The sequence below is a fragment of the Myripristis murdjan genome, chromosome 5 (assembly GCF_902150065.1).
Source record: "Myripristis murdjan chromosome 5, fMyrMur1.1, whole genome shotgun sequence".
NCBI classification, from domain to species: domain Eukaryota; kingdom Metazoa; phylum Chordata; class Actinopteri; order Holocentriformes; family Holocentridae; genus Myripristis; species Myripristis murdjan.
In genome coordinates, this window is record NC_043984.1 from 10,102,110 (window position 1) to 10,174,198 (window position 72,089).

The 72,089-nt window shown below is 42.1% G+C and overlaps 2 protein-coding genes and 1 long non-coding RNA gene across 3 annotated transcripts; 1 reads left to right on the forward strand and 2 right to left on the reverse strand.

Annotated features, from left to right (window-relative positions):
• Positions 1-16,189: 16,189 nt before the first annotated feature.
• On the reverse strand, positions 16,190-19,890 carry lsm3 (LSM3 homolog, U6 small nuclear RNA and mRNA degradation associated). The gene is made up of 4 exons (XM_030052692.1): positions 19,782-19,890; positions 18,659-18,769; positions 17,884-17,979; positions 16,190-16,769 (listed from the first exon to the last, which is right to left on the reverse strand). The coding sequence occupies exons 1-4, from the start codon at positions 19,800-19,802 to the stop codon at positions 16,689-16,691; spliced, it is 309 nt and encodes a 102-aa protein (XP_029908552.1). The 5' UTR covers positions 19,803-19,890; the 3' UTR covers positions 16,190-16,688.
• Positions 19,891-20,712: 822 nt separating this feature from the next.
• LOC115359978 (uncharacterized) lies at positions 20,713-25,420 on the forward strand. Its single transcript, XR_003928297.1, has 2 exons — positions 20,713-20,956; positions 23,582-25,420. It is a non-coding gene; the product is annotated as an uncharacterized LOC115359978 (long non-coding RNA).
• A 7,191-nt stretch (positions 25,421-32,611) lies between these two features.
• Positions 32,612-38,634, reverse strand: abraa (actin binding Rho activating protein a). The gene is made up of 2 exons (XM_030052316.1): positions 37,996-38,634; positions 32,612-33,049 (listed from the first exon to the last, which is right to left on the reverse strand). The coding sequence occupies exons 1-2, from the start codon at positions 38,632-38,634 to the stop codon at positions 32,612-32,614; spliced, it is 1,077 nt and encodes a 358-aa protein (XP_029908176.1).
• Between the last annotated feature and the right edge of the window lie 33,455 nt (positions 38,635-72,089).

Consider the following 72,089-nt stretch of genomic DNA (forward strand, 5'->3'; position numbering starts at 1 on the left):
TTCCCATCATTTATAACTGTACACAGCACAACCTCACCACCAGCAGTAGTGAAGAGAAAGTCACCGCTCTGCTGCAGCTTCTTGCTGGCCTTCAACCCAGTCCACCATGGCCCCAAAAGCATTATAAATGTCCCATTTGAAAATGGAAAACTCACAGTACAGTCCTGTGTATATGTATTATTATTATTATTATTATTTTAATTTATGCAAGCATATGTTTTCAACAACTGCTGTTCATTACTGTTTGGAACTAATGTACTATTCTATAGTACATTCCAAACACTGGTAACCTTCCACAATGCAGTATGAAGACCAGTTCATAACATTGTGCGTAGGGTAACTTATTAGAACCAACCAGTGTATTCAGTGGCCAGTTTCAAGCTGTATTTGAGAGTTTCCTGTTTTCAAAAGGCCCTAAATACATCTTATTTTTAGTGCTAGGCGCTTATTGTTGTAGTGTTTTGTTCTTGTGTTGCTGTCTTGACGTTGGTGTGAAGTAGTAGTAGTAGATGTCAGGCTATATACAGATTATGGTCACACCTAAAAATATGGTAAATGATGTAAAATTCTCAGTTAATGGCATCTCAGGTCAATAAAGCTCCTGCTCTCTGTATGGCCTACAGGTGTAAATCACTGATGTGATAAACTTAGCAGGTATATGTACTGTCTTACACACATTTACTATCTTAGATGTAGTGAAGAATTAACACTTGGATTATCTCTCATCTCATCATCCTTCTCTGATGCCAGGCTTCTACTGTCCTGAGTAAAACCAGAACAAAGCCTCTTGGCTGTGAATGCGCCTACTGAGCTGTCTACAGCTGGAAATCATTTAGCTGTCGCTTTTGTTCAGAGTGATTTATAACAAGTGTGTTGCTCAGGCTCACATGGGCTGCAGGCAGTGTATGAAATAAACTTTTTTGCTCACATGTCATGGGCTGGTAAGTTAGAAAAAAAAAAAAAAAAAAAAAATCTGTACCTGCTGAGAACAATTTTAGCTGCCAAAATGATTAATGCATATTTTTCATCTAAATATCTCACCCCACCCAATTTTTTGTATAGAAAATGGACAATTCATTAAAAACCATTATTCAATTATTTAAATTTTTTCTGGTGTACTGGAGTGGAATATTCCCATACTAGCCTATTTAACCATGCCATCCATGTATGTGTGGGTCTCTTTGCAATACATGGGATTTGATTTGTGACATATCATAAATGCTTGTGAACAAGCATAGGCCAATTAAAGGCAAGGTGGTTATTTTGGGATGCCAGCTGTTCACCTCACATCTCTTGCTAAAAGTTGACCATGAACACACCACACAGACTACAGCTGACGGCCAACATGAAAACCCTCTGCGCCTGGTGAGAATAACTCTCCCAGGAGGGGGCAGCAGTCCCAAACAGTCAACCAGAAAGATTTTTTTAAAAAATTAAAATAAAAAACTAGCACTAGCACTTCATTTTCACGACATTTTGAAACTGTCTTGCCATTTGCTCATAGTAAGTTTACCACGGCTAGGCGGTTATTTTTTAAGAGTGTTAGCTGGGAGGAAGTCAAGGGCAGGAGGCTAAGAGTTAGCATTCAAAATGGGTGAACTATCCCTTTAACTAATTCTTTGAAGTGGTATTAAAGGCTTAATGTATTGATCAATTCGTATTTTTTTATGCCCAAAGGACAAAGCAGCAATTAAGATGACATGAAAGATAGGCTACAAATAAGTTCAGTTAGGTTAGCATTGTCTCTAGTAGCTACATTTGGCAAGTGCAATCTAATTATTTTCTTATTTAATTATGTGTTTATTTGTGTATTTATATATGATTTGGGCCGACCTGGTTAAAATGTTTGAATCACTAAGTTGGCTTTTCATTCTTATATTTATTTAGAAAATCCTCTTTATGGAATTCTTAGATCATAAAACATCAGTAGCTGCTGCAACTGGACACATCTTTTTGCCAAGTGTGTCCCGCTGTGTGCTGAACACCTGCAGTCTTCACACCTACTTTGTTCCTAGAAGTCCATCAGTGAAGTGGCCACTTGATGACGTACACAGACTGCTTATTTACTGCAGCTACTGGGACAAACATAAAGGTTTGTCTGGTGAGCAGCTTGCTAACTACTTAGCACAACAGCAGCCAATGTTGGGCAAGTTACTTTCAACATGTAATGCATTACATATTACTGACATTTTGAAGTGTTAAGTTACTTTACAAAATTATTTTTTGCTTGAAGAAATGCATCATTTATTACATTACATTTGCGTTACATTTACTAACATAAGCACAGAAGTCAAAGTGCCCTCTGATAGTAGCCTATGGAGTTCTTGCAGCTTTGTAGCTATTCCAGAGGGGGGCGATGCTGTACAGCCCGATGAAGACATAGGCTGATGGACTAAGCAAGAGCACTGTTAATGGCATGATTACCAAAATGGTTTGTTGCGATGTAAAATCTTGGTTAATTGTAGTAAATGAGTCAAATATTTAAAATCACTGTATGGACCTTTATGTATGGTTTTGGATTACTTTTTAACGCCACTGCTGAACTGGCCGGCCAACCACTGGTGAGGGTGAACGACGGACAATGGTGCTGGACCACAGATGGCCATCAACACATTTTCATTCCCAGGTCATCAAATATCACAGCTTGGTTGGCTCTCTGGCTTTTATCACGTTTCCTAGGGAAAGGCTAGGGAAAGGTTAGGGGTAACACCAAAATGGAAACTGGACACACGGAGGGTCTTGCTGAAAATGGGAATTGAACTCTGGTTTTGTACCTGAAGGTCCTGTGGCTTGCACGCCCACCATCCACCCTGACCACCTCCCCCTTCACCGACTTTATACCACATCACCATCGCCCACGTCTCATACTGATACCAAGTGTATCTTTGGCTTCAAACTGGTGCCTTTTGCATCAGTATCACACACCTAACGGTGCCTTTAGGTTCGGTATCAGACACAGAAGGGTGGGACAAAGCTGCGGTATTTCACGCCCTGAGAATGAGAACAGGCTCTAGCCAAAGAGGCGACTGTAAGTTGGTGTGTTACGAGCTTCACTGATTAATCTACCAAACACTGCTCTTACCACGGCCGGGCCGCTGTTCATGTCAGATTGCCGCCGCAGAAATTGAACTTGTAACCTTCTGTATACCGCACAGGCTCTCTAACCGCTCATGCAATAGCACTAATCACACACATATGCAGAGCAAAGCACTTGCCAAAAACCCACATACACACACAGCATTTTTCTCTTCAAATCTTGTGCATGCACGCAAATGCGTAACATCATACTCACATAGGCAACATAAAGTGCAATTGTACACACACATACAGACCCTTACATACACACACACACACACACACACACTTGAACAAAAACACATGGGCAAGCAGAGTTTAAGTAGAGCGTATTGACATTCAGACACGCACGTGTATGAGATTTAATGATGAGATCACATGTGTTCTGCCATGCAGCTGTGAGCTGATGTTATGTAATGCATGACACACACACACACACACACACTGAACGTAACAAAGAGTACGGTTAAATAGTCTTACATATGACATGCTGCATAACAGAGATGGAGTCAGGGAGTGGGAAAGACATAGAGAAACAGAGAGAGAGAGACAGAAAAAGCAAGAGAGAGAGGGGATGGCATGCAACATTTTCTGTTGTTTTTCGCTCCACTATAAAAAGCAGAGAGAAACAGGAAACATCAGGTGGGGTAGCGATACAGGCCATGAATGCACCAAGCATAAATATTACATAACTTTGATGAACTATAACAGCTCTAAATACTGACAACATGATAATATTAAAATTATGAAATGCATTTTATTTTAGTTATTATTTCAAATAAAGATCAAATGAGATCTAGACTCACACAAGGATAAAACAAGCATCATGTATTGTACAAGGTTTAGTTCATACATTTATTTGAATGAATGACTGCATGAACCGAAACTACAGAAAATGCTCATCAGTCATCAAACCAAGCAGCAAGAATTAATAACACAAAACCAGTTAACTGTAATGTACCCAATTATAATGAAAATGAATAGCTAATATGGCTAAAATCAGGATCTCAGATACCTAGTAAGTAATGTTAGATGTTAATGTAATTTAACATCTAATTTGTCATGTGAAATCACATTGACTACTATGTGTTGCATATCATACCTGTATCTATTCCTTTATCCTCTTCTTTTCTTTTCTTTTCATTTGAAGTCATGCATATAAACACTATAAACTTTGTCTTGCCTAGGCGAGTTTATGCGATTGCCCAACACACCAAGGCCCAAGTAGTTCCTGTCAATCAAACATAAAGAGTAAACCACCTCAAAGTGAAGTGAATAAACCAGTATAATCCCAGGTTTTGCAATGGTGCAGGCGTCACTGTATAGACATTATTTCCACATTACTCATGTATATGTTAAGGACAGCAGGGCGCAAAAGTTTGCATTTTATTTTGTTAAATGTGGTTTCACTATACCCACCACCCTCCATCTCAGTGTCTGAGAAGTACACTCCTGATCAAAACTTTAAGACCAGTTAAAAAATTGCAAGAATTTACATTTTGCACTGTTGGATCTTAAGAAGGTTCTAAGTAGAGCTTCAAAATGCAAAAAGAAGAAGTGGGAGTGAGACAAAAAAAAAAAAATTGAGTAAGCAATTTATTGCAAACAACCATTAAACTGAAATAGGCTGTTCATCAGCTGAAATTTGCTTACTCATTTTTTTTTTTTTTTTTTTTTTTTTTTTTTTTTTGTCTCACTCCCATTTCTTCTTTTTGCATTTTGAAGCTCTACTTAGAACCTTCTTAAGATCCAACAGTGCAAAATGTAAATTCTTGCAATTTCTCAACTGGTCTTAAAATTTTGATCAGGAGTGTATATCCCCAGCACCTCCGACCATATCCCACCTCAGCTTGCACTCCTTTAAAAGGGAGGGGGCGCTGCTGCTGCTGCATGCAGGCAGAGAGAGACAGCGAGAGAGAGAGAGAGAGAGAGAGAGAGAGAGAGAGGGAGTGCAGAGAGACCTCCTAACTTTTTGCCGCTCTAGGTGGTTGGTTATGTTGCCTATAAAGAAATCTGCCACTGCTGAACAATAATGGTAGTGAATATGAGCGCCACTGAGCATTAGCGGTGCTGAAGTCAGAGAAGAAAAGCTCATGAACTCTGGCATAGGTCCGAAGACAACAAACACATAATTCCATGAGTAGCACTAACACTAACATGGAGGGCGATGTGTGTGTGTGTGTGTGTGTGTGTGTGTGTGTGTGTGTGTGTGTGCACTGCTGGACACAAATGAGCTGTGCCTGGTCTCCTTAGTGGTATAAAGATTACTGGGAGCTTCAGAGAAGTGCCAGTTCCCCAGAAAAACACTTGGTACTCCACAAAGTGAAATGAAGAAGTGCTGGTAATACATACAAGTGAGTATCCAGATATTAGTCTGACCTGTGTGACATTAATGTTAGCAGAAAAATGTTTATTCTCAGGATATTGTTCCCTAAATTAATTACGTCTCCACATTTTATACAGTTGGCGAGTGGCCATGGTGTAAGCAGGATAATCCACTCTGAGGGGCGAGTTACAGAGTTTTAATGCACTCCACTTTGTGTCTCCTTACCCCAACATTGTTCATTAAAAATCCTCCAGGACACACCTCATCATGGATTATCCTGTAGGTGTTTTAGTGACAAAGCAGAAAAAAAACAACAAGGTGCCCGAAGCAGATAAACAAAGCAGAAAACGATTAGGAAAAGACGCCACCAGCTGCTAAAAGAGCATCTGGTCTGATCTCAGCCTCAACGAGCTGCTAACCCACCCAAGTCTGTGTCTCAGTCCAGAGGTTTAGTGACATACGTGACAGCCCAGCATATCAGCACAAAATTATCAGCTGCAGGTTTCAAAAATATCAGTATCAGTTCCACCCTTCAAAAATCCCTACAGGTCAAATCCATAGTACAGACACACACACACACACACACACACACACACATACACATGCACACACACACCTACAACAAATGGAACCTGGTGGCATCAGTGTTACTCCTATCATGTAGACGTCAGAAATATCAGCTGCCTCCTACTGTCTGCTGGTTTATGGACATGACACTGCCAGCGTGTTGGTGTGTGTGTGCATATGTGTGTGTGTGTATGTCTCTTGAATGAGTTTCACTCATGTCTGAGGGTCCACATTCGTAAGTACCCACTTTTTTTGTCCAGCCTCACTCCACTGTGTGAGAAAACGTACAGCAGGGCCAAAACCACCATTTCAGCATGGGGGGGACAGATATGCCTGAACATTGAATTGCTAATATATTCCAGCAATATTTTTGGGGGGGACATTTTTGGAGTGCCTGAACATTGGGGGGGGACTTGTACCTCTCAATGTATATGGGCGTTACGGCCTTGACGTACAGTGTATGTGTGTGTGTGTGTATGTGTGCGTGCGTGCATATGTGCGTGCTACATGCCCAACTATCTGCAGTTTATTCTTGTCCACATTGCTCGTATGTGTGACACCTCACTGGACTTATTTTTAGTTGTCTTTACCGCCAGCTGACTGAGCCCCAGTTCTGTAGCTTCTTTGTCAATCCCACATCACAGCCGGCCAGCAGCTGATTCATCACACAGCAGTTGACACTCGTTTCTATTAGCTGTGTTCAGCCACGGCATGGTATGAAACAGTCGATGTCTCCAAAAATACAGCCTGATCTGAGAACAAGGCACCTTGAATCAACATTTGGTTTCAGCGCCAGAGTGACAGAACGGAGACAGACATTATTTCAGCTTCTCCCAGATGCTAATTTGATAGAAACTAATGAAACCCTGTTATATTATTAAAACTGGATGCTGTGCAAAACATTGTCAACACTGCTGGGAAATGTTATTTTGTTGACCATACCAGTGATTTTGAATGTTTGGGACATTTGCTACTATTTACATCATTTTACATGGCAACAAACCATTATGCAAATTGCGCGGGGGTAGTAAAGACTTCAAACATACATCAAAATCCCTTCAGCTTTCAAATTTGAATTTTTGGTTGAAACACCCACCGTATAATGTTCTGGTTCTGCGGCTAATGAAGTCATTGCCATTTATAAACCACAGAACTGTTAATTCACTGTATAAAGCAAACGTTTCCCCAGGGACTATTTTTCCAGTGGAGAGACTCTCATTCTGCCCATTTCAAGTCATCAAAACACAACAGTGCTGCTGTTTTTAGAAAAAACTAATGTGGATGACTTTATCATAGTGATGGAATACTGCTGTGAAGAAAGTTTGAAGTCAGAAAGTTCATGTTCACATCATAGTGGTATTATTTCACCCGACCTCTTTTGCAAAACTCTCTTAGGCGGGGACGGAGCATAATTTCCCGTGTTGACTGACCTCAGACTGGGCCTAGAGACACTGAGAAGTCAAGGGCTTGTGCTTCTGTAAACGTGCTTTGCACAGGCTATGTACAGTAATGGGCCCTCTGCTTGATGACTGGACAGCAGCCTTCGTCCCTGCTGATGGGGACAAACCGTCCTTGGCTCTTCTCCAGGCATCAAGCTGGTCACAGCTTATTACAAATGGCAAGCCTGTTTCAGTCAGCAGTGTGGGATCATTTGTTTGGTCCTGTGTCTGTCTCTCCGCAGCTAATCTCACAAACTACTGGACCTATCAGACTAAAAATTTTTGCACACAGTTATGCTTATAAAACGAGGAACCTCTTGTGGTTTCAGTGATTCAAAACATTTGTTGGTGCTACTTCCGTGCTCTCTTTTCACTCTCTTTTCCCTCCCTTTTCACCAAGCTCGCTCGACCACTGCTGCTACCTCGCTCTCTGTCTTATTGCAAGGTCGCTACATTGCTTCCTCACCTCACTCACTGTCTAGCCAACCTGTTTTTTTTATGTTCGCTCTGATCGCAAGTGAAGAAATCCAGGACATGTGTTGGGTTTGGGGTTTACACAGTGCTGACAGGAAAGTCAACAGAACATAGAACGGACGTGGGAAAAAAAGTGTCAAAGGTGTCAGAGCAGGGGTTAAAATAGGCTACATAGCCTGATGCTTCATGTTTAAAAAATTATGTGATGTGCGTGTGAGAGAGAAAGAGAAAGAGAGAGAGACCTTTGATTTTAATTTTGAGTTTTGCTATATGAATTCATGCTCTTTGGCAAAGAGCTGACCACCGGTGTTGTGTGTAATGAAGTGAAACACATACAGGGAACAAAAAAAACAAAAAAAACAGCTGAACTCCAGAGGCTTTGGGAGTTTCATGGTATATTTTCTGCATTGTATTGTATTATATTTGAATCATACAGTAGTTTAAGTTGTAATTTGAAGAGCATTTGACAATGCCATTAGATGCTGAGTCTCTCCTGAGTTGTGGTCAGCACATAGGGGAGCCCAGAGCTGGGTAGCCTATTGTCTGGACAAGGGGAGATACTGTATGCCTGGCAGAGATCTGCACTCTACTGACTGCACTCTTCTTGTAAAAGAAATTCATCCAACATTACAAGAAAAAAGAACTCATTAAAGTACTAGTTGCCACAATATTTATGAAACACTCAACAACTCTTCATTTTTGTTTTGTGTCAGAGCTTGTGGCCAACTCCAACCTGGACTGCTCTGGCTCATTTGTCGTCCAGCCTGACTCGGCCCGGTTTTCATGACAGTGGAGCTGCTGACTTGTTGCAAGCAAGGCTAACTCTGACCAGCAGAGACAGGCCATTAGATGGCTGCTTGTAGACGTGCCCAAAACAGACCGGTTATAAGCCCAAAATAAGTCATGGCTCTATCTCTGCTGGGTGCGGAAGTGACAACAGAAGCAGAATGTTTATGAGTCAGTCATTTTTCCAATTTGTCATGGCTTGCCCTCAGTGTGATGTGTAATGTGATTGTGTGCTAGAGTGTGGGTAATAATATGTGGGAGCTCCATGGTGCAGTGGTCAGCATGCAGGACTGTGAATCCACTGATCACAGGTCTGATTTCATCCTCAACCAGCAGTGAAACTTTTAATCTCTTCTATTTTTATAACAACTTTCAATTACTTTTACTTCCTATGAAATCCTTCCTCAAAGTATTTTAGCACTTACTTTATGACATATCAGTAGGTAAACATATACAGTGTCATCCATTAAACCATTACAAATCACAGTAACAAAGCAGATGCATCATCGCTGGTCAGCAAATGGTTTCAGAAGAGAAGTGTGGAGAGAAAATATGTTGGGCTGCACTTGGCTTCAAATGTTTCACTGCACTCAGGAAGTTTGATGTGTGATCCTCATCTATGGCTTTCATATAGCCGCAATCAAACTCTCAGACCTAAACATCTGAAGACAACAAAGACATAACAAAATGGACTCAGAGATGCAAACTGCCTTGCCAACAGCTGACCACAGATGACAACACTGACAAGTGGTTTAGGACAGATTTCTCCTTAACTTTGCTTGCAAGGTGACGTTTACTGTGTAAGAACAGATAGGACGGTAAGTTCTCAAAAGCTTGCTATGCTGGGTATGTCTTCGGTTCAAATCCAGCTTGGGATCTTGGTGTGTATCAACCCTCTTTCTCTGTGCACAGTGCTGTCCTACAGAGCAGAAAGCCCATCAAATGTCTTTGAGAAGTACTGACTGATGTATATGTTAACTTAGTGACAGTGATTGTATTTTCTATTGTATGTGAGAAACCCCAGTTAGCTAACCTGTTTTGAAAAAATTTGACATTACCTCACTTCCCCCTAGTTGTTCTGTAGGACGGTAGTGGTGCGATCTTCCTGTCACCATCACTGAGCGCTGGATGCTGAAGTCCACCTCAGCAGCAGGAGGCTTACAGCATTTGGAGCATCCAGTCATGATCCAGCACTCAGGAACAACAAAATGTGTGAACTATCCCTTTAAGACTTATTTGCACAACGGTCACATGTAGGCAGGTTAGTGCTACACAAAGACATTTAACCACAAAACTACTCCATGATGCTGCTGAGGCAGTTTGCTGAGGGCACAAAGCTATTTAGAGAAGAGAGTTTCCCTACAGGGAGCAATAAAGCATCACAACCTTTTCAGTAAAAGCAGATTCTCACCATCCCTGCCCTGGGAAACTGTGACAGTAAAACTGCCCTGCATTGTTATGTAGTCTCTGTTCAGATCTCTTTTCATAAACTTGGCTTTCTATTAGGCTTCCTTTTTTTCAAATTTACTTCTGTACTTTTAAACTTTTGTTTGTCCTTACTTCTATAATTTTCCTTTCAGTGATTACATTGTCCTCTCTTCCCTTGTTGTTTTAACCATCTTTCTGTGAGATACTCTGTAGGTTATTTGTAGAAAATGGCCATATGAACGGTTATGATGATGAAGATGGACATGTAACTGTGATGCGGTTCATAAAAATAGTTACATTTGTGATGTTACATTACAGCAATAATATCTTAGAGGCAGATTTTTACCACGGTAAAGGCAGTGACAGTGACGTGACTATAGGCGGTACAGCCGAGTACAAAATGATCGTAGTCACATTAAAGAACATCCTCCAGGTTTTATTATGGCTTTTATGTAAATGCCTGTGTGCTGTCTGAAACATTTTCTTCAGAGTGGTGAGCATGCAGATTAAAAAAAAAGAAAAAGCCAACACAGCAGCTGTCCTCTGGGAAATAAGGCACTGCCATGCTGCTCTCAACTCATGGGACACATTATTACCTTTTTGGGATGCTAGAAAGCAGTTGAAGTAGAAACATAAAAAACATTGTAAAAACACACCATATAAGAGCACAATAAAATCCATATAATATACACAGTACAGAGAAATATCAGATGAGACCAGACATGGAGATGAAAGCTCAGTAGGATGCAGGGGCACAGCGGACACAAGGGATGAGGAGGAATCTTACTCCTCATCGTTCTACCCCCCTCACTTCTGAAATGATGGCTTTGCCCCTGGAAGGTTGCTAACAAGTGTAAAATAAAAATAAATAGAACTAATACTTTATAGCTTTATAGGTATGAGATGCCTCAAATGTGCAAATAAAGCTGTCTATTCCAGTGGTTATAAATCAGACTCTTGAGTTTCAGCACCTCAGTCTGACATTGGCCTTTCTCACTCCATCTCAAAGATTTCAGTTTGTTGTGCCTGGCTCGCACCGGGGTGTAAAAAGTTGGTGTCCCAAGCTGGAGGGGCCCTGGGGAGAGGAGCTGATACTGTACCCAGCAACGAAGCTCAAACTGAAATTAGGAACAAACCATACCACTTAACGTCCATGTGTGATCTTGTTAGTAAATGTTCTTGTTATTTGGTGTTACTGTGCTTTTCTTCCTCAATACATAATTTACTTGGCAATCAAATAATGTCATTTTTATTGATTGCTTATACTTTGAATGTCCACCAAGGGGGCGGGGTGGAGAATCTGCTTCGGCTACATGCATGTGCACAGCACAGAGTACACTGTTATCCATACTTGTCCCTTAAACTGATAAACTGAACTGTGAAAATGTCCTCGTGAAAACTATGGAAAAGGCCTTCAACAGTCCAGGGGGTCACATGGTACCGCGGCCCACTCAGGACGGCTGGGTCCCTCGGGAGAGCTTCATAATCTCAGGGCAGACTCCATGGCCTTCTGGGAAATCTGCTGGAATGTGTCATAACAGAATACAGATCTGACTTCCTGTTGACGCAGCAGAAAAGACTCTTCACAAAGAGAGCGGAGGGGGTCCAGGGGCAGTACAACAGAAACGGCCATCTTAAATCTAAAATTGGAAAAGTCTTTGGTATTACAGAGGCAAATCCTTCTATGTCTGTTACCTAGCAACCCGGAGTACTTTTCTCATCTTGCCAAGCTCAACTCTACTTTGTAACAACTGTTTTATCTCAAAGAAACGCCCGACCAGCAGAAACTGCTAGTTTAACAGCAACATCACACCAGCGGAGCAAAAACGAGCATTTGACTTCAAGACAGAGGAGTTAGAGATGTGGGGAAAGCTTGGTAGAGAAAGTTCAAGATATTCTTTTTGGGAAAGTTTCGATAACACTTCCTCTGGGTCTACCATAAGACCTGGAGAGTAAGTAGAGTTCTGCTAATTAAAGTTTTGTTGGTTCTGTAAAAGCAATGAAAACACAACTGTATGGGATAAACAAGTTAGCCAATGCTGCCTGGTGGAGAAGTGAAACTGTAGGGACGGCTTAATGGTTGTCCTAAAGTGAGGAAAGATTCTTTAAGATTTTGGAAGTGCTAGTGTAATACACTAAGTTAGGATGGGAACTTTGTCTTGAGTAACTGTTAACTGTTAACAGAAACTGTTAATCTGTAACATCAATTTTCGTAAATCAGGTCCTAACCAGTGGTGTAGTCTACATGATACGCAGGTATATGCCGTATACCCACTAGAAAAGTTAAAAATGCGCAAAGATACGTATCAGTATGTTTTTTTGACATAACGTGCACTTTCCCGTTCATAAAGTCGCCTTCTCTGTGTTACTAAGCGGGCTCTTTTTGATCATATTTCGGGGGACACTACAGCTGGAGCTAACGTTAACGTTTCAGAAAGGGAGCCTGTGTGTGTGTGTGAGTGCGTGTGTGTGCGCACGCGCGCTCACGTGCATGCACGCGTATACCCACTAGAATAAACTAGACTACACCACTGGTCCTAACCCTAATTATCATAGTTGCCACACAGTTAAGTTACGATCTGCAAGTTTAGTAGAGTCTGAAATATTGCCCATGACCAGAATTGGAAAAAAAAAAAATCAAACAGGTTTGCTGTTCTCAAAACAACAGATCTGTCCCATGTGAGGGCAATTTTTTAATCTGAACACTTTCTGCTGCAGTGTGAACATAGTTCGATGCTGTGGGTCTTGCAGCACTACACTCACACCACCAGCCTCACTCGTTCTTCCTAGCAAGCTCTCTGTTCTTTTTTATTCAAGCTGCCAAACCAGACTGCAACACAGAGTGTTAACAGTGTCAGAAAAACTTCAGCCATGTGCTGTCAGCACAGATGGACTTAAATATAAAAGTATTAATTCATGTTCTGGTTGCAGCACTACACTGTATGTGTTAAACAACGCATCTCTGTTGCCACAAGAATGCATCACAATCTGGATGTAGATAAAAGGCAGGAAAAAAATATACCAGTTATAAAATATGTCTTCTTGCTTTGGGAAGAGATTAATGGAAATGTTTATACATTTTGAAGATATCACGCTTGCAAGCATGCAAAATCACTGGCATCATTCTTTAAACCTGCATTAAGTGTGATTTTGTAGTCAAAATACTGCTGTTTCAGTCTGAATCACAAAGAGAACAGTGCCCCATTCCCGAGTAATGGAGATACCATCAGTCCTATTGGCACAAATGAAAGTCTGTTGTTGGGTATGTCAGCTTCTTTCCACAGGAGCCGATGAGTCAAAACTCCAGAGCAAAATCTGTCCTCTAAACAGCAGCTGGCACCAGAGGAAGCTGGACTCACTGATATTAAATCGTTTCCCAGAGTACAGATAACTGGTTGAATAAAGGTGTAAATACACAGATGAATGGCATAAGTTTATTCTCTCTTCAGGCTTTTATCTTTTGGCAAACCACTAGGAAGGCTTTAGAAAACATCTTTAGTCATTTTAAATGCTTTGAGATCAACCTAGCTCTACTTAGGCAGGTCTGTTTAAAGGTTTTGTATGTGCACCTCCTTAACCAATCCTGGACCAGTGAGGGCAATTTCAGCACTAGCCAGGTCAGGATTATTTGTCAGAATTACAGAGGATTTTGCAGGTTTTTCAAAACTGACCCCATTGTTTTGACAGATCAGATCAGCTGACTTCCCATAGTGACATCCACTATATGAAAAATCTTTCATAAAAAAAATGAATGAAAATGAAATCCAAAACACTTCATAATACTTTTTGAAAATAGGTGATATCTTGATTGACAGTTTGATAGTACTCTTGTGGATTACTGTCAGATGTTTAAAACACTGAATGATGTTGCTTGGGGAAATACTTACGCTGGTAGTTTTGAAACAGAACCTCCATATTTTCAGCCATAACAGGTGGACAACAGCTCCACCTGCTGGTATACAGCCTGAGGATGTAGACAATTTACTAAGCCTACACTGCCATCTAGTGGTTACTGGTTGAACAACAACAAAATCAAAACACATGACCATAAGAGAGAGAGAGAGAGAGAGAGAGAGAGAGAGAGAGAGAGACATACATATATATATATATATATATATATATATATATATATATACACTACTCACAAAAAGTTGGGGATATTTGGCATTCGGGTGAAATTTATGGAAAATGTAAAAAGTTCACGCTACAGTGATATTATATCATGAAAGTAGGGCATTTAAGTAGAAGCATACACTGGTGATTTCCTCATCCCAAACAATTTATTGAAACAAAAGCCAACAACAGTGGTGGGTATACCACAACAAAAAATGTCAATGTCTCAATAACTTGTCATGTGCCCTTGAGCATCAATTACAGCTTGACAACGACGTCTCATGCTGTTCACAAGTCGACTTATTGTCTGCTGAGGCATGGCATCCCACTCTTCTTGAAGGGCGGCCCTCAGGTCATTGAGGTTCTGGGGTACAGAGCTCCGAGCCTCTACACGGCGACTCAGCTGATCCCATAGGTTTTCTATGGGATTCAGGTCTGGAGAAAGTGCAGGCCACTCCATTTGAAGTACCCCAGTCTCCAGCAGCCGTTCCCTAATGATATGACCTCGATGAGCTGGAGCATTGTCGTCCATGAAGATGAAATTAGGCTTGTGTTGTTCATGCAGAGGCACAATGACTGGATTAATGATGTTATTCAGGTAGTATGGGCTTGTCACTGTACCATTAGGGCAGTTCTGTACTGACTAGACACACCTGCCCACACTGTAACACCACCACCACCAAAGGCTCGTCTGGTGACAACAGTGGCTGATGCATAGCGCTCTCCTTGACGTCTCCACCATCGTTGGCGGCCATCATTTCTGCTCAACATGAATCGGCTTTCATCAGAGAACAGCACTGAGGCCCACTGGTCCCTCGTCCAGCGTAAATGCTGCCTGGCCCATGCAAGACGATGACACCTGTGCCTGGTGGTGTGGTCAGGTACCCTTGCAGGTCGTCTAGCACGCAGACCATGCTGATGTAAACGGTTTCGAATGGTCTGACATGACACTTGGGTGCCTCTCACCTCCCTTAAACGTGCCTGGAGTTGAGTGGCATTCATCATCCGGTTCCGCAGGGCACTGTTCACAATGAAGCGGTCATCAGTGTGGGATGTGGCCAAAGGACGTCCACTTCTATGCCTTTCTGTGACTCTTCCAGTCTCTCTGTATCTCTGTTGCAACCTGCTGATGACACTCTGTGACACTCTAAGCTCAGTGGCCACTTCCATCTGAGGACATCCTGTTTGAAGCCTCGCAATGGCGAGGTGCTGCTGATCAATTGTTAGGTGTCGTCTTGGTCTCATGATGTCAAAATGTGAACAGCGTGATGAGGACTGTTTAAATACCATTTTTAAATACCATATTTATTGGTCGATTCATGGATCAAACACCTGATGTGAATTTTGCCGTTAAGCTCCTTGTTAGAGAACAGCAACTTGTGCAAAAAGTACTGAAACACTGAACAGTTGGACATGTGCATTCAAAAGTTTACAGAAGGTCACATTAAGTTCACCTGTAAAGGTTATAATGCATTTTAGGTTCATCCTGAAATTTCACCCGAAAGCCGAATATCCCTAACTTTTTGTGAGTAGTGTAGATATATATATATATATATATATATATATATATATATATTTTTTTTTTTTTTTTTTTTTTTTTTTTTTTTTTCTAAGAATTTTGCACTAAATGACCTTAAGGTAGAAGGTAAATAATTTAGAACATCTGAAAGGGAGAAAGTCAAACATATTGCAGCTCAACTTTGTGTGAAAAATTGTATCCTCTTGTTTGAATGTCATTTGACTTATAATTTGTACTACGTTTTTGATAAAGGATGAAACAAGTGTTCCTTGTATTGGACTCAGACTTGGCCACTGTATGTTATCCAGACACAGAAGTGTCCACAGCGAGCTACCCTTCAGGCATTACACTACATCTCACCTGGATTATGACTCTGGATAATCCCTGAATGTGAAATAGGAAATTATTATAGTGAACAATGTAACAAAACTATGCTAACATAACAGGACTAATAACCAGCACTGTTTTTCAATGTGGTATTTTAATTGAAGTCCATCAACCAAACCAACACAATCACCGTCTGTTACACATCTGAACACAATTTACCTCCCACATCTCACATTTTTTTTCTGTCTTTACAGAAATTGTGGGGATTTAGTTACTGCGGTATTGAGACAAAAATCTAAATTCCATGAAAAACAAATGAAAGGCTGAAATGATCCACAATCCCAAACAACCTAAAAATCTATTTGTAAAATACAACAGTAAAAACAAAACATTGGTCTTCTCAATTCTAATCAAAAGTCCTTTGACATAATTCCTTTTTTCTCTCCCTCAGAAAACAGCCCATATCCTTCCAGCCCCGCGAAGCTGACAACCGGACAGGTTTCTGCCTTCCGAGCTGAATGAGGAAGAGGATGGTGTCATCAGTCCGACCTGGGGGGATTAGGGTCTGTCTTGTCAGTGTGTTTGATCCACCACCAGTTCAGCTTTTCATGACAGGACTACCAAGGGACTGGAGTTAGCCCACCCTAAGAGGTGGGGCTACGAGGACCACTCCATCTCCTCTGACAAACAGCATGGGAATATTCCTCTTGGTTGACTGTAAACCAGAAAAAAAAGGTTCAGTTTATTGAAAAAATACTGCTGCTAGCATGTAAGTCTTTAAAACGTTAACTTGCAAAATCATGAGGGGAAAAAAAAGAGACCTAACATTACCAACCATCCATTTTACCCTGTTTTTTTGATTAGGTTTCATTGGAACCTGAGGTCATGACACCATTTCAAGAAAAACTGTGCTAACCTTTGGTTCAAATCAAAACACAACTAGAGTTTCAGTGTTGTAGCAATAAACCGAAAGGTTCTTATGCTTTACAGTTCAAAGTTTCACATCTTCCAGAATATTTTCCTGACTTGAGCATTTTGCTGTTCAATATGATTTTCACAGATTGTTGTGTTGTCCCCATCGACAACGCCCTTTCACAAGCTTCCCACTCTTAAGGAAATAATTTCCCAGACTTGTCAAGGACATATTCAGTGACTTATGTGAATGTTCAGTGCTGCTCACAGGAAAGTTATCTTAGAATGATTCAAAATTAACACAGCAGCCAAATTGCTCAAAGTTGTATGAAACTGATGTCTCAAAATACACGTTCACGCAATAACAGCACGCTAACAACATGTGACGTGTTGACCAAAGCAATAGTTTCCCATATTTTTGACCTGTTTGGTCTTCCATGAAAAATGTGACACTGCAAAAAGCCGTAACATGACAGCTGGGTATGAATGAGCACTGAAACAAGGCGTCAGCTGCTAACGAAACAAAATCTGAAATGAGGAAAACATCTGAATGCGTCAGCTCAGTTGAACGATGTAATTTTTCTGGATCTCACCAATATTTACGGTTATCAGTTGTCAAACTTTCCAGGTGTTTCCTATGACTGGAAAACTAGTCCATAAATTTTCAGGTTTTCAACAATGTGTAGGCAAATATTGTTGACAGAAGCATAAATCTGAATATGTGCCATGACAGTGGTGAGAGAATGTGTAATTCTATTTGTAACGGGACATATTCCCATTTCCAAACTGGTAAAATGTCCAAACTGATCAAGACCTGGAGATAAGTGTGATCTTCCATACATTTCCAGACTTTCCAGTCCCATGCAGCCACCATGACCAAGCCATGAAGTAACTAAGCACATGAATTCGTGTTGTACCTTGTAGAGTTCCTCATATGTCTCCTCATCAATCTCCACCGTTGTAACAGTCTCCTCCACATCGCCCAGGATCATGTTCAGGTGCTGGTCGTAAGCCTGGGAAAACAGATACACAAACCTAAGAAACATGCTGTGATGTTGCTTTTCTGTTTTACTGGTTCACAGTAATTGTGCAGAGTTGTTTCATTACTAATAAAGTACAAAGGAAAATAAGTCAAGAACTGAATGAAATGAGCAAATTTGCTTTTTCATCTTACTGGTCCCCAGCAGAAAAACTGGTTTACAGCAACTGCTTTTAAAGTTGCTGAACAGAAAAATGACTGATCCTTAGGTACACACATTTTTACAAAGTATCTTTGCACAGCATTTAAGAGAATGAAGGACCATCATCATAACCATATGGATGTAATGACAGCTTCTAGTATTCAGGCAGGAGGTTTGAAACATTTCAAAACATTGTTTGACAGTCTCAAACCCATGTGAAACATTTAAAGTTTTCACACTTGACACCTAAACTCAAACCTTGTTTCTGCTGCTGTGGCAGCATATTACACTGCGCCATGTGATGTGAAGTTCATTAACCCACACAAACTTTAAATGGACAACATAATAGTTATTTCAGCCCATTAAAACACTGAGAGGAGAGAATGTTCACCAGTCCTTGACAAGTGAGCCAAAAGTTAACTTAGGGCATGTTGTAAGTGTTGTATGATCATACAGACAGACAGGTGTTTCACAGATACACTAATGTCACCACTGCAGCACGGTGTCTTACATGCAGCCTGCCACGCAGCTCCCTGTCGTTCCTCATCTTGACATAAATCCTCTCATCCAAACTCAGTCTGATCAGATCCAGGGGCTCCTCCACCGTGTTGGTGGTCTGTTGCTGTAGGACAGTCAGTGATCATGGGGTTAGATTTTACAAGACACAGCAAAAGAGCATTTGTTGCCTCTTTAAGTATATATGCATCTTCAGCTCAAATAGGCAGGTAGGGAAACCCAAGGGTAAAGATGTTATGATAGAGGCTTCTGTTTCCATGAATGGGAGAGACTGTTCAATTATCCAATATCACTGATTAGATTCTGGTATGTCATCAATACGAGAAATACACAATTTCAAAGTAATGGACTTTTCATGTAAATTAAAAACGCATGCAGTTTTTCACATGTACTGCTAAGCAGGTGCAGAATGTGATATCTGGAATTAACCAATGATTTCACTATGACTAAAATCACTCAATCAATTTTTGATTAATCAATTAACCAAAAAGTGTCATGTATACAGGGGTGAGAGGAGGGCAGAGAGGCGAGAAACGAGGCCGAGGAGCTGAGAAAATTAACATAGACATGAGACAACCTGCTAGCCTGGATTCATTATCTGTAACACAAAGTAAATTCCTATGTAAACGAGCTTGAGTGGACTTAACAGTTGATTTATGACATTTAAACTAAGCTACCAGCGTTAGCTAATGAACACTAGTCGGAAACAGAGCACGGCAGGTTGACTCAGTTAAATGTAAGGCTATTAGCAAGTCATGTGGTTTAACTAGAAACTCTTATCGCTCGGCAACTGAGCCAGGCAGCCTGCTGGTCTGGTAGCTGTAAGCTGTAAGTGTCTTTCGCATGAAACCTGTCCCGTGAGAGGTGGACAGTCAACAAAACAACACAACTGACCAAACACGTTTGTCACACACAGAGAAGGCTAACATTAGCCTAGCTAGCTTATTTGACAGGTCCAGCCGTGCGGAGCGAGACAGCGACCAAATTAACGCTGGTTTCATTTCCACATTAAAACCTGTGCACAAATAAAATGAACTTCTAACATTTCTGTACAAACAACGACCTGAGCTAAATGCTGTGCTGCAGAATGCAGTCGCGTGAACAACAAACACACCAACCTGTTCAACTTCGTCCGCCATTTTTCGAGCGTCTACGTCCGGAAATGCGGTTGCCAGGTCCACAGCTGCGTCACAAATTTAGACGTATTTATGAGGTAGGTTAGTTTCACATATTCCTACATTGTTTTTGTTTTGAATGCCTCTCTCTCAAATAAGCATATGTTAATGTCTAAACAGGGGAGAGCGTGAATAACTGCAAGATTGCTAAATTATGTGTACCATAATGCTCAGTTATAAAATGGATAGCTTGGTTTTGATTGATATTTACAGAAAAGTTACTTACCCAGTGTGAAATTACAAATTCTCTGTTTATCAATCATTTTGTTGTGCTAGATATAGGCTATATTGCTTGGTGAAAGAATAAAACTGAGTGAAAATATATTTCTTTACATCCTTTCTTTGTCAAATAGCTACAACAGTATGACACTGCCATTTCTATAAAAGCTCAATACACACTGCTCCCTAACAGCAACAACAGTTATAGGCACTTAGCACAAAACACGAGTTATGACAAACTCCCTGTTACTAATATCATTTGCCACTAAATCTCCTAAACCCACTTTTAGCAAAAAAAAAAAAAAAAAAAAAAAAAAATAAGAGGCCAAAGAGAAGCAACGATTAGTGACTAAAAACATATTTTTATACTGAAAAGTGATAATTTTGTATAAATAAGTCACCGGACTCACAGCTCAAGAGGAACATTGGTCCTGATGTGATTTCTGTACATATGACAATAAAGTCCATTTATGACAATTTCTGTTTAATACTCGCGCTCTATTAGCATGGTATAAAAACAATTTCAAGTTGGGGTAAATCAACAATTGACAACCATGCAATATAGCTCTCTGTCGTGCGGAAAAACCAAGACCTGGCAACCCAGTACCGTAAATCCGGCCAGCCGTCCTCCCTCCGTCCTTCCAGACCTTTCCATCTGCGGCGACAGCGCAGGACCCGCACTGACGACACGGGCTTATGGCAGGTCAGAATTAGCCAAAACACATTTTTAGTTGAACAAGACTCATTTCCAGCTATTAGCACATCCTAATGCAGAAACTGCAGTGTAAATGACACTTCAGTGACAGAGAGTGCAGAGCTGCCACATCCCGGCGGTGATGTTTGTAGAGTCAAATTTCAAACGGCTGCGACGCGACATCATCATCCTGTCTGCTCACAAGGTCAGAGCTTCTTAACAAGTTTAAAATCGTCGTGATAGCCAATGATATCGGTTTTAAATAGCATAGTGAGTCCAAACCATGGCGTTCAGCCGGTTAATCTTCATGTGCCAAGTGACCACCATGCCAAAAAAGTAAAATCATAACTTACTTCAAAATGGTATGACTTAGAGTATGCTGTGAAATGAATGTATGTGAAAAAGGCTTATTTCAGGTGGGTGTATCCTCCATTACATCTCCTCTTTCTGTAATTGCTACTTGTCAGAGGTAAAGTACAGTCTGTCAGCACCACGTCAGCATGTCTAGTGCCTGCTGCAGTAAACAGGGCAAACATTTATCGCAGTGTTTATGTCAAATGGGACAACGCAAGCCTCATTCTTTTTTGTTTTAAACAGCATCTTGTCTGTTGCTTGTCCATGTGTGCCTCCTGTCCCAGTGCCGCCCAGTGCTCCATACTGGTGTGTCGGCAGGTGAGGAGGCAGAGCAGCGCAGCGGTGTTACCCATTCCACCCCGAGCCCCGCACCGTGGCTCTGCGGTGGAAGAGAGCCCTGCCACAACACAGCACAGCAGATCAGTCTGCCTGTGTGGAGCTGTGCATACAGACTCTGTGGTCACTTCATCAGGTCCACCTGTTCAATCTAATACAGTTCAGTCCAACTGTTGTGCCATAAAGTTTACTGTGATGATGCCTATGATGCTCAGCTTTTCTTTTTGTCACAGTAATAGAGGTGTTCATTCAGTTCTGTTTGGCATTGAGCTCATAGTTAGTGGTGCCGTTGTACTGGACTGCATTTTATTGAGAGGCGTTTCTAATATTCTGTCCCCCTCATGCATATAAATAGGGAGGACAAAAAATTAGAAACACCTCAATATATTGTAGTCCAGTGCAAGTCCTCTACACGCTACAACCACAGTAATAAACATATACTCTCACACATTCTCCACAATGTCAACAAAAACTGAACATTATAAACTTTATTAAACGGTAGAATTTATGGCAGAGCTGTTGCATTGAACTGCATTAAACTGTGCAGGTGGGCCGGATAAAGTGGACACTGGGTGTATTCCCCTGTAGGCTTAGCTGGTCAGTGTCATGAAAATAACCTTTAAGTCGCCTGACCTCTGTGCATGTGTGTGAGTGTGTGTGCGAGCATGTATGCAAGGTTAGCATAGTTTAGTAGAACTAACCTAAAAACTAAAACAAGGTGTGAAAAAACATTTTAGTTAACTGAAATGAAAATGAAAACTAGCCTAGACTTCAGAAAAAAAAAGAAAACAGACTGAAAGATGTTGTGCTATTATGAAACTATCCAAAAAAAAAAAAAAAAAAAAAAAAAAAAAGAACGAAAATAGAAAAATTTCTTTAGTTTTCGTCTTTGTCATTTTGGTCATATTTGTCACAACAAGTATGTGCTGATGTTTATATGCACCAAATTCTGAGATGTTTGCATGGCTGAGTCAGCTGCCGTCACAAAGTGTTGTGTTTGAATTGTAATGCCTATTCTGAATCTCCTGATTCTAATACTGAAACTAATAAAAACTAAACTAAAACTAAACATTTTTAAACAATTAAAACATAACTGTAACAAGCAAGTCCACTCTAGAAGCTACTAAACTACTCCAACTAAAGTTAAAAACAAAATAAACCTAAGAAAAAAAAAAAAAAAAAAAAAAAAAAAAAAAAAAAAATATATATATATATATATATATATATATATATCTCAAAGAATACAAAACTGGGAGCCTCCATAAGAGAGTTATCTGCAGTTAACAGTTATAGTAATGTTATAGTTATAGTAATTTTTTTCAAACATTTTGTTTTACTTGTAAAGTTAAAAAAAAATGAGCGTCATTAATTTCCAGGGAGTCAGGGATTTGTTCACCGTAGTGGACATCATGAATAAGATGGTTAATGTGTGCTGTTCCTGACAAATAAACCAAATAATTTTAAAATATTTAGCGGTGGCAGAGTTGGAAGACTTAGGATAGGATAAATGCCCTGAATTGTGTCATTTCCCAAAAAGATGTGATTGAGTGTAGATTTTACTTATTTAATGTTAGGTAGTGTTATTCAGGTTCACTGGTTTCTTCCACATGTATGTCCACTCTTAAATGAATATAGGACGGGGTCATTTTTTATTTATGTATTTATTTATGGGTACTTAAGTCTAGAACTTCATGTCCTAATCCATTTATTTTTTAGTGTCATTTTCTTATTCTTGCCATTACAACTTTTATGAGTTGGGAGAGTTATGAGAAAAAGGCTGTTGAAAGTTTTAAGTGGGTGGCTCCTAACACTGATAAAGATGTAGACATGGCTGCGTGTCCATACTACACACAGCTCACACCCTGGCATTTTGACAGAACAGAGGTGTGCTGGTTGCTGTGTGTGCTGTTCATCATTCATTGTTAAGATAACCACAACTGCAGTGAGAGGAGGCCGCTACAGCTGGCAGTGTCTCTGTATGTGTTGTAGTTCATGTTGTGGCAGTATTCACACCAAAATAATGTTTGTTGAAATGCATGTAACGAAATCATTTGTGCTTCTGTCCTTGACCCTCTGTGCCCTTTGCTTTCTTTTTCAACTATTTTTTCTTGTCTTTCACCCTCTTTTCTTCCCCACTCAGTCCCATCATTTCTTACTGCAGGATCCAGTGTGTGGAGATCAGCCTCATGGTGGCGCCCAAGGGCGGGAAGCTGGAAGTTGTCCTCACTATCGAGTAGAGCAGAGTCTGTCAACCTTTACCTGTTCAAGCCCAGTATTTCTCTTAGAAATAAATCAAGGCAAGAAAGTACAGAAGCTGAATTTTTCCTAATGAAAAAGAGCCAGTGTCAACATATACATAGCTAAGTAAATGAGTTTATTCTTAAAGGTTAGTAAAACAAAATTAAAAACTCCTCAGTTTAACAGTGTAAGTACAGTATAAGATACTTCTGTATGAAAGGGGAAAAGAAACAAGTGCATTTACCATAACATAGCTTTTACTCCAAGATGCGTTGATGTTAATGGGATAGTTCACCCATTTTGAATAATGTGATATTAGGGCCCCCTAGTTGTTCTGTAGGACAGTAGTGGGTCTATCTTCCTCTCATTGTTACTGAGAGCTGGATACTCGCTGGATGCTCTAAATGCTAACTGTTAGCCTCCTGCCATTGAGGTGAAACGTCCCCCTGACTAATATTCTTTAAAAAATAACCGCCTTGATACAGTGATAGAAACATTATTATTGTACTTGCATCTACTTGTATATCTTGAAATAAATATTTTTTAAAGTTGTATATTAATGGGGGAAAAAAGCTTTTGTTCTGGACCACCAGTGTTTTCATGGTGTTGGGTTGAAGAGCCACTAGGGGGTGCTCAAGGCCTACTAGTGTGCCGTGGCCCAGTTGAGAAGCCTCAGTCTGGATGAGTGGCAGTGAAATGCAGCCCTAAAGGTGTGGAGCAGGATGTGTTTTGCCAGACAGTTGATTGCATCCACCTGCCATTTCAGGTCTGATGCAGGGAACAGTTCACTGTCAGGACTTTTGTTTGAAAGAGGTGGAACCAGAAGGTGAAATTACATTTGTGGGTTAGGGATTAGCACTTTTGCCAATAGCATTTACAGCTAGTAGTGTTTTGTGTCAGCATGCAACTCACATTACAGCAAAGACAGTTCTGTCTTTTCTTCTTGTTCAGTGATGTAGAGCAGCTGCAGCCAGAAAGAAGAGGCTGTGGCTGCTTCCCACATCGAAATAATCAAAGCCTCATCCATTTTGAATTCAGTGAATACAAAAGGTCAATCCTGCATAATCTCTCACTGGTTGGGGGTCAGTGGGTCAGGTGAAATTAATTTGGCATCGGAAGTAATTATTTATTTTCATGTCGGGTGGGCTTTTGAATGGGTGTGAATGGAACAGGACTGTTTCTTTAGCACTGGTGTGTCTGCCCCATAAATCAGTCCCTGCCGGTCCCTATCGCAGTGGCTGCCAGGAAATAAGTTTGATTTAATCTAATCATCTTCCTTTATTGCAAAGGGGTTAATTACTGCAGCAGCCATGTCATAGAAATTAATCACCTGAGCAGACGATTTGGGAATATTAGTGTATTCCAGACAGGGAAAGTCATGTAATGTGATCAAATTCTCTGGGTTACTCAGGACATTCTGCTTTACAGGAATGTAGCAGATGAATGTATGCAGCAACTTGAGAGGAAATTAGACTTAACAAGCATTAATAAACCAGTGAGCTGCAACATTTTTACAGGTGCTTTGATTTAGATTTAGAAATGTTAGGAAAACTAACAAGGTCAAAATTACCCACATGGCCAAAATATCTGTCTGGTACCGTTTGAGTTTTGAGCTCTAAGGGTATTGAAACGAGTGAGGTGATTTCAAGAAAAGTCTGTTTTAGCAGAATGTCATTCTCCTTTAAAAATGTCTGGTAGTGCTCACTGCAAACATGAACTCAATAAAGTCAAGTTTCAACAATTTGTCCTTGAAGTCATTTGGCTGCTTGCAGCGTTGGCGAAGCTTGTGTTAAATGTGTGTTTGTGTGTTTGACCTTCAGTGTAGAACAGGTAGTTTCAGCCAAGCACTCTGATTGGTGGAAGGCACATCCTAACCAGGCTGATGATTCCCATGATGCTCAGTTAACCAGGCTTTATTCATGGATATATCTAAATATATCTCATGCGGTAGCCAGGGAGCTAATTACCAGTCTCTCTCTCTGTCTCTCTGTCTGTCTCAGATGTACTGCATGTATGCACATCACTGAAGAAAACTTTTCAGACAGTACACGTGCTCTAGAAAAATGTGAAAGTACTCGTGGCCAGTAAAGCTGATCCCTATTCTGGCAGTCTGTATTACTGAGCCTTTTTTCCAGCCTGGAGCAGTGAACTCCACTTGTTAAACAACTCCTGTCAAACTGTCCTTCACTAATGTCCTGTACTTACTGTAGAAGCCAGCTCCCAGGCCTCAGTGTGTAATTGTCTGGAAAAGAGCAATAAAAGTGTGGGCGATGAGGAAAAACGTGGCAATGAGATAAATCTTTTATGATGTGGGTAAACTGGGTCACTGCAGCAGCAAAAGATTAGAATACATATGGGGCACGGCAGAAAATGGAGGACACTAGGATATATTGAAGACCGTGGTTTCTTGATGTGATTTCACTGATACTAAGTCGCTCAGCTCCTTGTTCTCTATGGCCCAACAGCTTGTCAAAGTATTTACTTTCGCCTGATTGCACTGTTGTCATTTCACAACTCAAGCACTGAAAACTGTCATGAAGCACAAAGTTCAGGTTGAACTGGATGCATCAAAATATAATATCAATACAATACAATATCAATGAAAAATTTAGGGTTTTGCACTTAAATGCATTACCGCAAAAAGGAGCAGCAGAGGGATACATAACTGCAAGTCCACAAGTCGTCTTCATTGTGTCTATTGTTAGAGGTCTTAGCAATAAACGCATTAAGACTGTAATATAAAATCAGAGTGCTGAAGATCATTCAGCCTAAACATTAAAACAGCCTTCGCTTCTGAAATATCAACAGAGATGAAAACCAGACAGGTGCAGTCTCCCCCACAGCCACTGCAGGTCAGTGTTGCTCTTGTGTTTCTCCTCTTGTGTTTCTCCTCCAACCGCTAAGAGAAAAGGTACTGCATTTCTTTTTGCTTTTTTCTTTTTACCTTCAACTTAATGGTTAATGAAAGAACTTTTTTTGTGAAGAATAAAATGTCGGCGATCTGGAATTTCACCTGTACCCTGCTGCTGCCCAGACAGAAAGCTAGAGGTACATGATTTAAAATATAAATATAAAATGACTATATTGAAGGTATATTTGACCAGTAGTGTTTTTTAAGCATGAAGAACAATATATGCTTGGGTTTATACTGTTCCCCCTCAGAAAGTATGTTTGCTTTAAAGCAAAATTGAGCTGTGGTAGAGAGTTGGGTTGTATAGTGACCTGGACATGGTGGTGAAATCTCCTCAGTAGCTGCTCTGTGCTGCCCTGGGCTGCTAATCCACAACACTGGATTTCTGTTTCTCCATTCATTTTACAATGCGGCAAAACAACTCCCATGATTACACTTTTACTACATAAACAAACGTGAGGAAAGTGGATTATATCAATGAAAGACAACCCAAACAAGTCCTTGTACCTGTTTTTTTTTCCTCTGTGTGTGTGTGTGTGTGTGTGTTTGTTCATGTTTGTTTATGTGCTAAATGTTATTTTTGGAGCTGATTTTCTATGGACGTAAATAGAGGAATAGAAATATAGTATTACAGACTAGCAGCCCAGGGGAGGACAGAGCCACTAATGAGCATATTTCACCATCATGTGGACTCATATACAACCAGGGAACTACACAGGCCAACACTTTATTTGCTTTTGTGTCATGAACAGTAGACATTATTGTTGTGCCCTGATGTTTGGAAATGGTTTGAACTTGGTTTGACTGCCGGCCTCAGAGTCCCGACAGCTGACACGACGTGGAGCCCGTGGATCCCCATAAGCTCATTTATGCATTCCCACATGTGCATGTATGCACTCATGCACACTTAGAGGCACATTTGCTTTACATCATATAATTGTGATTTGCTGCTGACATTGTTCTATGCGAGCTGCTTGTCTTGATCCTGGGACCATTTCAAACCACTGAACTCACTATAGTCATTGTAATGAGTAATTAAAACATGTTAATATACAGTATAACTGCAGATTAGTCATTGCAAGCTCATAGTTCATGCTATGTGTGAAAATCTGTCTTCAACTAAGGATGGACATATATGTATGTTTAAAGTTTAACAGTTGAACAAATTAATAAATAAATGGAAATAACACATGTACTGTAGATCATAGATAGATAGATAGATAGATAGATAGATAGATAGATAGATAGATAGATAGATAGATAGATATGGAGAAGAGTGGAAAACACTGGAACAGTGTTAAAGGGGTGCTAACCAGTTGCAGCTGTCCAGACTCGTCATCCATCAAACATACCCGCCCAACACACACACACACACACACACACACACACACACACACACACAAAACCTTAAACATACACAAAATTCACACTTTGTCACCCGCACTGTTCATCTGAATTGTTTCATAAAGATTACTCATTCCAGTACATTTAAATGAATTACATCTCATCCATCTGGAAGAGGACAGATACAATTAAAGAAACCTAGCGCCTGTCATTATGTGTGCAGTTGACATGGTGACTCATCTCTCAGTCTCCCAGGCCCACTACACTGCTAATTACATTTTGTAGCCTAAGAAATTAGGCTTTTGGTGTATGGTGCATTTGTAGCAAGCATGTTTGGAGGTTTTTATATAAACTCCACTTTGTATGGGCAAGAGAGAGCAATTCCATCTTAGCTTGGATGGTAGCACAGAACTGCAGCTTGACACCTGAGAAGGCGAGTCCCAGTCATCTGCCAGGAGAACTGCTGTACAGTGTAAGAGTGGAAACACAATCCAAACCAATTACAGAAAACAACCCCAACCCCAAGTTTATGGGTGTAAGGAGACAGATGTCCATAACTGATAGCCAGGAGTTCCTCATGGTTAGAAAATGTAGCATAACAAAATGAACGGAGGCCAAGATCAGGTAAAATCACTCCTGTTGACTGACAAAGGACCGTATTTTCCAACTCCTTGACAGAACCTGCAGTAAGTATTCAAGCTAAAAGTTACAGGGACTGGAGTTAGATTGGTTTTGATTCTTCTGTGTCACCAAAATCTTTCCTGGTGGGATGACAGATTACCAAAACACTGTCAATGACCAAACCACTTGTGAGTCAATGTGACGTTTGTTTCCAAGCCATGGCTCACCACTTGGTGTGTGTGAATCTGCAACAAAATAAACCTTTCAACTTTGACTAGAGAAGCAATTGTCAACACGATCACACCTAATTCAGCCTTCATTACTCTATCAGTGTCCAAAAGAGATATTTGTTCATTCAGCATCACTTTTATATTTAATATTAAAAATGTGACAACAAGCTAATTCTCGTTTCTGTTGCCAAAACATCAGAAGTCAGCATCAGCTACAGAACACCTAGATGGCCACATGTTTCATGAACTGTTCATTATTTCTTAAAATGGAAATAAGTGTTATTACATATATTATTAGTAATATGCACATTTTAGTTCATGAATACTTTATACTTTCATGCATACTTTCATGCATTCCTTTTCCTTGTATTTCAGCAGCTGTAATACAAAAATCAACTTGCAGAGACTTGAAACTTGCTTGGGATGAGAAAATGTGGACAAGGAGAAAAGGTAATGTGGATCTGGTTGTTCTCTGCTATAAATCGGGGCTCTTCAAGGAAAAGTTCACCCATTTTGAAAAATGTGACATTTCACTTCTAGCTGTTCTGTAGGTCAGCAGTGGTGCTATCTTCCTCTACTGAGTGCTGGATATGCTCCAAATGCTAACTGTTAGCCTCCTGTCATTGAGGTGGACTTCCCCCCCCAGCCAACACTCTTGAAAACAACTGCTGAATCTTCTTAATCCAAAGAAGGTATAACATCACTCTGGAAAGTGTCACTTTCCAAAGCTAAAATGCACACATGACTACTGAGTGCATTCGAATGACAGTTTTGTTCAAATTATTGTCAATAACAGTGCATTTCCTTTTATCAGCATCCAGACAGATCAGGTAACTTCTGCACTTCCTGTTTCAGCAGAAGCCACCACAGAGATGGAAGTAGATTGAGAAGCCCGTCTTTTTCTAAGAGAGATGTTCGAACGCTCTGCTAAAAGTCAAGTATTAAAGTTAGGTAGGTTTTTCCCGTGAAGGCGGTGGTGTTCATATCAAAATAGTAATATCAGGCAAATAATTTCAGGCCTCAATACATGAAACCAGAGGGCATGCCACCTCAGATGGCAGGTTTGAAATACTGAACTGGATAGGAAAGTCGAAGAATCAGCTGTTCAGAAAACAGCTCAGCGTACATATACCTGGGTTAATATAAACACTGCTAATGTTTGATATGGGATCTTTATTGACATTCATGCTGCATCATGTCAACACATCGACCACTGCGAAAAAGACAACCCGTATCCCAGAATCGCTACTCCTCCTTTTGACCTGAATAGTGTACACGGACAAAACATTTATATTTCCAGTAAACTGTGAATATATGTTGTTGTTTTTTTGTTTTGTTTTTACAAAATAGCCCTTCTGTAAGAAGGCTCACATGCTTTCACTTTGAAAGAAAAAAAAAATCACATTTTATGCACCTTTCATTTCACACCAGTCAGTAGTCTCTCAAAGATATTACAGCGATGTAACTTTAACACACACATGAATCTGGGACCAACAGCAGTCAGCAGTCAGACAAATAAAACAGTTAAAATGTCAATTAGTAAACTTAGATATATGACTTCATATATGACTTAATTCACACAACGTGTTATCCCTGTCTGTTGATGTCTTTGCCAGACCCCCACCAGGGGGAAGGCCAAGACACAGACTTACTGACTTTTTTCAGAAATAAGATGTAGAGCCTACTAGTGGCAAGATTAAACACAGCTGGGACAGGCAGAACTGACCTACTGCAGCCTCCCAGTGTTGACAACTATATTGACTGTTTACCTGCACTGTAATATTCCAATATTAACTCGACTCAGACAATATTTGGAGTAAGAGATAGATAGATAGATAGATAGATACTTTATTCATCCCGCAGGAAATTCGCAGTCCACAAAAACAGCATTTTCTGATTACCTTAATTTGAATAAGGTCATAATTGGTAAGCAATACTGGCATTAAGACATGTGGAGTGCTCCAACTTTAGTTGGGTTATTGAAGTGTATTTAAGCCATGTATACACCTTAATCATAAAATGACATCCTACTGGAGTTTTTGTGTTGCCATTTTAGTGACTTTCAGGGTGAGTCCGTGAACTCATTCTGTGGAAACCTGACTGACAACAAAAGCAAAAAATCTCACCATTTCTGGGATGAGATGTAAACACACTGCATGTAAATACTTTCTGTGAACTGGACATATCTTACCCTGCAACAGACTGGCAACCAGTCCAGGATGTTTCCCGGCCTTCCACCCAGTGTGCACTGGGATGGGCTACCCAAGACTCTAGTAAGTGAAAATGAATGAATGAATAGACATATCTTACATAGCACTTTGTAAAGCCAGGCAGTGGTTTGTGGCATGAAAATGGGAATATGAGTGGAATAGTTGTATATGCAACCCATGAAATAGATTAAGTGGACTACTGTCTTTTTTAGAATAAGGCCAGCAGCCTGATTATTTAGTCCATGTAAACACAGTGTCAGTCAGTCAGTGTTAGGAACAACTTGTAATGTCTGAACTTTGAAAGCAAGCGAGCAGTCATTGGCCTCGGGTGAAGTCAGAACAACTTGGAGCTGAGCACAAGACAGTGGAGGTGACAGTGGACTTTGGGGACATGCCCTCAGCACTGCCCCTTCTCATCATCATACTGAGCAGCACTGTGTCGGCCATGGTGTCCTTCTGGGATCTACAGTCCCTCAGTGTCCAGCATCCAGCCAGGATCAACCACTCAGTAACAATGGGAGAACAATAGCACCACTACACTGTCCATATAAGAGCTAGGTGGGAAGTGAAATAATCTACTTTTTTTTTTCAAAATGGATGAACTCCCAAAATCTTATTCTAGCTGTTTGTAAAATTTTGCCTTGCACTCCACTACACACCCCGGTCAACTCCACCCATCTCTGCCCGGCTGAAAGCCGACAGCTGAATGGGGACATGTCCCGCTAGAGAGTACAGGACACCTGTTCAGCCAAAAACACTTCTTGGAATTTGCCCAGCATTTACCTGCGTCATTTCCCACGTCAAATGTACCTTCGTGGTTAAAAACTATCTGCGAGATCTGCATTTTTAGGGTCAAGATGTTTTATGGGTCAAATGCTGATTTAGGGTTTACTGTCACTTGCAGGAGAGAGAGAGAGGGTCATGGAAATCAGGTATCTGCTGGTAAAACTGGGAGGGTTATCAAGTATGGGTCTGAGCACCAGGAGAAATCCACATAGCTTCCAGTATGTAGCACGGTTAACATGGTTAGCATGGTAAAGATGATTTCCTTTCACTACTTAAACTGTCAAGTATATGAGAAGACCTAATGAGTTTGGTGCATGTGTGTGTGTGCGCGCACTCGTAAATCATCTTAATTCTTCCCATCTCATGTGAGCAACCCTGCAGTCTCATATGTTTGTGTGTTAAGATATCATGTCTTATCTTAGTCCCGTGGTGTGATATTATTTCTCCTGTTCTGCACCGTTCTGCCAGAACTCACAATGTAGCGTAGCAAGCATGGTTAGCGTGGTTTCTCTAGACCAGTTGATCTGACAGCTATATGAGAAGCACTAATGAGTCTGGCATCTGTGTGTGTGACTGTGTATGTCTGTGTGTGTGTGTGTGTGTGTGTGTGTGTGTGTGTGTGTGTGTGTGTGTGTGTGTGTGTCTGTGTGTGTGTCTGTGTATTTATGTCCATGTGTGGGGCCGTTCTTTTTCAATCAGTCAATGTAATAACTATGTTATTGTCCTATATCTTCCAGAGCTACTCAGGGATAAAGTTCTGCTGGTGTTGTCTGCATGGTCAGTTTGTGTGTGGGACATTATGTGTGCCTGTAAGACATCCAGATCCACTGTTAATCCCTCAGCGTAATGATGACATCATCATCCTGTCCCTTCCACAGCATCTCCCCTTCAAAGTCCAGCATCTTGTGCTTGCGGCAGCGCAGCAGGATTCCTACCACCTTATCGGAGATCTTCACGTAGCGATCGAAGAGCCGGCCGAAGGTGATGATGGTCCTCCCCTCCTTGTCCTTAAAGCCCATGTCTCTGATAATCCACACCATCTCATCCATCTCCCGGTGGATGTGTTTTTGGGCCCGGTCGCCCCTCGCGGCTGTCTTGGAGCCCTCTTTGGGTCGGCCGTAGCCGTCGTCACCCTTGCGCAGGCGCTGGGCCATGGCGTGCTCGTAGTCGAACTCCTCGCTGAAGGGGTTGAGCTTCTGGCCCTCTACGTGCAGGTCCGACCACTGCTGCCAGCGGCTTTTGAGGTCCGACATGGTGGCGATTTTGATCTGGAGGGAAGTGATGGTGCAAGTAAATCAGTTAATATTGTTTGAAGAGAAAAATGACTCCTAGTTTGACAAAATGATTTCTGACATTAAAGCACATATTAAGTTCTTCTCTATCTTCAGCTTCTTTTCTTACAGAATAATCATATGTTTACTGGATGTGGTCATCTTTGCTTTTAAGGTTTTAAAGCATTTTGAGTTCCTCAAAACACAAGTTTTTGATTGCTAGAATGATACTGAGGTTACCAAGCTTTTCCCTGACCGGCTAAACAATATTAGAAGTGGTGGCAGCAGGGTTGCTAGTAACAGTGGCTGCATCAGTTGTAGTTGCAGTTGTAGTAATTGTTGGATGTTGCTGAATGTGTTCCATGGTAACTAACATGGACACCCGCAAGAACACAGAGAAACACTGATCTGTCCACTGGCAACAGATGACCCGTTCATGAGAATGATGATAATAGCCAGCTACAGGTAGTCATCTTCCTTATTAGTTCTGGAGCTAGGTCTGTTCATCAAATTAAAAGAATAAGATAAAAACCACACAGAACGTTAGACTGAAGTTGAGCATATTTCCATTTTGCTGTGATGCCATATTTTGGCGAACTCTCCGTCTTGGAGTTCCACATTAAAAGGCACTCCTTTAATAATGTCGTAGGACATGTTTCTGGTCCTAGTTTGATAGCAATTAGGTACTTTTAAAATTTCATTTTTTCAGAATCAGAAACCCTACTCATTTTTTTTTTTTTTTACAAACAAACAAACAAACAAACAAAGAATAAATAAATAAATAGGATGTGCACTGGAAGCCCCATCCACTTCAATGGATAGGCCATTATCTCCTACAAATCATCTCCTAATCATCTCCAAATCACTTTTTGGTCAGGGTGCTTTCTTTGGAATAAGAATCTCCATGAGAATATCTGTCACTCAGTTAAATTTGGTTGTTTTTTCAGATCTGTACAGAACCTTGCATGTCGCGGCCTCCAGTTCTGTGTATTAATGTTGATTGGTGGCTCTCCACCTTTAAATAGGCCACCTTTTAGCTGGTGTAAAAGATATCCAGCTTGGCCTTTACTTTGCAACCTCGTTCTGACACACACACACACACACACACACACACACACAAACATGTAACACCATGCCTGCAAACTACAAGGAGCGTGGATGCAGGAAAAATTGGATTGCCTGGCAAACAAGGCAAATGCATTCAAAAGAGATGTGCTTCTTTCTCTCATCCCAATTTCTCTTTACACACCTCTGCCTCCCTCTCATCCCCCTCTTTTTCTCCTTTTTCCATTCCATTTGGCCTCCTCGCTCTACTTCACTTTCTCTTTCCTCAGCCTCCTCCCATTTTCTCTCTTCCTTTTCCTATCCTCGTCTCTTTTTGCCAGTTTCTCCTTTTCTCATGTCTCTTTTGTCCCCTTCCTATTTTTTTATTCCCTATTTCTTTCCCCAGCCTTTCTCTATTCTCTCTCCACTCCCCCGCCTGCCACCCTTCTCCCCTCCCTGTCTCCTTTCTCCCCTCTTGCAATTTTCTTCAGCTTGCCAAGCATCCAATGCCATGCCATCAGACCCTTCCAGTATTAACTCTATGAAAGATGAAGCCTGAACAGCGAGGATCCTTAAAGTGGTAATCCTCAAGTTCCACATTTTTGCCCCGCTTGCAGGCCGGGCCTAAGGACAGCCGCTTTGACCTGTCCATCTGTTCAACACTTTACTCCAAGGCCACATATTTTGAAAACTACTGGCAGATTGCCATGAAATTTAATGCTGATTTTACGATTCCTGCTCCATGGAGGATGAATCCTGTTAATTTTGATGAAATTATGTGCCTTTTCTAAGGCACCACCATCACAGCTTATCAAAATCTCTTGGGTGGATTGCTATGAAATTTAGTGAACACGGTCATGCCCCTGAAATGATGAATCAATTTTGGTGACCTCATGACCTTTCCTATGGCACCACATTTGACCAGAATGTAAAATTTGGTATCATAAAATCTACTAGGTGCATTTCCGTGAAATTATTGAGGAGTTACAAGCTAATCAAACACGCCCAAAAAATGATTACCAGTCGCAGAAATTCTGAACACTGAGTTTCACCCCTTACCATCAGGTAAGAGCTGAAAGTAGAAAATTTGCTGTTATTGTTTACACTCTTATCATTTATGCTGTTATTATGTGTATTGACTGTGGACCTGCACATCAAGTCCAAGACAAATTTTCCGTCGTTGGACAAGTATGTTGTATCGTATCATATGAGCGTATCACGCTACCGAGTGTGTGCAGTATGTCAGTTCTGGTGCCACCATGACCTTTCCTCCAGTGTTACCACTAGGCCACAGTGTCAGTTTGATATTTTTAAGTCTGTCTGGCAGATTGCCATGAAATTTGGTAAGCACATTCATCCTACCCAGAGCAGGCATCTTGTCAGTTTTGGTGACCTCATGACCTGTACTGACACCCCCAGACCAAACATTTGACTCTATTCTCCATATCTTTACATGTAGTGGATGGACTGCCATGCAATTTGCATAGTGGCCCCAGTTCATCACTGCATATAATTAAAACACACCAACATTCATATTCCCACAAAAAGTAATCCTAACATTGGACAACCATTGTATTCATTTTGATAATTTTGGTAAGCTCATGATATTTCCTCCAGCACCACCATCAATCAAATCTACACACTGCCTGTAATATGACGTCTTTTTCCGTAGATTTTCTGTTACTGGACTGTGAGTTTCTGTAGGTGGCGCCCTTCTCTTTGACTGCTCTGCCATGGCAGCTATCCGTGCTCATGCTAACTACCCAGCTCGTCTTCTCCTGTTTATCCCAAATAAACTGCATATAATATTCATGAGCTAGCTTTAGGTTGAATCACGATTATGTTACAGGTGATAAAGAGCAGCAAAATGGACATTTCCATTTCTTTATAAAAAAAAAAAAAAAAAAAGGATTATTACTTTAAGGCCAAAGACATCCCTTATTCTTCTCCTTGTTTATTTATTCATTTTGTAAAATATTATAATTATTATTTGGTTTGCTTCAGTGGTATGATGGTTGGATAAGCACAATTCCCTATTCACAAACAAACAATAACCTTAAAGTAATACAAAAAAATAAAAATAAATACAGTTATAACATTATTTCTGCTTTGTTTCTCCTTTCTCTCTCATTGCTCTGGTCTCCCCCTCTCTCTCGGTCCTTCATTCTCTGTGTCTCCTTGAGAATTCAGTTCCTCCTTCGGACTTTCTCATGGTAATTCATGTCTTTCTTTCTCTGTCTGCGATTCACTCCCCTCTCTCTCTCTCTCTCTCTCTCTCTCTCTCTAATGTCTCTCTCTCACACCCTCCTTCCCTTGCTCTCTCCACCCCATTTTTCCCATGCGGGCTGTTCCACCTGAAGGTCAGGTTGAAGAACACGTTGCAGAGTGTGACTATATTTATTTGCATATATTCCATTGCGCCAGTTGAGCTCATGTATTTACGAGCTGGACTTGCTCTCTGCCGAGTCGCTTTACAAGTCAGCTAACCGCCGGCTGACTCCTTTGCCTTTTAAAGGAGAGATGCTTGTATTCCAGTTATGCAACTGTTATGATGTTTGGTGTTGATGAGGGGGTTGGCTTTCTTCAGGTGACTTCAAAGGGCCCTCTGCTTCAACGTGTTTATTCACTTTGTCTGACTTGCATGAGAAAATTTATACCTTGTTTTAACTGGTTTGTCCTCCTCTGTCCTCCTCATTTGAGATCTGTTTCTGTAGTAAGTTTGAGGCGGAGATGGCTGTCAAACATTTGTCCCATAAATACAGAAAAAGCAAAAAGCAAATCCTGAAGTGCTCTTGCCAAAATGTCTGGGACAATGACCTGTCCCTCAATTCAATTAAAATATTTAAAGGGAAAACAGTCTTACAACCTACATGAAGCCATACTCTGCTGAAACTGCCACCAACAACACAAATATGCAAAGGATTTACTCTCTAATAAGCCCTTTTTATCATAACTGTCGCTTCATATCTTGTTTCAGCCAACACAGCTTTCTGCCCCTGTTCCATTTCATTTAGATTTATTGGTGCTCACAGGCAAGGAGAATATGGCACAGATGGACATTCCCTGTGGAGGTTCAGATCTACAACAGGTGTGAGCCACAGGCAAAGGAACAAGTTGATCAAATGCACCCACAGGCCTGTAAGTTCTTATTTATTTATTTATTTATTTATTTATTTATTCATTCTTGTCATAATTCCAATGCTAAACTATGTTCATAAAAGTAAAATTAATAACTGAACAGGTAGCAGTTTCTGGCCTGGCTACAATTTTGAAATACAAATACAACTTCAGCGGAATTATTACTAGTATTATGACTAAATTTAACTTGTCATGCTGTTTCCCACTTGATTTCAACCCTCTGAATACAAAGAGCCTGTGGGTGGGCTTTTGTTTGGACAGCATTCAAAATTTAAAAAATAATTTCTTTTTATTTTTGAAAATTCATTTCTTTTTATTATTAAATTTTAGGTTAAAAACACTTTTTGTCTGATTTCATATATATATATATATACCCATGAAATCAGACACTTTTTGTCTGATTTCATGGGTATATATATATATATATATATACCCATGAAATACCCATATATATGTATATATATATATATATATATATATATATATATATATATATATATATATATATATTACCCATGTTGTTAAAAGAAATAAACAGAATTTTCTCGTTTCCAAAGATCTATTCTATTTTGTTCTGTTTGATCATATTCTATTCTTTAATATTCTGTATTTCTTTATCAGATTGTTTCTTCTCTGATGATCCATCTCATGCTCATCCATTTCTGATCAAATGCATCTTTAACTGACTTAATCACCTCTCTGTTCGACCTGTAAATCAAGGTTGTGATTATTGGGATCATGAACTTGTCACTTTACTCTACCTTAGGCCTGCTGATTTGTTCCTTTGGCTGTCCGTCACTCAGCTCACTTTTTGATTCGTTGTTGTCGCTAAGTCCAGCTTCCTCTCCCAGCCCGCTGTCCTCAGTGTCCAGACTGTTGCTCCTTGACTCGGGCTTCTTCTCCTGAAGCATCAACTTCTTGTCCTGGATGATTCCACCTCCTCCTCCTCCGCCGCTCTGAAGAGCCCTCATTTGGCGCCGTCGCGTTGGTGACTCGTTGCCTAGAAATGGCTTTGTTTCCTCAGGCCCAGACTCCATTTTGCCTCTGATGGCGCTGACCACATCGCTGCTGCTGCATTCGCTGCGTTTAGGCTGGACCGTCTTCATCACGGAACCTGTCCGGATCTTCATCCCGCCACTTTCGTTGGCATCCGCTGCGATAACGCGTGGGGTGACAGTAAGTTTGACCACGTGATTGCGTTCCTTCTGACTTTCTTCTTCGATGGTTGAAGGCATCCAGCCAGACGGGATGTTTTCCTGCTTATCACTGTGTTCATTGGCCCATCCCTGCCAGCTCTTGGCCAAGCTGGCTACCATTGCAGCGCATTTTATCTTCCTGACCGCCCGTACAAATGGTCGGGACTCCTGCGATGAAGCTGTAGTAGTGCCACCGCTACTCATCGTGACGATCGTCCAGAGTTGATGTCAAAGATGATGCAAATAAAATAAGTTTCCTGCTCACCTTCCTCTTCCAGTGCTGTGATTCGTTAGATATCTGTAGATATCTATAGAGATTTGGCGTGGCACTGCAGCTCTGTTGGGAAATCCACTGTGGAAATGTCTCTCAGCTTCTTCCAAAGTCAGTTCAGGTTCTGCATCTGTGTTCTAAGCATTTGTGTCCTTCAAAATTTAAATCTTTGAATTTTTGGTTAGCAATGAGTAAAATTCACGTTCATTCATGCAAAAATTCAGTCCTTCAGCCCAATCGGATTCACTGTTGGGAAAGTACAATTTGACTGTGTTTCTCGGCTTACTCCGAAGTCAATGTTCTGAGTGTCCGTGTGCTTGAAAAGTCTATTTAGATCATTCAGCTTTGGTGAGCTTTGAGTACAATTTAACTAATCAAATGTTTAAAAAAGAGCTAAAGGAATCTCAAATCATCCTCATGCAAAAATTCAGCCCATCAGCCAAATGAGATCGTAAAAACTCTGTTCTCTTGAGTTTGGTGATTCCAGACAAATGTTCAGTTCGAGCCCAGCAGATCATCAGTCGGTCAGTGGGTAAGTCAGTGAAGTTTGGCTTTAATCCCCAGCTGAAGCCTCTCTGACCCCACACCAGCCTTTAAATATGGAAGGGTCGTAAAGGAAGTGATGTCGCAGTGTCCCACGTGAGACAGAGGGACCAGTGTCAAGATTCCACTCCACAAGAGGTGGTGCACAGTCTTAAACACACACACAAACACGCAAAAGTATAGTGAGAGAGTTGCACACACACACACACACACACACACACACACACACACACTCACGCACGCACGCACACACACTGGAGAAGGCCTGGTATAGGGTCTCTGTCACACATACACACATACACAGTGACCCCAGAGTGGAATTTTCCTCTGAGGGGATCCAGGGAACAGGTGTCCAGTGTTTTTAGTGGCTTGGAGGTTTCTGTCCTGATACACAGAGGCACTGAAACACCCTGCTGGAGCACAAACAGGCCTGATGGAGTCTGAGTCAGGCTGTGCGTGTGTTTTTGTGTGTGTGTTCACTGGGTATATATGGGGATGTCCTCATTCACAAATGCAATGCCGTCACTTTCTTTTATGGCAAGGCCTTTGGATGGCAGACTCTACTTTGATAAGTTGGATTTGTGTGTGTGTGTGTGTGTGTGTGTGTGTGTGTGTGTGTGTGTGTGTGTGAGTGTGTGAGTGTGAGTGTGAATTCCTTAATTCTGCATCAGATATTACTCAAGTTGGAGGATACATCTTGAGTGTGTGTGTATGTATGTGTGATTTATGTAGCTGTAACTATTCCAGTAAGAATTATGACTCATATGTGCTGAATATAATTATAGTGATTGCATTCAAATGCAGCTTACTCACTTGTGCTTTGACAGAACATATTTTCTAAGGATTATTGATTAAACCTGCAACACACGACTTCAGACCCTATTAAAAATCCTGAAATAATGTATGTCTTTTTGAGATGTATGATCCAATGCAGTACCAACTCACAACCCAGTCATGTTGCTGTTTTCAGCTTGTTCCCTCCTCTCCAAAGTTTGTTGACAAAATCTGGACTCAAGCTCCTCCCACTGCTTCCCCTGCTTTTTAAAAAGTGCCTTCCCCTCCCATTCCTGAAAACTGTCCATGAAGTGAGCGAGCGTAACCACCAAGGCACGTGGTGGTACTGCACCGAAAGAGCTGCGTTCTGAGTCGGAAAGAGAATGTGATAAGAAACGTAACAAAACACTGATCAGTATAGCAGGACTTCTCTGTAGCTCCCTGTAGCGGTGGGTTTAACTTTTCTTTATAGCCTGAAGACACAGAGCTTAGTGAAGTTTGTTCCAGGTTGGCTTTCGTAGACCTTTGGAGGGGGAGAGACAGGGAAGGAGGGAGAGAGGAGCGCTTTTGTGAAGAGTTTTAATCCAAACTGCTCTTACTGCCATCTAGTGGTCAGAAAAAAATCTCCTAATGCATGTTTGACACTTGAAACCTGTTGGCGGGGTTTCATTTTGATATGTTTTTGAATTTTTAAAAATGTAATTATTCTTATTTATATTATCATTATTTATGGCAATTTTCTTGTAATTTTAAATATACATTATAAGAATTATGAATGTAGTTTTTTTTGGCTAACTGTATGGTAATTTCCTTTCCTAATTGTTTTACTAAGTTTTAGGTCAAGTTCCAAGTTTACGGTCATTTTCCAGTACATTTTCTTTTAATCATTTTTCTTATAATAATCTGATAATTTTCTGGTTGGCATTTTTTAATTTATTTTTTTTTTTATTTTTTTTTTTTGTGACATTTTTTGAAGGAAATCAAGTGAACTCGTTCAGGTTTCAAAGGTTAAACAAGAAAAAAGACGAGTCTTCACAGCTCCGTAGCACAAAATAACCATAATCTGCTGGATGTATGGGGTTGATGGGCTACTACTGACTCAACAATTTCTCTGCCAAGTGCTGACATTTCTTACTCTCAAAACTCATTCCCTGGCCTGTATTCTGTTTAAAAAAAAAAAAAAAAAAAAATCTCAAAATCACTGAATTTACACATTTCCTGTTTTGGCATTTAGCTGAGGCACCTGTCCCGAGCAGCTTAGACTGCAGGAAAAGCTTTTGAAAGCTAGGGCTGGATCCCAATCCCTTATTTTATGTCTTCATCCCACCATCCTCCAGCTCCACTGATCTCTGCCTGCTATCTTTAAGGACGTCTCACTTCATTAAAAAGCTCTGAGGACGTGAGGAGCAAGGAGAGAGGACACTTCCAGAGAAAGTTTGAGCAAGGAAACATTTTTTTTTTTTTTTTTATAAAGAATGACATGGGTTGTAAATTCTCCACCTACTTTACATCTGGTATTTGGTATAATAGCAGGATCATCCCTTCATAAATGAGAGCGCTGGTGTTTATTTTCTTGTCCCCAGACAAGATAACTCATTCTAAAGCTGATGTTGATAGTTTTGCTTAAGACCAAGGTATTCAGTAGAATTTGTAACAGCCCATACTGACCTGAGCACACTTCACCTCTAAATGGAAATATATTAGATCCACCATCAGGAAGAGCGAGACCCCTGCCTGCCTGCTACTGATCCGACCCCACTGGAATAATTATTAAACCCACCAGAATAATGAAATGATCTGTGTCCAGCCAAAATGAGCAGGTTGGGGCTGTAGTGTTCAGGTCAAAAAACTCTAATGGTGAGACCTTTACATCTTCCCAAATAACTATTTTCAACCTTTTAGAGCTGCTGAGCACAAAACGGAGACAGAGCGCTATAAATAAACACAGCCTGACAATGACAGATGTGCATTTGCTGCGTTTTCCATCCCATTGTAAAAACGTTAAACTATGTAGCCTCCCCACAGTGTTTATTTCTAAAATGCTAAAAGCTGACCATTGGTGGGATGTGTGAAGGCTTTCAGATACTCTTACATTAGATTGGGATTGCGATTGGGATGACATTATAGTCTGTATTCTATCATCCCCTTGCATTCATTTAGCAGTGGTGTACCACCACAACAAGAACAGTACCACCACAGTGTAACTTTACTCAAGGCCCAAACGCCCATATACATTGAGAGGTACAAGTCCCCCCCAATGTTCAGGCACTCCAAAAATGTCCCCACCCAAAATATTGCTGAATGCTGAAATGGTGGTTTTGGCCTGATCTGAAATTAAAATGAGTTTAGTCTAAATATTGTAGAGGGAGTGATTGTTATGATGAAAAAAATGTCTTTTGTGCCAGAGACTTGACTCAAAAACTAATTCATACCCAAACAGAGACAGATATGGACAAGAAACTATAGGAAACACTGGTATTCCTTTATCATGAAAACATCGCCATGTCAAGATCGCTTTTGAAACACTGACAGATGAAAACAAAAAGCACTTCAGATTTTGTATAACAATTAAGTCTTTAAATGCTCCCCTGGATGGCAAGCACTAATTCTGTAGCGGGAATTGAAAAACTGAGAATTCTGTCTGTAGGTGCAACACACATCTGCAGTAAAACATGACAGACAGACAAAACAGTTTCCGTATGATGAAACTCATGTATCCATACTTGTATCACTGTGCCTTACTCACCTTCTCATAGCTTTCTAGTGCCATTCATGTCTATTTCAGTGCCAGTGTGCACAACGGGAGGTGGGAGCGTGCACGTGAGGCAGCTGGTGGCATGAGACATGTGTCTGGGGCCAGGAACCTGACACACACACACACACACACAAACTTGAAATGGTGATAGCTTGGCCCCTGGGTGGTTATTTTAGTCTCCAGACACACTCAGAAGACGCACTAGGATTTGTCTGGCTGCATATCACAGATGTGATAGTTAGACATGTTTTTAACGGCACAGGCATGCTTGTCTAATTTTCTCTCCATTCAGCAGCACCCTACTATACATAATAACCTATTTGTGTACTTGTATCATAATAAAGCAATGATGTCTGATGTGTATTTTAAACATCATGATAATATAATAGAAAATATCTATGCAGTTTCCATCATACTGTAATGTTTCAGCACACCTCTTTGCTGTTAATAAGCTTTGTCTATAAGAAATTATGTTGTTTCATTTTACATAACATGTTACATAAGATGCTCTATGAAATTATCCCATTGAGGAATATATGCTACAATATACACTGTCATGAATTAATAGCAATCTGTTAGTGTGTGTAATGTGTCTACCATGTGTTAGTGATCACTAGCTTCTCCTCCATCAAATAATACAGACTGTCTTTTTTTAATGAAGTGCATGTGTTAAACAGGGGATCTGAGGAGTTTGATTCCAGGTGCAGATACAGCATGGGGCCAAAAGGTCAGGAAAAATGCGGCTGTGGACAGTGAATGAACAGTGCTCTCCCCTCCCTCAACACGGCTGGTGAGCCCTTGAGCAAGGCTTTTAACCCCCAGCTGCTCCGGTGCAGCTGCTCAGGGGCCGAGCAGAGCAGACTGAGGTTGTACCGGGCAGCTCCCAGGTGTGAATTTGAAGCAGGGCGTTGCTGAGAGAGAGCATGCATGCTCAGTGTACTACCCTGGTAAATACGGGTTTTAAAAAAAAAAAAAAGAAGAAGGGCAGCAGGGCCTGGGAGAGATGAGGTTAAAGTAAGAGCATGAGAACCTTATGGAGACAGGTTAATTAAATATTGACTGCAGGTGAGACTGTAGACCTTTCTCATGCTGACATATGATAGCAGGTAAACAAAGTTGTTACTCATAATATTAATATAGGTTCAGCTCTGTGTAGGTCTAACAGAGCCAGGGTCCTGCTGGAGTTCATGCTGCCTCAACTGAAAGACTTTGCTACACGTAAATGAACTGAATCTTAATTAATATCATTAATAACACCTGTGTTTACCTGCTATTTAATGTCAAAATTGCAGCTGTGAAAAAGCTCTGTCGGCATTCTCTGGAGCTCAGACTTGATTGGCTGGAAAGTTTGATCTGCTCTGGCTGACAAAAGACTTTTAATTTGAAGGCACAAAATGGATCATCGTGGCCTTTTCTACTGGAGGGGGTAACTTCCTGGTGTAATAATCAAATATTTACATGCAAAGGTGTTAATTATCCAGGGTGCTGCAGCTGTGCATGGGTAATGTGAGGAGACGTATTAATCGCATGAATTATTCTAACATTATTATGCGGTGGCAGCAACATAGATTCATGTCTTGTCAAAGGTTAGACCGTATAGCGGCGTGAGCATTTGGCTGAAAGTAAATGTGGTTTTAGATGCTTTGACAAGTTAGGTGGCACATGACTTGCATTGTTTGTAGCATGCTGTGTTTTGCACGCTATATACAGTACAGACCAAAAGTTAGGACACACCTTCTCATTCAATGTGTTTTCTTTATTTTTATGACTATTTACATTGTAGATTCTAACTGAAGGAATCAAAACTATGAATGAACACATGTGGAGTTATGTACTTTACAAAAAAAAGGTGAAATAACTGAAAACATGTTTTATATTCTAGTTTCTTCAAAATAGCCACCCTTTGCTCTGATTACTGCTTTGCACACTCTTGGCATTCTCTCCATGAGCTTCAAGAGGTAGTCACCTGAAATGGTTTTCCAACAGTCTTGAAGGAGTTCCCAGAGGTGTTTAGCACTTGTTGGCCCCTTTGCCTTCACTCTGCGGTCCAGCTCACCCCAAACCATCTCGATTGGGTTCAGGTCCGGTGACTGTGGAGGCCAGGTCATCTGCCGCAGCTCTCCATCACTCTCCTTCTTGATCAAATAGCCCTTACACAGCCTGGAGGTGTGTTTGGGGTCATTGTCCTGTTGAAAAATAAATGATGGTCCAACTAAACGCAAACCGGATGGGATGGCATGTTGCTGCAGGATGCTGTGGTAGCCATGCTGGTTCAGTGTGCCTTCAATTTTGAATAAATCCCCAACAGTGTCACCAGCAAAACACCCCCACACCATCACACTTCCTCCTCCATGCTTCACAGTGGGAACCAGGCATGTGGAATCCATCTGTTCACCTTTTCTGCATCTCACAAAGACACGGCAGTTGGAACCAAAGATCTCAAATTTGGACTCATCAGACCAAAGCACAGATTTCCACTGGTCTAATGTCCATTCCTTGTGTTTCTTGGCCCAAACAAATCTCTTCTGCTTGTTGCCTCTCCTTAGCAGTGGTTTCCTAGCAGCTATTTGACCATGAAGGCCTGATTCGCGCAGTCTCCTCTTAACAGTTGTTCTAGAGAAGTCTGCTGCTAGAACTCTGTGTGGCATTTATCTGGTCTCTGATCTGAGCTGCTATTAACGTGCGATTCCTGAGGCTGGTCACTCGGATTAACTTGTCCTCAGAAGCAGAGGTGACTCTTGGTCTTCCTTTCCTGGGTCGGTCCTCATGTGTGCCAGTTTTGTTGTAGTGCTTGATGGTTTTTGGGACTCCACTTGGGGACACATTTAAAGTTTTTGCAATTTTCCGGACTGACTGACCTTCATTTCTTAAAGTAATGATGGCCACTCATTTTTCTTTAGTTAGCTGATTGGTTCTTGCCATAATATGAATTTTAACAGTTGTCCAATAGGGCTGTCGGCTGTGTAGTAACCTGACTTCTGCACAACACAACTGATGGTCCCAACCCCATTGATAAAGCAGGAAATTCCACTAATTAACCCTGATAAGGCACACCTGTGAAGTGAAAACCATTTCAGGTGACTACCTCTTGAAGCTCATCGAGAGAATGCCGAGAGTGTGCAAAGCAGTAATCAGAGCAAAGGGTGGCTATTTTGAAGAAACTAGAATATAAAACATGTTTTCAGTTATTTCACCTTTTTTTGTTAAGTACATAACTCCACTAGCCATTCATAGTTTTGATTCCTTCAGTGAGAATCTACAATGTAAATAGTCATGAAAATAAAGAAAACGCATTGAATGAGAAGGTGTGTCCAAACTTTTGGACTGTACTGTATGTTGTGCAGGATGCCAGCATGATCTTTCAGTTAGCTGTTGTCAGTCAGCAGCAACAATAATAATCACAGATAGATAGATAGATAATCTGTTGGCTTGGCAGCTGTTGTAGCAGAACAATACAGATAAAACAATGCACCTCCCTTGATGTTATATTAAATCACACACAGCTTTCAACCAATCAGATTGCTTGAACAGATATCATTCTTGCAGAGGAAGTTAATAAAACAGCCTCATGTGTTTGCACCTGATCTCTGATGGTTACAGCTGGAATGTGCATCTCTTCAGCAGGTCAGAAAAGAAACCACACATGTTGTTACATCACATAATGTCAGTCAGAAACATGCTCAGTCTCACCACCTCTTATAGCCTGAACATCTGACCAAGTGGTTCTATGATGATAAGCCATTTTGAGATCTTCACAGGAAAAAGTAATGTTCCATGATTTTATTTTTGCACAAACTGAAGTTCTTACAGCACTCTGAAAGACAAAGGCCAGAGTGACTGATCTGATTTAATTGGGTTTGCTTGGTCTCGGTCTCACAAATGTAGGAAAAAGGGAGAAAGTGAGAGAGAATTTATGAAGTGAACTCAAAGGCATTTCAGATTTAGATTTGTTTATTTTGTCATATTTCCCAATGCAGCGACACAACTGAACCAACAAGATAAAATGTAACCCTTCATGTCCAGACCCCGGCAGCTCACATGGTCCGGCAGCTGTCGAGAGCACAGACTGTCTCCACTTCTGCTGCAGCATCTTTGCGCACAGAACACTGTTTCTATATTTTCAGCGTGTTCTCTTCCATAATGAATGTATTTCTGTCTAATTGAAGGGCATCTTTTTATGGGCCTGCTGACGCCATCGCTGCAGAAATGTGAGCCAGAAGTGATATCTCATTACTTGTGGTTCCTTGGCTGAGCAGAGTGCCAGTGCTGGCAGCGTGGAGTTCCTCATCGGAGAAATACAGTGCAGCAGGAGAGCCTGGTATGAGCTGGGATCTGCACACACACACACACACACACACACACACACACACAAACTGTCCAAGCTTTGTTGTGACAGAGCAGATTGGAGTCGGTGTGAAAGACAGCGTTTCTCTCGCCGCTCGTGACAACAGTGACATCATCAGTGTGCCGCCATGGTGATGAAGAGTGTGTCCTGTTGCTTCTCAGGCAAAGTGAGCAACTGTCTCTGGCTCTCAACCATCTTCAATCGGGGCCAGTCAAAGCAGAAATATTCATTTGTCATTTTTGTTTTAGCAGTGGCATCTAGGAAACTAATTACAAATTACTTTATTATATACTTTATTATATAAAATAACTTATAATTACAAAATCTAATTTTGTAATTATAAGTTGTTTTCATTTTATTATGTATCCTGTTTTCTGTTTGTCATGTCTCCTGTTTTTTATTTTGTTCATTTATTTTGCAAAACGGTAACACTTTACAATAACAGTACAACAACTAACGTTAGTTAACGTTAGTTAACATTAACTGTTGTAGTCTTATTGTAAAGTGTTACCTGCAAAACAACATAGCACTCCCAGACACTCAGACCCCAGGCCTCAGGATGATGAGCATTCTCAGCCTGAGCCCCAGATATCTATATATGTATGTATGTATATTTTTTACATTGGGCTGGAGAAGCCTGCTATATTTAAACTAATTCAAATATGGTATGAGCACTATACAACACTTACAAAGCACTAGCATGTTATGTCTCATTATCTGTTATTTTGAGTAGTTAATAGAGAAAAAAAAAAAAAAACAGTCTGTGCTAACAAGCTGATTTGGCTGGTGCAGGTGGTCTTACCTCACGCTATTGTGTGATGAACATGAATTTCACCAAACAATATGCTGAAAGGCTGCATTCCCACAGCGGCTGAAAGGGATCCAATTCTGATTTTTTCTTAGATCTGTTCTTTTTTGTCTTAATTATTCACATTCACATGTATATGACAACAGTGTGAACAGATCAGTACCATGACCCCATGTTTACAACAAGCGCACTGCTGCACAACAGACACTGTCAGTGATGTGAATGTATTCAGTGGGAAAAAACACATGAATTCTCACCTGATTGTTCAGCGTCACATCAACAGGAATGAGAAACATATCTGATTTAGGAGCACATATAAGTCTGCCAAAATCATAATTCATGTTTTTTTTTCTCTTCACACTGGCATAAAAAGCAGTTGCAGGCTATTATTAAGTCCCACTTAAAAACAAAACAAAAAAATAAATCAATAAATATTTGGGCCCAGGTCAGGATGCAAGACTCTAATGTACATTTATAGAAAAATCAGAATCAACATTTTAATATGGCCTCTTTAAAAATAGTGAACTGATCCAATATGGTTTTATTTTTCAGATTCTACAGTGGAGGAAAGTGGCGCGGCAACAGATCACAGCATGAACCACCGTTCACACCAATAATGAAGCCCGGGCAAGAGCCGGAGAGACAGAAATAAACATGACAGGCGTTCTTTAGTTCTGCACTCCTCTTTCTGTTCCCCTTCACCTAGGAATAGGACACAGCTGACTCACACAGCCATGTGTGTGTGTGTGTGTGTGTGTGTGTGTGTGATCTTAACTGTGGTTAACAGCAAAACCTAATAGGATCAGTCAACTTCAGTCCTCTGTCTTGACGATACACCAACGCAGCACATTTCCTCTTTGAAGAGTGTGTGTCTGTTTGTGTGTTTGTGTGACTGTGACTATCTATCCTGGTGAAGACATAAACTCCCCCAGAAGAGTAGAAAAATTTGAGGACATTGCACAAGTGTGTCTGTGTGTGTGTGTGTGTGTGCAGGCATGTGTGTCAGAATCTAAAATTAAACATCTTGTCCTTATTTCCTGCTAGTAGTAAAGCGGATTACAGCGGTTTGCCATCGAGCCATTGTCGTCTCCAATAGAATCTAGCCATTGAGGTTTCCAAACAAAATACACAAGCAGTGATTTGGGTGGCACATTCATTCAGTTGTTATCAAGTTCTTTCATTACATTTAACATTAACAGTATGGGAACAGAGGAACTAATACTTCCTAATAATTACTTTCCAGCGTTGTCCATCTCTTTCCATCTCTCTGGCGCTTTCTGTCACTGCCACTTTTTCCGTTTCTCTCCCATTTTTCTCTCTCCCATTCCATCTCTGGCTCCCTCTGTTTTTCTCTTACACCTCTAAAAAAAGTACATTTCTTCCTTGTCATTGAAAACTGCTGCATAATGTAACATAATCAGATTATTACATCATCTGTCATTACAACCTGTGACATGACACAATAAGAATGATTATGTGATCAGTGCAAGTGTCTCATTTTTATTACTTTGCTAGTAATTTTTTTTTTTAATCACATTTTAAAACTACAGAGCCCCAAAAGGGACATGGGGAAAAAATTTTTTTTAGATATGTTTCTCGTGCGCACAAGAAAAACATCTTGTGAGCACGAGATAATCTCCCGTGCGCACGTTACTTTCACTGGTATGCTCCAGAAACCAAGGGTATAATCAACAGTAGGAGCTTAGTGTACATCCACCTATACCCACACAGCTGGCCACTTGTTTGTAACTGCTGGTGAATAAAATCAACCACACGATCCAAAGGGGTGTATCCCTTGCGCCGAAACAGACTACATGCCTTCAACATTCGAGACGACCCCTCTTTTTCAAGACCCTTTTTTGGAAAAATAGGCTACTTTTTATATGGACAAAATCTTGTTAGAATAAAAAAGGAGGAGCGGTAGGAGGGCTCAAGCCAGTAATTTCGCCTAGGGCAGCAACATAGGCAGAACTGCCACTGCATAGCAATGACGACTTGCAAGCAAAGCAGCAATGTCCTTACAATGAAGTCCTAGTTTGAAATACAGCCGAATTAACTCCTGAACTGGCATTTTCACACAGACCTCAAACCAAATGCATTGGATCTCCCACAAAACATGCGCACGCATCCAATGCTTTCTCGTGCGCACGAGAAAATTTTGTGTGAGCACAAGATGTTTTCTCATGCCCACGAGAAACATATCTAAAAAAAAATTTTCCCCATGTCCCTTTAGGAGCGAACCGTGGAAATTAAATTTAAAATTCACTTATTTGGTGGACCATACCATACGTGATTTTGAATGTTTGGCCTGTTTACCAAATTTTGCCCTCATTTTACATTGCAACAAACCATTTGGATACATTTACCGTATTTCACCAATTAATCGCCAGGCCACAAATAACTGCCTGGTTCTTTTAAACGCCTGAGGTCTGCACCCATTTTGCGTATTAAACGCCCACCCAAATAACCGCCGGGGCGATTATTTGCATTATATAGAGGTAACCCAAAATAAGGCTATTCACCTTATTTTTGCAGAAGTAAACAGTTAGCCGCACAATAACTGTGCGGCACTTCTGTTTTCTGTCAAAATTTTGCGTATTAAACGCCCGAGCTATTAATTGGTGAATCCCTCAATTTCTAAATGTGAAAGTTAGGTTGAAACATCCACCTTATTATGCTCTGCTTGTGTGGCTTGTGTGACAATATTGTTGCCATTCATAAACGGTACAACTAACGATTAGAGACTACAGAGAATGTGAGGTTGAATGTGTTTTCAAATAATAATAAAAAAAAAAAAAATAGTCAGAGAGTCAGTTCATGTTTGACTGTGTTGTACTTTGTAGTAACATCATGTTTGGGTATTTTGGCAAACTTGCAGGTTTCAGATCTTCTCCTTAACTTCGACTTGGACTTCCAACTTACCTCAGAAATCAGAAATCTTTATTGTCATTATACCAAAAGCATAACGAAATTGTGTGAGAAGAGCTCTGAGCCGCTGTGTCTGTACGCGCCGCCATCTTGGATCAGCCTCCTGGCATTCTTTTGCACTCTTCCATGTGGGACCTCGGGTTTATCCCACCACAAATTAAATAGAAAGTTCCGATAACCGTATGTATGACTGTATAACTGAATGTAATTTCAACGTGATGACGTGCATACCAGGGGCAATCGCGCTTGAGCGCATTGTAACAGAAAATGTCTAATATAGCGTCGTAGACGGGCTCTGGTTGTAATGTGAGTGCTGGCCTGCAGTGGGACCAGCTGCAGTATCAGCAGTATGGTGCTTGTAGCCCAGTTAGCAGCACATGATGGATTGATGTACAGTCACACTTCAACAGTTTATCTCAGCTGCTTGTTTATATAACCCTCTTAGTAAGTACTGAGCCCTGGTCTGTGCCCAGCAGTTACCTGATTATCTGATCACCAGACGTGGTTATAGGAGGTTTGTAAAAACACCCACACAGCCTCTGTCCTGTGATGGAGTTTGGTAAAATCAGTGGTTATATAGCTAGTAATCATTTTCCCTCCATTTTCTCATCTCTCTCTTTCTTGCTCCCTCTTTCTGCCCCCATTCTTGCCCCCCCCCCCCCCCCCCCCCCCCCCCCCCACAACACACACACACACACACACACACACACCTCCTTGTTGTTGTAGCCTACCTACAACAATGAGACAATGCTCTGTGTAGGAATTTAGTTAGTAAAGTGAAATTTGCGGTGACATGCCAACAATCAACTCTCCTCCTTTTCCTCCTTTCCTCAGTGCGCCGTCTCTTCCCATCCGTTTCTCTCCAGCTCTTTCTCTCTTTCCTCCGTTCTGTTGAGACTGCATTCTATAATGGAGATTAAAAAAGCGATCATTTAAGTAGCATTGCCAAAAATGATCATTCGTCCTTCCTCCCTCCCTCTCTCTGTCTGTGGCCATAATCAGGAGGACAGCCCCCTGTAATGGAGGGAAATATTTGATGATGCACCATCTGAGGCAGCTGCTGCAGCCGAGCGGTGCAGCAGTGTCATCATCGCCAAAGCCATTAGATAATGGAGCTAATGCCTTCCTCAGCTCCTCTTTCCTTCACTCAATGTGAAATATATATTGTTATATATTTCCTGGACTGGGCACTTAGTTCTGATTGGTCATAATCTATCCAGTCATAGTCAATGGTAGGCAAAAACACCAACTATGACAGCCAACGTGATGAGGCATTGTCAGTGTTTTGTTAGAGCTCTTTTTAAAGTGCACATATGTTATTGCACATATACAATAACGAATACTGAATCTTTTAATTGTTAAAACTATTCTTAATATAAACAACTAGTAATAGTTGCTTAGTTAGCTTACATTAGAGCTAACTAGCTGTTGGCTGCTGGTAGAAAACTTTATAAAAGAGGTTATTGTGAATTGTTAACAAACTACATGAACCTATAAACCACTTTAGAGAGTGTAGGGGAAAAAAATTTAAATAAACAAATTAATTAATGAATAAAAAACTTTTTAAATTACCGTATTGACCCGAATAAAAGACGACCCTGATTTTAAGACGACCCCTCTTTTTCAAGACCCTTTTTTGGAAAAACACTTTTTATATGGACATTCTGCCAGGAGCGGACTTACCATTAGGCAAAACTAGGCGGTTGCCTAGGGCCCCAAGTTCCTGAGGGCCCCATAAAACTCCTCATTGTTAGGTGCCGCCTCCTCCTGTCCCTGTCTGTGTGTTTTTCTCCTCTGTTTTCCCCTCCCCTTTGTGTTGTCCTTCTGCCTTTTAGGCTGGGCGTGGCAGGCTCATCTCCCTCACCTGTTCCACTCACGCACCTGGTCCTCATCCTGTCATCATCCCATCAATCTACCGCCTTTATATTCCTGGTCCAGACCTCCACTCATCGCCAGTTCGTCGTTAACCCTAGCGTGGTAACTACTCGGCTCTCTCGTTAGCGTTTGCTACATCTCTCCCTGCTTATTTTGTAACTCCTGGATTTCCCTGTTTCCCTCAGACCCTGCCTGCCTGCCTCTCCGTGCCCTGCCTGCCTCTCCGTGCCCTGCCTGCCTCTCCGTGCCCTGCCTGCCTCTCCGTGCCCTGCCTGCTCCTCCTTGCCCTGCCTGCCACGTCCAGCCTCGCCGGTGGATCTCCCGTGTTTTTTCTGTTCTTGTTTTTGTCCCTCAAGTCCCTTTTAACCCCCATTAAACTGTGTTCCTTTTTGCACTCCGCCTTGTGGGTCCAGTTTATCCCTGTGCTTCTAGCATAACAGTACGAACTGGCCACGACATGGACCCCGCGGATCCGGTCCAAAAGGTTCTGTCGGGACAAGGCGCCCTGCTGGGCTCCCACGAGCAGCTAATACAGGGCTTGGCCGAATGTAACAAGTCGCTGCTAACCACCGTCGCCCAGCTAACCCAGCAAGTTGCGGAACTCACCGCCTCAGTTAAGACGGTGGCGACAGCCCAGGCTCCACCAACTCCAGCTCTCAAGGACAGTCATGTGAGTGATCCTGAACCCTTCCACGGGGATTTAGATAAATGTAGAGGATTTCTGTTACAATGTGGATTGGTTTTTCGTCAGCGGCCGCTGTCTTTTTCTTCCGACGCGGCCAAGATTTATTATGTTATTGGACTTTTGAGAGGCAGAGCTTTATCCTGGGCTGAGGCTTTTAGCGCTAGTGCGGGCTTTAACTCATTGACTTATTCGGACTTTGAATGTGCCCTTAAAGCGGTGTTTGACCACCCTAGCCACGGCGGAAATGCCTCCAACCGCCTTCTCGGTCTTCGCCAGGGGGCTCGTTCCGTGGCCGACTACGCTGTGGACTTTTGGACTCTCGCTGTGGATGCGGGATGGAACAATGCCGCCTTGCAGGCCGTGTTTGTGGGGGGACTTAGTGAGCAGCTCAAAGATGAGCTAGCTGCTCGCGAAGAATCTGCCGATTTAACCTCTCTAGTTTCCCTAGCCATCAGATTGGACAACCGACTCCGTGAGCGACGGCAGGAAAAATCTAGCCGTCTCTCCAGCTCAGGTGTGGCGCCCTCGCCCAGACCAGCTCGGGTCCCCGCTACCGGTGTTGCTGCCCAGTCAGGTCGCTCCAAATCACCTCCAGCTTGCCCTGCGGAGGAAGAGCCCATGCAGACCGGCCGCACCAGGCTTCCACCCGAGGAGCGCCTCCGCAGGATACGAGCTGGTGAGTGCCTGTACTGTGGTAAGCCCGGTCACTTCTTAGCCTCATGTCCTTTACGGCCAAAAGGGGGGGCTCGTCCGTAGGTGTGGGGGTACTGGCGAGCCTAATCCCTGCTGTTGGAAAGAATTCCTCACCTGCCCGTTTGTCTGTACCTGCTTCTTTGTGTGTTGGAAATGTGTCTGTGCCTCTGCAAGCTTTAGTGGATTCAGGTGCAGAAGATAACCTGTTGGATGTGGAGCTGGCTAAGCAGCTGGGGTGCACGATGATCCCGTTGGAGAGACCCATCCCCGCTGTTGCCTTGGATGGGAAAGCTTTTGCGGAGGTAACGCATAAGACATCCCCATTACACCTGATCATTTCAGGTAATCACCAGGAGCAAATCTCTTTTCACCTCATCTCAGCAGCTCAAACACCTCTGGTTTTGGGTTTTCCATGGCTTAAGACACATAACCCCAATATTGACTGGTCGGCTGGGAAAATTAGGGGTTGGAGCACCCACTGCCATTCCGTTTGCCTGCGCTCTGCTTTGCCCTCGACAGGTGGCGCCACCACTCCAGAGGAGACAAACCCCCCTGACCTCTCTAAGATTCCTCCGGAATACCATGATCTCCGTGAGGTATTTGATAAGGACCATGCCATGTCTTTACCCCCCCACCGCCCTTACGACTGTGCTATCGATTTGTTGCCTGGTGCCTCTCTGCCCTCTAGCAGGTTGTATAATCTGTCTCGCCCGGAAAGAGAGGCCATGGAGAAGTACATCTCTGAGTCTCTGGCAGCTGGGTTAATCCGTCCCTCGTCGTCTCCACTAGGGGCAGGATTTTTCTTCGTGGAGAAAAAAGACACCACTCTCCGCCCTTGCATTGATTTCAGGGGTCTGAATAACATCACTGTTAAAAACAAGTACCCTCTCCCTCTCATTAGTTCAGCCCTGGAGACCTTGGAGGGGGCAACCATTTTTACCAAGCTGGACCTCAGAAATGCCTACCACCTGGTAAGAATAAGAGAAGGAGACGAATGGAAAACTGCTTTTAACACGCCACTTGGACACTTTGAGTACTTAGTCATGCCTTTTGGTCTCACTAACGCTCCTGCTGTGTTTCAGGCCCTCATCAATGATGTACTCAGAGATTTCCTGAATCGCTTTGTGGTGGTGTATCTGGATGACATTTTGATTTTCTCCACTTCTCTGGAGGAGCATGTTTCCCATGTCCAACAGGTCCTGTCTAGGTTGCTGGAGAACCGCCTGTACGTCAAGGCCGAGAAGTGTGAGTTTCATGCTGCCTCTGTCTCCTTCCTGGGATACATCATTCACAGTGGGAAGGTCCAAGCTGACCCTGTGAAGATCCGGGCGGTGGAGGAATGGCCAGTTCCTAAGACCCGGAAGGAGCTGCAGCGGTTCTTGGGGTTCGCTAACTTCTACCGGCGGTTTATCCGGGACTACAGTAAGATTGCCTCTCCTCTCACCAGACTCACCTCTCCCAATGTGATGTTCTGTTGGTCTCCGGAGGCAGACAAAGCTTTTGTCAAACTCAAGGGCTTATTCACCTCAGCACCTGTTCTCATCCAGCCCGACCCCAGCAAGCAGTTCATTGTGGAGGTGGACGCCTCTGACGCTGGGGTCGGGGCTGTGTTGTCGCAGTGTGTGGGTCCTGATAACCGCTTGCATCCCTGTGCCTTTTTCTCTCGTCGTCTCTCTCCCACTGAGCAGAATTATGATGTTGGCAACCGAGAGCTGCTGGCGGTGAAGTTAGCCTTGGAGGAATGGAGACACTGGCTGGAGGGAGCTGAAAAACCTTTTGTGGTCTGGACAGACCACAAAAACCTTGCCTACATTCAAGCTGCCAAGAGACTAAATTCCCGCCAGGCTCGCTGGGCATTGTTTTTCAGCCGCTTCGAGTTCACCCTCACTTACCGTCCCGGCTCCCGCAATACTAAGCCCGATGCGCTCTCCCGGCTGTTCTCTCCGGAGGATGCCAACACCTCCCCAGATCCCATCCTCCCAGCCAGTATGGTTGTTGCTCAACTCTCGTGGGGGATTGAGAAGGCAGTGAGGGATGCGCAGCGACAACAACCGGACCCAGGTAACGGCCCTGCTAACCGTTTATTTGTACCAGACTCTGTCCGCTCCCAGGTGCTGCAGTGGTCCCACACATCCCCGTTCGCCTGTCACCCAGGTGTGAGACGCACCCTAAGCCTGCTCCAGCGCCATTTCTGGTGGCCCAGGATGGATCAGGACACTCGTGAGTACGTGGCCGCGTGCACTACCTGCGCCCGCAGTAAGGCCTCCCACCGGCCTCCTGCAGGTCTCCTCCGTCCACTGCCCATCCCTGGCCGGCCCTGGTCACACATCGCCCTGGACTTCGTCACCGGTCTCCCTGTCTCACGAGGTAAAACAGTAATACTTACCATTGTGGACTGGTTCTCCAAAGCCGCTCATTTTGTGGCCTTAACCAAGTTGCCATCTGCCATGTTAACAGCTGAACTCTTAGTGGAACATGTTGTTCGCCTACACGGCATCCCCAGTGACATTGTGTCTGACCGAGGCCCCCAGTTTGTGTCTAGGGTGTGGAAGGCATTCTGCAGGGCTATGGGCACCACTGTGAGCCTCTCCTCGGGATACCACCCGCAAACCAATGGGCAGACGGAAAGGACCAATCAGGACCTGGAATCCTCGCTCCGCTGTGTGACGGAAATTAACCCCACCACTTGGAGCTCCCAGTTGCCCTGGGTGGAGTATGCACACAACACCTTAACCAGCTCCGCTACAGGAATCTCTCCCTTTGAAGCCTCCCTGGGCTACCAGCCCCCGCTGTTTCCCAGCCAGGAGGCTGAGGTGGCAGTGCCATCAGTGCAGGAGCACATCAGACGTTGCCAGAAGGTCTGGCAGGACACCAAGGCGGCCCTAGAACGGACCCAGGAGAGGGCCCAAAGATCCGCCAACCGCCACCGGAACCCAGCTCCCCCCTATCAACCAGGTCAGTCCGTTTGGCTCTGCACAAAAAACATCCCCTTGCTGTCAGAGTCCCGGAAGCTTTCTCCCCGTTATATTGGTCCCTTTCTGGTTAAAGAAGTCCTCAATCCCACTGCAGTCAAATTGTCTCTCCCGGATAATCTTAAGATTCACCCCACCTTCCATGTGTCACAACTCAAGCCTGTCTCTGTCAGTCCTCTGTGCCCTCCGTCCGAACCCCCTCCACCCCCCCGTCTCATTGACAATCACCCTGCATACGACGTGCGCCGCCTGGTGGATGTCCGGCGCCGTGGGCGTGGCCTCCAATACCTGGTGGACTGGGAGGGGTATGGGCCAGAGGCGCGCTCCTGGGTGCCACGCGCCTTCATCCTGAGCCCTGACCTCATCAGAGACTTCCATCGAGACAACCCTGACAAGCCTGGTGGGTCGCCAGGAGGCTCCCGTTGAAGGGGGGGTACTGTTAGGTGCCGCCTCCTCCTGTCCCTGTCTGTGTGTTTTTCTCCTCTGTTTTCCCCTCCCCTTTGTGTTGTCCTTCTGCCTTTTAGGCTGGGCGTGGCAGGCTCATCTCCCTCACCTGTTCCACTCACGCACCTGGTCCTCATCCTGTCATCATCCCATCAATCTACCGCCTTTATATTCCTGGTCCAGACCTCCACTCATCGCCAGTTCGTCGTTAACCCTAGCGTGGTAACTACTCGGCTCTCTCGTTAGCGTTTGCTACATCTCTCCCTGCTTATTTTGTAACTCCTGGATTTCCCTGTTTCCCTCAGACCCTGCCTGCCTGCCTCTCCGTGCCCTGCCTGCCTCTCCGTGCCCTGCCTGCCTCTCCGTGCCCTGCCTGCTCCTCCTTGCCCTGCCTGCCACGTCCAGCCTCGCCGGTGGATCTCCCGTGTTTTTTCTGTTCTTGTTTTTGTCCCTCAAGTCCCTTTTAACCCCCATTAAACTGTGTTCCTTTTTGCACTCCGCCTTGTGGGTCCAGTTTATCCCTGTGCTTCTAGCATAACACTCATACACTTATGGTTAATACAGTTATTACTTATTTGCGCACATTAATTATGTTTTTGATTAAAATACTTTTGCTAAAATGCCAGCAGAATGCTTATCGTATTATGTGTGTCTCGGGGCCCCTGTTTTGTGTGTTGTCCTCTCATCTCAGAGGGCCCCATGCCTGCCTTTGCCTTGGGCCCCAAATTTCTTAAATCCGCCACTGCATTCTGCAACACCAGCCCATGCTAGCTTTAAACTCAGTGCGGGGTATGTTGAGCTCTGTGGCAGCTTCAAGTGCTTTTTGCTGCATCACAGCCCTCGTAACGGGCAGTCCTTCACTACGTTTCTCATTCACAAAATCGCACACCCTCCTGTCAGTCTCGTTGAATCGACCAGTTTGTGGACCACGAAAAGCCCTTCTCTGGCTGTGGGCATTTTTTTTAGCTCTTCTTTCTGAGACCGCCACCGTCTCACATTGCACTCATGGCCAGGGTTAAGGAGTTAAGGGATGTTTATTTACCTCGACAGTTTTGGAGGAAACTTCAGAAAGCGTCCAACTGACAGCCGGAGCGGCATGTCAGCTGGCTGCTACATTCAAGCGGGTGGCGGCGCACACCGGCCGGCCCACCTGATACCGGCCGGTGCCTCGGTCGGCACTGCGCCCACCCGGTCAGGTCTGCCGGATTTGACAGGTGCGCGGCGCACACAAACTGCCATATATACCTTTCATCATAAATCAACTTTTGTTTATACGCGGTTGCAGCAGCACCATGGACAGCGACACAGACAACATGGTTGATTATTGATTGCGCGACGCAGCCATTCGCCGGTAATCGCGCTGCGCATTAATCGATTTTGCGGAGGCAGGAGGAAAGTTGCATGATTTACGTTGTATCCACGTTCGCGCGCTGCGTGCGTGACCGTGCATGTGCTCGTGCATGAACGCCCGTACCGTGCTGGAGCACACCCCTTCCAACCGTGCCAGAGCGGGGGAAGTGTACTGTATTCAAGCACGGAACATATGCAAGTACAATACATGTGTATTTGCTTAGACCCCCAATATAAGACGAGGGCGTTTTTTCAGGGCATTTTCAATGGAAAAAATATCGTCTTATATTCAGATCAATACGGTATTACCTTTCAGCTGAAATACAGAGACCAAATTGACAGAGATGGCAGCGCTCTCTGCCACTTCATCCATTTCCAGCTGGCAAATTTGTCACATAGTATTTCCGATTGCCAAATTTGGCATTCCCCCCCCCAAGCCCATTTAGCATGGGCTTGAGGGCTTTACACACAGTACTATGTACATGCCCGGCGTTATACTACATCCTATATAGTTGGGTCACAGAATATGAAACAAAGTAACTTTTGTTTAATCATTTATCAAAAATGAATACAAATTATCGTCAGATATTTCACAAACAAGATTAAGATTTAACTAATAGAAGTACAAAAAAAGTGCCACATCTGCCGATAAATGAATGGAAGCAGCCAGTTGTTATTAGCCCACTGAAAATGATAGTCTTATTAATCCATAATTATTATATAAATTATGTTATTCATTCATGATGTTATAAGTCAAGTCATTTGTAAATACTGTATATTTAATCATGTTCTAACTAATCGTAGTTATAATATAGCTTACTATTCACACTGGATAAACAGGCATTGCTAACTGTGACAAGGTTTTCTAAATAAATGAACAATATACATAACGTCATCCCAATCCCAGCTGCATAATGTGGGCTTATCTGACCAACCCAACCTGAAATAAATGTGGGCAAACACAGTTCTTCAGTGTTATTACAATGGCATGTATGCAGCACATGCACACAGCATCACATATATGATTCATCTCTTATCCATGTGGAGCCTGTGTTTGTCCATAGGCTCCTTCCTCCTTGCCTCCTCTCCTCTGTGCTCCTTCCCTGTCCTCGCCTCCTTTCCTCTGACCATCTTTTCTATTTTCCTTGCTTTTTACTAGGCTATTCTTTCATTCATTCATGTCGTATCACTTCCCCTCTCCTTTCCTCTGCCCTCCTCATCGTCATCACCCCCGTCCTGTCCTGTATATAAATGTGCTGTATAACCTGAGGGCTTGGAGCCAGGCGGCTTTAGCTGAGGACTAAATGTAAACCTAACCTAGCTGTTGTACACATCTTGGGTTAATGATAATGCCATCAGATAAATACACAAATAAAGTGATGCTTGGATTACTAAATGGATCTCCTTAAGAGCTTTAATGTGATATATAGAACACCTTTTTGCTCAAACTGGTAGTTAGGCCTCTCCTCTCCATCCCGGCAGCAGCACAGATGATAGCAGTCCAGCCTCCTGACAGAGAGCTATCATTTCTGCCTGCTCTAATTCACATTTCTCCAAATAGCCAGCAGTGGGTCGCAGCCTAGATTGGTGACTCCATCTCTGTAATGGGTTTCTGTCACACACAAGTACACAGATACAGTGAGTTTGGCCAAAGACACCTTCACGTATTTTGGTGCAGGTAACTTCACTGATGCAAAGTCAAAGGCAAGCTGTGGAAACAGTACATGCTATTCAAGTAGAGGTAATGTTCTGAGATAATTATTCAGAGAAACAGGATGCTTTGTTCCCCTATTAAGGCATTTCTCAGAATTCTGAGGTAATTATCTCATTAAGTCAGAAAAAGTGGCAGAATGTTTTTGCTCAAGTGAATACATTACGCTTCTGTAGATTTCCCTGTGTAATGTTTCCCATGCAACATGAAAAGGACAAAGGGACATATTAGATTTTTCTCAACAAAATAAACTTTACAAAACAGTATACATAGACCATAAAACAGAATCATAGAACAAACAAAAGGTGTCTGTTTCTAGAACAGGGACGGACAAAACGCGGACTAGTTTTCTCTTTGGTTGTGTTGTTGAACTCATCTGACACTAAAAAAATGAACATCCACTCTGCTCTGCTGCAAGATGGCTAATGTTGCATTCACTGGAACTCAGACCGTGGAGTTTCTATCTTGTTATTTGTTGGAGAGCGTCCTGGTTGTTTTGAAATTTGCCTAATGATGCTTCACGTGAAATTGTGTCAAAATTGCATGGCTGGCCCATGAATGAATAATAATGAATAATGAAATTTACTGTTGCCACAACAAATTAATAAATGGGAAAAAAACAGCAAGTTTTGAAAGTCCTCCACTGATTCAGCAGCTCTCAGAGACAGTGGCAGAGTGTTCAGACTTTGGAAGCAACATAAAAAAAAGGAAAAAAAAAAAAAAAATCTTTGTCCGTGTTTTAGGAACAACCACAAGAAGAAAATCCATGGACCTGAGAGTTTAACATGTCATTGAGGCCAATGTGAGACAATGTGAGGCCAGACCATGAAAGTACTTGAAAATCCATAAAGGATCTTAAAATCAATCCTCAAATTAAGTAGCAACTACTGCAGTGATTTATGGAGCTTTCCACTGACTGATCATCCAACTTCTGAGCTGGAAATTCCCACCTCTGAAATGAACACGTTCCATTACAGCCAACGTGGCTGACTCTCTAATGAGAGTTTATGGCAATCATAAAATAATAATCATAATAAATACCATCATAAAATAAAGACTACAGATAACGTGAGACTGAAGTTGAACATGTTTTCGGGCAAAAATTCAGTCAGAGAAGAAGTTTGTCAGCCATTTTGTTGTAATGTAAATGGGTATTATGCATTTTATACAGTCTGTGGTATTTTGGCAAACTCAGAGCTTTCAAATCTTGTCGGTAATTCTGACTTGGAGTTTTGACCGACTGATGTTCCTTTGCACTTTTCCTCACAGGAAGTCGCATTTATCCTTGTTCTGAATTCATTGGAAAGCCCCATTCAAAATGTGAGTTGTCCAAAGTTTTGTTGCAGCGTTCTCTATCAGTTGGCAAAATTGCAGGACACTGGTAATGAACGCATGGACAGGTTTTTATGTGTCAGACAAAGGACACTGATTCTAATGCTTTTCTCAGCATACTGTGCCTCTTCATTTTCTCAATGAACAATAGATCCTAATGGACTATTTGTGTTTTTCAGTTATGGCCTGCAGCCCCCTGCTGATGGTCTGTCTGACCTACCTCCTCAGCTCTGCCTCAACCTGGGGCTTTAAATAGAGGCTGTATAAATAGCTACTGAGGAGACAAATTGCTCTGACTGCAGTGCTTGTTCAGTAAAACTTGCTGAGAATTTTGTGTGCTTGTGTGTGTGTGTGTGTGTGTGTGTGTGTGTGTGTGTGTGTGTGTGTGTGTGTGTGTGTGAGAGAGAGAGAGAGAGAGAGAGAGTGAGTGACCATGTTTGTGTGACTGTGTGTATGTATTTGTACGTTGGTGCACGTGGGTGTGCATGTGCATCTGCCAATGCCTTCATAAGAGACCAAAGATGTGTGTGCGTGCCCATTTAAGCATACACTCGTGTGTATCTGTGCACATTAACTTTGCCTTCATCCATAATTAAATCCATATAAATTAGACTGTCAGTCATTGGAGGTCGACAGCTCTTTAATGTGAAGGCTAAATGGCATTTTAACGACTGCTGGGTTATTTTAGGGTCAGTGTCATGTAACAGGTATGCCTTTTCATCACTTTTGAACAATGAATCTCCCTTCTTCTATCTTTTCCCCATTTTCTATCTTTAATTTTTGTTCTTTCCTCTTCTTGATGGAGGGTATTTTTAGAACCTCACTTGGAGTTAAATATTTCCTTTTTTGTAAAGGAAAGAGATATCATTATAGAGCCATGGGTAACATCACTAGCACCAAGCTCCACTGCAGCCATCAGCCATGGAGGGACCATGCCCTTAGAAATCAATGGAAGTTGCTCCACTGCTGTGTTGCATTGGCATGGTGCTGGGTCTGATGGAAGTGAAAAAATTAATTCTCCCCTGTAGTGCACTGAAATAACATGCAAAAAATAAATAAATAAATAAAAAAAAAATTCCATAAAATGAATGCCTATTTACACAAGCTATTATGCTCATTTAATCATCTGAGAGCAAATTCAATAGATTTTTTTCCCCAAAAATATTGTATGTATTTAAAATTAAATGAAAAGAATATTACCATAAAATTACCCCAAAATTGTTAAACATTTATATAAAAAAAATAAAATCAAATTAAAATACTGGAAAAACAAGGCAATCACCATTATATTACCGCAAAATCACCAAAAAATGTTTTTAGAAAAATTATAGGCCTAGGGGTTAAAAAAATCCACCAAAAAAAAAATGAAAATGAATGAAGTGACATATTCCGAAATCAAATAATTCTATCGTTCTAAAAGTTTCTATCTATAGTTTGTGGCTGTGCTTCTGTGTTGTTTCAGTTCACTGCATATTGATGGATCTGGTCCACATGTGTTTATACGGTTATGTGTTTATTCAAAGTAAAGGACCAGACACCTGTGAGAAAACATTTCTGTATTTGTCTTTCATCTTCCCTGATCAGCTTTGCTGTTTAATCAGCAGCACACTAATGATGAAAATACCAAGCTATCCGTGTAATTACTGAGACAGCTCACCAAATGTATTCATTTTTGCTGTTGACTCCCCCACACTGTGGTATGGGCTTTACATCAACCATGACGCAAAAGAACAGACTGTTTGCTAATGATTGTGGGCCTTTACTCACCCTTTGTGTTAAATCATGCAAAAACAATGACACCAGTTGAGCAGACTAATGATAGCTCAGTGTCCCAGTTCTCTGGCGTGTTGCTATGTATTTTGGGATCAGAGGGGATATGCCAAGAGGATGTTGTTTTGGTTGAATGTCCCCATCGTTTGAACCACACATGCTGTTGTGTGTGACTCGGTCCAGGCAAACACTCTCCGTTTGCCTGGAGTGAATCCTCTCACAGCACATTCTAACACTTTGCCTTATACGAATGGCTGTAAAGTCTGAAGATGTGAATGCTTGACTTGTGCAGAGACTAAAGGGAAAAAAGGATTTCTTTATTTAGCCTGCTTATCAGTTAGTAAAACCCAAACTGATACCACCCCAAGTTTAAAACAAGGGGTTACTTTAAGTTTAGAAATTCACTATATTTCAGACATGTAGAGGATGTGCAGAGAGCTACCATACTTTGTTTGATTTAAATAATAATAATAATAATAAATACTTAGTTTACAAAATATTTTTTAACTCAAATGTTCAGGTAAATCTATGTGAAAATTTAGTCTTGATCTTCAGAGATTATTTTCTGGCAGATGTGTAAGAGGTAAGTAAGGATTTGCATCCAAGTGCAGAGAGGAGATGATGAAGCCAAGAATGAGAAACACCAAAGTGTCATTCAGGCAGACAAACACAAACTGATTCAGCGTATTTCAAAAGTAGGGGTGTGGATCTTTGCCTTGACAACGATTCAATTCAGAATTGACTAGTGGGTGATGGTGGCGGTGTAAAGGCATGTGACTTCTGTGCTGTGTTTTCTGGTGCATGTCATGCCGCCATTTTTTACTGGCATGTTACTGACATCTGCCATTTTACAGGCAACATGTGCTCAGCACCGTAATAAATGACACACGTTTGTGCAGTCAAAGAGAGAGGTTGTTTGTCCTCCAGGTCTCTCCAAGGTTCTCCAGGTGCACTGAATGTCCTTATTGAAGCTGGTTGTTTAAAAGACTTTTAGCAGGGGGTTGAAGCTCTTTCTGAGTCTTTCTGTGTGGGCCTTAAGCTGCCTGCAGACTGTGAGATTTCAGTAATCTTAGAATTTTATTGCAACATGGATCTAATAAACTTGGGGAAGACATCAAGTTTGATGTATTTAGACTGTACAATGATCACACCTACTGAATCTTATAGGTTATGACACAAGTCAATATACAAGAAAACTTCATCAGTGTGCATCATCCATCTGCACTGCTATACAATGAACCCAAGGAGGAATCAAGCTCTTGCAGTGGTGGTATCTATGTCTTTGAATAGAAATCCAAAGAGGAAGAGGAGGAGGAGAATGTAGACCCAGTTGTTTTCCCCTTCACTGGAAAGCCAAATACTTTGTTTCACTGATTTTACTTCTATGATTATGTTTAGCACCAGTTTTGTGTTGATCAGTGCATCATTTCATGCTGCATTCCTATTGGTTGGTTAGTAGACGTAGGCTGTCACAGTGGTCACACTGTGAGATGTTATCCTAAATTTCTAAGACTGTCAGAATTTGTTCCAGGCTACCTTTGCTGTGAGACCTTGACAACAGCCAACCTCTCTCACAGTGCTACGTAGGACCACTGTTATCAAAGATATCACCACTTTTTTTCCACAGTGGTCATCTTTCATCTGAGACATCCCCAAATCGCACAGTGTATACGTGGCTTTAAGGCTGCAGCGGTGTTTTCCTGTTTTCATAAGTTACCTAAATGGACTGTTTGGAGGTGGTTGGAGTCTCTGGAGATCCTGATGGCTTTAGTCCTGCACAGGATTCTTGCTGAAGGGATGCGAATTGGCGCACAAGTACAATTAAACACCGCACAAGCAATGTAGATAATTTTCATCGATACCAAAGCATTTTCTTGCTAACAGCTGCAAAGCTTGTTTGTTTGATGTATTCACATTTTTTGTGTTGTCATTTATTGACATTGGTCAATTTTCTCCAAAAAGTCTGCAGGGTTTCAGGGGCATTACATGTGCACATAGAGAGCTCCAGAAGTTCACATCAGAGCACTTCAGCACTCGCTGATTTCACAGTGAGACAGCTCTAAGCCCATGTGGACTCAGCAGGAGCACACTCAGTCCATGAGACCACACTCCTGGACATCAGTATTTCTGGTCCCTGGGTACCTCCTGTGTAAAAAAGTCTGAAAATGAGCCACAACGCAGCAAAATTAAAGCAGGAACCAGTATAGTCACAAACTGTATGACAGTAGCTTGGGCGGCCGAGTTGCATCAATGTCAAGCTCTGACTTTGAATCAGATGATCACATGAGAACAGAAGGACCATAGCACAATAATTCACACTGTCGGAAGGCCTCCTGCTGTTTCATCCAATTTCGGTGTGTGAATTTGTCTGTGTGTATGCTAGTCACGCTTGTACTTGCATGTATCTTTCTGTGCATGTTTGAGTGGGTGTCTGCCTGGAGTGTGACCTGCCCTGCTGTCACGCAATTGCTTTATGTGTGTGTGTGTGTGTGTGTGTGTGTGTGTGTGTGGCCTTAATACAAGCTGATCAGGTCGGTCGCTGGGGATCCTGGATGTCTGCCAGAGAAAGGGAGTGAGACTGAGACAGAGAGAGAAAGGGAGCGAGAAATGGGGGTGATGAGAGAGAGACAGATGAAAAAAGAGCAAGAGTGAGAAAGAGGGCATGAGATGAGGGAAAGAAAGCAGCAGTGGGGGAGAAAGAGAGAGAGAAAGAGATAAAGAGAACTAAACAGAATCAAAGAAAGAGACAGAGATGGAGAGATAGACTGAGAGGTAGAGAGACACAGAGATAGGGTAAGGACGTGTAGTGTGTTGTCTTTAGTTTGCTCAGTGTCAAGACCAATCCTCTTGTCTTCTATAACTAGCTCACTGCCAACACTGTGGCCTACATTTCATTGAGCAATAGCGGGTGTCAAGCATGATCTCAGGAGTGAGAATATGAGACGTTATAACAGCTCAGTGGTCACTCAAATTAAATGCAATCATTTTGGTCAGTTTTGTGCAGGTGACTCGTAAACATTTACATAACAACCTTGCTGCTGTTGCTCCACTGGCTTGGTGCATGTTGGGTGAGCGCAAGTAGTGAGGGAATGTGGTTTGAACATTTTGGCCTGAGGTAAACAAGGAAAGATCATGACATCACCAAAGTAACCAGGGATCAATCTCAGGGGACCGTGAATGTGGCTTACCAAGTTCATGGCAATCCGCTCAACAGATTCTAAGATATCAAATCTCACATTTTGGTGTGTGGGTGAGGTAATGTGATGCACTCACCAAAATCATAAGGAATCTGCCTATGGCGAGTATGAATGCACTCACCAAATGTCATGCCAATCCACTGGCTATGGAACCAGTCAACACAACACGTGATAGTGGAAATCTTCTGAAATTGCCATAATTTTGCAACCATTGGTTTCACGTCACCTTACAGTTATGTCTCCATAATAAAAATATAACAGTAATAGTCCAGTAAATATATGGAATCAAATGTAGTATTCAGTGTTACAACTTTTAGCTCCACTGATCTCCATTTAATCTGCTCTGTTTAGCGAGTGCTCAGCACTGCCCCCAACAGCCAAAAATATTGCACTGCACTCTTTTTGCTTCTGTGACGCAGCAGTCAATGATCGTGGTTTGGCTTTCTCTGTACTGTATTTAGGCTTTTGGGGTAATGATGGCTTCAGAGACCATTCTGTAATCATAAGATTGCAGGTTCAATCCCCAGAAGGGTCTGTAGTGGGTGATGGGAGATTGTGCATCCATGTCAAGCCCCCAAAGATTGCTATGGGCAGAGCAGTGTTTTTGGTGTCCCAGTCAGAGTGATGACTTTTTCCTACAGACACCTTGTAGAAAATAAGGCCTGTGTAGCCAAGTGGTTCAAGTGGATCACGCACATCGATACCAGATTAAACTGGACTGACAGGCTGTCGGAACAAGGATACACTATGGCAGTAAATAGGGCAATGGAGGACTAAATAAAAACACAAAAGGGCATACATAATGTGGGCTGCAATCAGACAATCAAAGGGTGAGCACAGGGACGCACCAAAGGGATACCATATGTCTCACAGTAAAAACAACTGACAGCACAGGTCAGGGAGTCACACTTCTATCAGGTCAGTATCAGATCTATTTCCATATTCAGGTCAAACTACCAAACTGGGGCTACATGGCTCAAAAGTTGTTTTGTGCACACACTATTAATAAGTGAATCAAACCACCTAAAACACTTGGGGGCCGTGTTAGGCTGCTCCTGAATGGAAATCCAAATCCAACTAACCTATGTATGTGTTCTGACAACAACTGCTGGCCGGCTGTTATGGAGCTGGTGTCTGTGATCAGGAAAGGAGCAGCTACACGATGGACTACATACTCTTTATGTGGGTACGCCTTTTTGTGGGTACTCAATCCATTTTTGTCTAGGAATAAACAGTATGTAGCTTTTTGGACATACTCAATACCTGCATCACTTCCTGTAGCCGAGGATGTGTAACCATGGTAACCTGCACCAATATCTACTGGCATCTGAACTGACAGTGAACATACACATGATGGACATCTTGAGTTTCTGGCGTTTGTTCACTTCTGTGGGAGGACTGAGACCACAGGCAAACTCACTGTAGCTCGCAGGCAACTTCGTTCCAAACACTTGGATTTAATATGTAGCATGTAGCTTATGTGTAATTTCATGGTTAGTTTCCCTTAATTTACATGAAACTACCACACTGCATTGTGGGATACCTCTGCCAGTGTAATGTCAGCATTTGCATACTGTAATATTTCACCAAAAATAGTATGCAATTCACGTACAATTGGATCATACTAAGGTTTCCGTTTCGGACAGTCTGAAAATATTATGACAAACATACATGGAATCTGGTATTTTGGGATGCAGTCCATATGCACCTACATAACTCATAAATTCAGCAACATTTTTTTCTGATTTTCCAGTTTCCCCATTTCATTTTAAATTGCCAAAACTCCACAAATGTAGAGTGTGAACAAAATTTGGTGTATACCTTGAATCAGTTTGTTAATGAAACACTTGAGGTTCATTTAAAGGTCTCTAATTAAGTCATAATGGACAGCATATTATCATGACAGACATTTGGGATGGCAGCTGCCTGACCTAAAGAGACTATCCTGTAACCATGAGGTCACCAGGTTTGACTGCTGCAGCGATTATGTTTCTCATCAGTCAGTCCATGGGCTCTAGTTTCCCGGCGCAGCGCGGGGTGGCGCAGTGAGGCGAACCCCGCGCAGAGCTAGTTTCGACCGGCGAAACGGGAGAGGCGGACAGTCTCCAAGTTTCGCAGACGGACTTGCACCAAGATGGGAGTGGCGGCGCAGCGGGGGGAGGTGTCAACAGATTCAACTTGGCGCAGTGACAGTTTCGTGCCAAAAGGCTTCGCCGAGGTGCGCCAAAAGCTCGCCATCTGAAACCACGTCTACTTTCCGCGCAAGGCGGAGCGGAGCTGGCGCAGTGGAAGTTTGGCTGACTGGCGCACATCACCAAAACCTCACAATCAGCACAAACAGTGCCAATCTCCTTTGATCTGACATCAGTTGTGACGGGACAGTTGATATGGAGATATATGTATGTGCTGATTGTGATCGCAGCATTGAATAGTGTTTTTTTCGTTATTTATTGCATCGTTCATGTGCCTGACATTCCGGAAGCCTGCCTGTGAGGTTTTGGTGACGTGTCCGCACTGCTCGCCGGTCTCCGCTCCGCGCCTGTCTCCTGAGCTCCGCTCCGCCTGCGGCAGTAGACCTCCATGTCAGCTGTGTAAACTTTCATTACGCCTTCGCGCAGCGCATTTTAAAGGCGAGGATAGGGGCTCATTTGATTGGTTACATGTGAATCGGCTGTGTCAAACCCACTCCACGCCTTCTCTCCTCCCTTGCGCCGGTAGGAGGGACGGCGGAGTACTTGCGCCACCGAGCATGGAGTGCCAAACCCATTTGGCGAAGCGCATCTGCGCTACGCCCCCGCCTCGCCAGGTCTGCAAAACTAGAGCCCCATGAGTCTAAACTGAAAAGTGGTTGAGCTTTTTCCCTTTAGCTTTTAGTTAATCCACAATACTTTATTTCTATGTCTCAATACACTTAGTGGGTTAAACAGCTCCCAAACTACCCAAAAAGCACCTAAAAATGTGAACAAAGTGGATTATGCAAATATAAAAACAACAAAGTACTATCAGGTTGTTTCTTCCTGACACAAGGTTACTGTACAGAGGTTTCATGCAGACACCACCTGTCTGATCTACTTTCCAATTCAAATATGGAAATAAGAAGAGAATGGCTGTTTAATTTCCTAAAATAACGGATACAGGGCATTTTGTATTATATATATATATATATATATATATATATATACATATGTGTGTGTGTGTGTGTGTGTGTGTGTGTTATAATATATATTTGTATATATTGGCATAATCTTTCCTCATGTTTGTTTATGTGCTGAAGTGTAATTCTGGGAGCTGTTGCTATTTTTGCCCCCACCCCTTAGTGGTGTCGTTGTTTTGACAGGGACACCACTAAGGGGACACCATGACAATTTCTCCAAAATTTGATGTATATATTGAATCAGTTCATCAATGAAAAACAATGACTAGAGTTCATTTAATGGCCTCTGATTGATTGAAGTCATAATAGACAACATATTATCATGACAGACATTTGGGGTGGCGGTTGCCTGGCCTAAAGAGACTATCCTGTAACCATGAGGTCACCAGCTTGACTACTGTGGCAGCTATTATTTTTCTCACCAGTCAGGCCTTGGGTCTAAACTGAAAAGTGGTTGAGCTCTTGCCAGTGAGCATACTAGACTTTGCATTAAAGTGCCATGTTTGTATTGTAATGATTAAAAAAAAAAAAAAAAAAAAACACCAAGTGATAGAGTTAAACTATTTTATTGACAGCTGGAATAGAATAACAATACACCAAATTGTGCATTTACTCAACAATATAACAGTTTGCCAAAGAATATGCAAAGATACTTGTGTGTTTTAAATGACAATGCAGCAAATAGAACTAAGGTTCAGCCATTTTTGTTACTCCTTTCTGATAACAACCAGGTCCTCCAGGCCATAATGCATGAGCAACAACAAGAGGCGATCCAGGAGAGGAATTCCTCTAACATCACTATTCACATTTACTGCTTAAAGCTGATGTGTTTTTGACTGGGATGATAACGGCCAAAAATCTAGAGAAGCAGGTTTGTGAGCGAAAGGTTGTCAGTTTGAATCCCTGAAGTAGCTGAGAAAGTCTTTTTTGGGGGGTTGATTTAAGAGAGAAAAAACAGAAAATTGTCCCATTATCAGTGAGATATTTCTCATCTGCATTGCATCCAAATGTTGCACATGCTTCCAGATAGCACGAGAAGGCCCATGAAACAGTTTCATCAAATATCCCAAAACCAATGCATTGCCTTCAGGTCCTAGTTTGGGGCCCTAAAATTTAACGTCCAGAAAAGGCCAAAATGATAGAAAAGAAGATGTAAGGCTGTTAGATAAGAAAAGAAAATACCTATATATACAACTACAGGATGTTGAGTGTTCACTGGTTTTGGGGTTGGATTTGAAAATAGGCCATGAGGCTACCAAACAGGGTGTAATTGATTAGCAATATGTCAGCTTTAAGGAGATAATTTTAGTCAGGGATGGGGTTGAGAAAGAGAAGCTCTGAAACTTCATGGAGTTTGATTCCCACTGGGGTCACCCATCCTAAAAATGTATTCACTGACAGTAATGTAGGACGCTTCGGATGAAAGGATCTACCAGATGGCATGTGGGGGAAACTTTTACAAGGGTTGGGGCTGGGGGGGGCCTCTGAGGGAGAAAAAAAAAAAAAAAAAAAAGTTTGGGAACTGCCGCCTCTGCAGCACAGCAGACTGGAGGAAATGTGTTGCTTTTGGGATCTACCAGCCACCGTTTCATAACAGCACCAGAGGACCTGCATGTACCCTTTCATCCTCCCACTCCTCCAACCCCTTTTCCCAGAGAGAATATGATGTGATATGTGTCTAGCAAACATACACACTGTCACTTTAAAAGGACACAGAAACAGTGCTCTCCTTCTTCGCAATAAGTAAAACCCATAAGAGGACAAAGACGTGGACGACTGAAGCTCAGGAAACAGAAAAGATTTCAAAAGAACTTTAAAGGGAATTCCAGAATACCCAGATTCACTTTTAGGTTGATATGCAAAAGCAGACAGAGACTCACCTGCCTCTCCTGTTCATTATGTGAATGATAAAGGTAATCAAATTATAAAAAAAAAAAAAAAAAAAAAAAAAAGTTTAAAAAAAAATTAAAAAATGGGGGGAAAACGTGATTGCAATGTGATTAAGACAATACTGTGAGGTGGAACTCATATGAACACAGCACTCTGATCATG

Bases quoted from the DNA above. Each gene is read 5' to 3' on its own strand.
- lsm3 (XM_030052692.1), bottom strand. From the start codon at position 19,802: ATGGCGGACGAAGTTGAACAG. The intron at 18,770-19,781 runs GTTGGTGTGTTT...ACTGTCCTACAG, and splicing joins TGGCGGACGAAGTTGAACAG to CAACAGACCACCAACACGGT. The intron at 16,770-17,883 runs GTACAACACGAA...TCTGGTTTACAG, and splicing joins CATATGAGGAACTCTACAAG to TCAACCAAGAGGAATATTCC.
- abraa (XM_030052316.1), bottom strand. From the start codon at position 38,634: ATGAGTAGCGGTGGCACTACTACAGCTTCATCGCAGGAGTCCCGACCA. The intron at 33,050-37,995 runs GTAGAGTAAAGT...ACTTCCCTCCAG, and splicing joins AACAAATCAGCAGGCCTAAG to ATCAAAATCGCCACCATGTC.